Source organism: Bos javanicus, chromosome 12 (assembly GCF_032452875.1).
Source record: "Bos javanicus breed banteng chromosome 12, ARS-OSU_banteng_1.0, whole genome shotgun sequence".
Classification (NCBI taxonomy): Eukaryota; Metazoa; Chordata; class Mammalia; order Artiodactyla; family Bovidae; genus Bos; species Bos javanicus.
Window position 1 is genome coordinate 82,624,086 of NC_083879.1, and position 63,626 is coordinate 82,687,711.

General features: G+C 46.2%; 1 protein-coding gene across 1 annotated transcript; it reads right to left on the reverse strand.

Moving 5' to 3' along the window:
- Positions 1–8,040: 8,040 nt before the first annotated feature.
- On the reverse strand, positions 8,041–57,970 carry EFNB2 (ephrin B2). The gene is made up of 5 exons (XM_061435345.1): positions 57,539–57,970; positions 31,664–31,947; positions 14,780–14,872; positions 13,933–14,046; positions 8,041–11,775 (listed from the first exon to the last, which is right to left on the reverse strand). Exons 1-5 carry the CDS (start codon positions 57,658–57,660, stop codon positions 11,387–11,389), a joined length of 1,002 nt encoding a protein of 333 aa, XP_061291329.1. The 5' UTR covers positions 57,661–57,970; the 3' UTR covers positions 8,041–11,386.
- Positions 57,971–63,626: the final 5,656 nt, after the last annotated feature.

Consider the following 63,626-nt stretch of genomic DNA (forward strand, 5'->3'; position numbering starts at 1 on the left):
ATGTGCAGCGTGATCTCTAGAGACATCATTCAGAGAATGCACATATGCAAGTATACAGTGCTTTTCTGAACAGACAGACACGCTTCAGTTCACCATGGTTGCCGTGAGGAATGAAGGAAGGGACAGGAAAAGAAAGATAATTTTTGCCAGATGCAAGCTCAGTACTAATTTTACCCAAAATAAGATCGCTAAAAAGATAACTCTAACACACTAGTTAATAATATTATGAAATTCTTAGTTTTCTCAAGATTGATCATGGTATTTTAGTTCCATGAGGGGGGAATCTTTGTTCTTTTATTTTAAATATTTTCTTGGCCGTGCTGCGCAGCACATAGGATCTTAGTTCCCTGACCAGGGATCAAACCCACGCCCCTTGCACCGGAAGCTCGGGGTCTTAACCCCTGGACCTCCAGGGAGGTCCTGAGTTTCTCTCTTCTTAGATGATGAGCGGTGAAAGGAAATGTCGTGAAATCTGTAACTACTTTCAAATGCTTTAGCCGGAGAATCGTGTGCATGCGCTCACACACGTGCCCACAGAATACACACTTATGTGCAAAATGTGAATTGTTGAATCTGCATGGTAGCTCTGTGGCAGTTTACTGTTCTGGTCTTTCAGCTTTCTGTATATCTGAGATTTTTCAAAGTAAAAAGCTAAGGAAAATGAAATAATTAAAAAGCTTGGCACCTTAGGACAGAGAGCTTCAGAGATCCCCCGTCTTCCTGATGTAGGCAGCGTTCACAGGTTGCCGTATTAAAATGTCAGAAATCAGGCATTAAAATCTGAAATGAAGATGCATCACAGAAAGAGTGGAGACCACGGTCTGGTGGAAGGAGCTCTCTGGAAGGATTTCTGTTCAGGCCTAGGAGAAGCTGGGAAAACTTGGTAAGGGTAACGAGACTCTTTCAACTGCTTCATCGCTGTCATAATCATGCTACTTTCTTGGCTAGAGATGCTGTTTGAAAAGTTAGGTTGCCTTGTATCAGATCCTTTTCTGGAATCTGTTCTTCAAGTTAACCTAAAGGAGACTCTTCAAAACAGTGCAGGGGGATGAAAAGCCCAGTGACGGTAATCCGTCCTCTCCTGTGTCCTTGAGGTGATGGTGACTCACGAGAAGGTGTGTTCCTGCAGGTCATCCTCGGTGAGGCAGTGATGCTGCCACCCCAGTGGCTGGGGGCCTCTCTCCGCATCCCACATGATGCTACACACAGATTCTTGTCCGTTGCGTTCCATGCAGGCTGCAGTGTTTCCCACATTCAGCAATCACACGCAGCCAAACCTCATCCCCATGGTGCAGAGCCAAGAGGCCTGGAGGAAAGGAACCATCACAGGCTATCTTCCATCGTCCGACAAAACGAATGGTGACTTCCTCTTTGAATGTGACACGCGTGCTCCTGGAAAGAACATGCGTGGTGTCATCTTGTCTTTTCCTGACCACAGTACGGAGGAATCCAAGTCTTACGTGTGTCACTGATGACAGTGAGATTTCTGCAAGATAATTAAAGGAGTTGGTGGTTACCTTTTCTTCTCTCCACTGCAAGGAGAGAAGTTAAAAGGCAGAGCCCTGGTCTCGACAGGAGGAGCCCTGCGTCTGCTCGGCTAAAAACCTTCTGCTGCAAGAAACTCTGGAGGTCAGTCTGGCAAGCATCCCAGACACTCAGACTTCATTTTTTTTCCTGCTGTTTTTGAGCTCAGCGCTAACTACTGTTAGCAGACAGAGAGCTCTCTGCAATTCTTTCCTCAGAACTAGCTACAAGAAAACTACCAATTATAGCCAAGAAACAGTCTTTCAAATACACATACACATTGTAATGTGGGCTGGAAACCAATTGGAAACGTTTTGATTTGCCCTTTAAGGCCAGAGGCAGACGCTTGAGGCAGACTCTGAAGATATTTTGAAGAACGGTTACACTAAATTTAGCATCTGAACCAGCCCGTTGGCATATATGTAATGAAAGATTTAAAAGGAAAGAAATGTAACCCACAGTAACAAAGACATAGGCTGCTAATGGACAAATACTTCTTACAAAAGATGCTCTGGGAATAAATCATAGAGTGGTTATTAGAGTTGTTACTCCCCTCTTTACATGCGTTTGAGATGCTTCACTTTTATTTGTGAAGGTTTTGAATTGACGACTGGACTCTGAGCTCCCTAACAGGAGGAATCTTCTGATTCATGTCGTCATTTCCAAGGCTTAGGGCCCCGCCTGGCATATATTAACTGTTAAATAGATGCATGATGGGTAAGTGGGCAAGTTAAATGTGTGTGTGTTTTCAGTGGACAGAAGCTTCTAGACTTGTGTAGAGCCTACTGGGCCCCTTGTTAGTGTCTTGGACCAATCTGGTAAAAAGGATCTCTCTGAGGATGCTGAAAGTGAAAGTGAAGTCACTCAGTCCTGTCCGACTCTTTGTGACCCCATGGACTGTAGCCTATCAGCCTCCTCTGTCCATGGGATTTTCCAGGCAAGAGTGCTGGAGTGTATTTCCATTTCCTTCTCCAGGGGATCTTCCAGACCCAGGAATCGAACCCGGGTCTCCCGCATTGCAGGCAGACGCTTTACTGTCTGAGCCACCAGGGAAGCCAAAGTCACTGCTAATTCTGCTTCTTTGTCATGATTACCTGCTAATCTCTAAGCGTTCACTCCCAGGAAGCTACATAGATAATAGCTTTTGATTTGTTGTGTTTTATAAGCTACACGTCAAAATGGGATGCAAGGAATTAAGTTAAACCTTATGAGTGAGTGTCCCTAAAACCCACTTTCAGATGACTGTCCTCGGAGGAGGAAGGAACAGCTATGCACTTTGCCTGGAGCCAGGTGGCGGGGTCGGGGTTGGGGGGAATCCTACAAGGAACCAGAAGCTCCAGACGGGTGTCCCCAGTTCTGAGAGTTGTATGCATTCTCTCAGGCAAATGACACTTCATCAGAAGGATATGAAGGAACCCAAACACAGTAAATGCCACGTGTAAAACAAAGAAATTTGCGGTGATGTTTGTAGAAACCGCTTACAGACTTCTCAGCATCTTGAACAATACGCAGATTGCCAGGATGACCAAGGGACCAAATACCTTGTAGACTCGAAAGAGAACTGGTACAGGAGCTTCTCCTGTGGTGTCCTTGTTGCTTTCCCACCTGATACGTCCTGGAGCCAGACATTAATCTCGACCACCTTTTTTGTCTCCCTTTCATGTGGCCTTAATGAGGCTACTAGACAAAAATGATACACCTCAAAGGCATCTTCAGATTTCAGTCGATTTTAAGCAGTTTTCTTTGATGACCATTATCTCCTCGACTGTTCTTGAGCTTTTATAGATAGAGTCAGGGATGGCTTTAAAAACAACACACACAAAAACTCTGTGATGTCTTTATTATGCATGAATGATTCTTAGGAAATAATAGCGCTCTTAACAACCAAAAGATGTTTTTCAGTCAGGTACTTCTTTGCCACAGACTACAGAAGCAGAGGTGTAAATCAGAAAGGACGTATTAATAATAAAGACGTGTTCCAGCAACCAGCATGGAAAGAATGAACTACTGAGCAAGTTAATCTCAAGTACAAGGAAAACAAAGTGAACTTGGGCTCAGTTAACTGGTGGACGAGAACATGACCAATCGCTACCACATTGCCTGGCCCCTCATGAGATCTTTAAACAGAAGCTGGGAGCCTGCTCAGAGTGGCCTGACAATGTTTTTAAATAAAGAAAAAAAAAAAAGATTTGCAGGCATGCTTTGTTTTACTGAACTTAGCTTGACTGCCTTTTGTTTGTTGTTGCTACAAATTGAAGATTTGGGGCAACCTTCAACCAGCAAGTCTGTTGGAACCATTTTTTCCAATAGCATTTTCTCACTTGGTGACTCTGTTACATTTTGGTAATTCTTACAATATTTCAAACTTTTTCATTTCTGTTACATTTGTTATGGTGTGGTCAGTGATCTTTGATGTTACTGCTGTAATTGTTTTGGCATTTTTTAGCAATAAAACAATTTAAAAATTAAGGTCTGTACATTTGTTTAAACATAATGTTATTGCACACTTACTAGACCATGTGTGTGCGTGCTCAGTCACTTTAGTCGTGTCCGACTCTTTGCAACACCAAGGACTGTAGCCCACCAGGCTCCTCTGTCCGTGGGATTGTCAGGCAAGAATCCTGGTGTGAGTTGTCATGCCCTCCTCCAGGGGATCTTCCTGACCCAGGGATCGAACCTTCATCTTCTGCTTCTCCTGCACTGCAGGCAGATTCTTTACCGCTAAGCCATTGGTGCTAGACTACAGTATAGTGTAAGTATAGCTTTTTTATATGCACCGGAAAATCAAAAAATTCATGTGACTTGCCTTTATTGCAGTATTTACTTTGTTTCGGTCCGGAACCAAACTCGAACTATCTCTGAGATGTGCCTGTTCTTAAAAGTTATGGCTAAAAGCCCGAACACACAAGAGCAGGGCTTCCAGTTCAGTCAGTGTGTGCAGATTGTTAGAAGTTGGATCTTTCTAGTTTTACCGGCAGGAAGGGGTGGCGAGCAGCCGAGCTCAGAGCCGGAGGTGGACTCTCGATGGGGGAGGGGTGAACGGTCAAGTGCAGCCCCAGGGGGGGTGGGGTTTGACAGTGAACAGTCTTCAGAGCTCTGTCTGTGGGATGCCAGGATAAATAGGAGCTTGCATTGAGATCCTTTTGTACAGAAGACTGATGGCTTTGCTGCAAATCCTGTAAAAAGCTGAAAGCGACCTTCAGTGTGTTGGAGACACGCCCTCTCACTTTACAGGTGAGGCTGCTGGGGTGCGGAGCACAAAGTGATTTGCTAAAAGGCCATGGAGTCAGTGGCAGTAGAGACAGAGCAGGAAGCCAGGTCTTACTTTCATTCATTTGACACATGTATCGACTATCTACGATTGTCCGTGAACTGTGCGGCTCTCCTTATTCCTCATGTCACACGCTTATGTCTATAGAGATTTTTTTTTGAGGAGTTTGGTTGTTTTTTAAAATGTGTGTGTGTGTTTGTTGCTCAGTTGTGTCTGACTCTCTGCAACCTCCTGAGACTGTAGCCCCCTAGGCTCCTCTGTCCATGGGATTCTCCAGGCAAGAATACTGGAGTGGGTTGCCACTTCCTTCTCCAGGGGATCTTCCCGACCCAGGGATCGAACCCGAGTCTCCTTCATTGCAAGTTCTTTACTGTCTGAGCCACCAGCAAAGACCCCCTCTTTAAAAAAAAATATAGTATATATATATAATCATATACATATATTATATATATATATATATATATAATTAGCTTCATGTGAAGAACTGTTTCTAAGAGATTCTGTTAGTTCATTTACCACGGTATAAAAACCTTGACGTGAATACATTTTTCAGCTTTGGGAGCACACTTTCATCACTAAAAAGTGATTCATTTATCTGTATTTTGCTAGAAAAAGTATAATATTTTAACATCCCCTTGATCACTGATAAATGCTTCGTTACCTGGAAATATGAGGTAGGAAATACAGAAAAAGGAAAATATTTAGGAAATACAGAAATTGTGCCGTCAAGGGCATCTGTTGTGTAAATATCACAAACATTATGCCAAATTCACTGAAAACAGAAACAGAAGACCATCCTGGGCCTTTGGATGCAGTTGCAATTTTGCCTCCTGTTGAGTCACCTGAAGACCTCTTTTCTACCCAACCAAAAGGCAGGTAATTAGTCTTTTCTATGTACATTAGCAGTCAGTTTTATTCCTCTGAATTTTATTTATTTTTTCTTCTTCCCCTGATTCTTCTCTGGATTGGGGCCACAGACTGATACCAAGCTGCACAGCCGGACACTGATATTTTATTATTTTTTTTTTCTCATTTCCATTGTGGACCTTTATCACAGTCTTTGAATGGACAACTGCTTTACCAAAAAGGAGACTGACAACAGAGAGAGTTGTTCCAAAGGGTCGTCAGCTGGCCGGACAACACTTGGGGATACAAGGCAGGGAAGTCGCAACCGCGGGCTTACCTTTCAAACAGGACGCAGGGCTCCTGCTTTTGCAACCTCTGCAAGGAGTTTCTGTATGTGACATTCCCTCTCTCTGATCGAGAAGAATCACAACTGTTGGGCACATTTCATTTTTCTCAGTTGAGGCTGACTTAGTTTGGAAAGGATGGTTTCAAAAACAAAGTGGCAGAAATGGCACTATGCACGCGACCACTGAAACTGTGTCAGGGGTCACAACGCTAAGTTGAAAACGGTATTTTGTCATCGGTTTTTTTTTACTCAGACTAATCATTCGTGATCGGGGTTGAACCTTCAGCTGGGGCACGTGGCTGTCAGCTGTGCCCGAACCTCGGATTTGCACTGGAGGGGCAGTGAAATAACCTGATGGGGAAGAAGAACTACTACTCAAGCACCAAGTGAAGCTGCAGGCCTCCGGAGAATTTCGTTTCTGGTTTTCGGAAAGAGAGCGTTTGTTAGACAAACGCGCCTTTAGCCCAAGTCTGCTGGGCCAAGGCTGCAGATGCAGACTTTCATGACAGTCTCCTGAGGGGCTTCTGAAACAGATTCTTCATTTGCTGCAGCCGTGGTCTGGGGCAAATCACCGTGGGCTGGAACGATCTCTGGCTCCTTACTTCTGGGGTCCTTTCTCATCCTCTCAACCTAAAAGGCTTTACTCCTTAAGGGAAGGATTAACCAGAGCTCATGTAGCCAGTGAGGGCTTCCACGGTAGCTCTGGCTAAAGAAACCGCCTGCCAGTGCAGGAGATGCAGGTTCAATTCCTGGGCAAGGAAGGTTCCCTGGAGGGTCTCACTCCAGTGAGGTTCTGAAGTCCTGGCCACTCATTCCAGCACTCTTGCCTGGGAAATACCATGAACAGAGGGGCCTGGTGGGCTGCAGTCCAGGGGGTCACGCAGAGTCAGACACGACTGAGAAGCTGAACACTCATGTGCTGCATAGCACCAGTGTAAGTGGAGAACTGAGCCCTGCATGGTCACCAGTCACTTTTTGGCTTGACCACAGCTCTGCCCTCGGAAATCGAAGGATGACCACGGTGGGGGTCTGATGATCAATACTAAGGCCTCAAAGACCACAAGATTGGGGAAAACACTTTGGGCAGCAGTCACCTTCCCCGGTAGGTGCACAGCAAGGGTGGCTAAAGCTAAATTCACTGCTTGCCTCAGTCCGGCATCACAACATTCGCTTTCATCCGTGCTACGTCTTCACAAAGAACATTTGACTTTTTCTGTCCTCCCGGGATTATTTTGTGAAGGAAAGGGAAGCAAACTGCTCTGTTTGAATGGAAAACAGATCAATCCGGAACTAAGGTTGGAATAAAAGTCCTTATTCTGGGACTTTCCTGGTGGCCCAGTGGCTAAGACTCTGCTCTCCTAATGCAGGGGGCTCTGGTTCCATGGAAGCTATGGGCTTCCCTCATAGCTCAGTCGGGAAAGAATCTGCCTGCAGTGCCTCGGGTTTGATTCCTGGGTGGGGAAGATCCCCTGGAGAAGGAAATAGCAACCCTCTCCAGTATTCTTGCCTGGAGAATCCCATGGACAGAGGAGCCTTGCAGGCTACAGTCCATGGGGTCACAAGAGTCGGACACGACCCAGTGACTCTCATTTCATTTCCGGTTCGATCTCTGGTCAGGGAACTTGACTCCACACGTGTCAACTAAGAGCCCCCGCGATGCAACGCAAGGTCCTGTGAGCCATAACCAGCACCCAGTGCAGCCAAATAGATAAAAATAGTTTCTAGAAGTCTCTCTTTTCCTCACGGCTGTTTTCACACTGCGCAGGTCAAACTGCTCAGGATAAAGAGGAGTCCATGTAAAACCTGACACTAAAACTGAGTTCAGAAGTTTTACGGGGAAACCACGGGGCTCACGCAGCAGTGTGGGGCAAGGTGAACCTTTCCGCTGTGCGCACGGCCTGGTTTGAAAAATGGGCGCGTGCACGCCTATTGGGCAGAAGGGTTTGGGTAACTGCACTCACAGAGAAACATGGGAGGCAAATTAAAATAACCAACAGAAAAAAAAGCCAAAGGAAAAGAAAACAAGCAGGAAAGGAAAATACTTTGAAGGCGCTTTTTCCATAGGAAAAAAATATTTTATTTTTTTAAGAACAAATTCAGTTTGAAACAGGTTTGGAACGTGACTTCATTGGCTGGGGGCTAACTGCAATGTGGAACTAAAGCAGATCAAAAAACCTATGACAGGCTATCAAAATAAAACAAAGGAAAGAAAAAATATTTATAACTCAAGCATAATACTGTGTTACTTACAAATTGGACAACGAAATTTTAAATAAATATTCATGGTACATAATTACGGCACAAATATGCAGCAATTTGGCAACCTTTTATACCATTTTTTTTTTCCTCATTACAGTGCAAAGGGGAATGACACTGCTGTTTAACAAGCTGTAGCTAAATACATTGCAAAATTCAGATTTTATACAAAACATCTCGCTTAGACTTTATAAAAAACCAACATTGCTCTATGTACACAATCTGGGTAAGAAAAGCCATTTCTGTCTTGTTTTTCATGTGTATTTTTATTAAAAAGGTGAATAAGGCTACTGTAACACCCCAAATCCATATACAGTAAAATCTGAACTTATTTACAGCATCTTCACTTGAACATTATGGTGCAAATTCCAAAGTCAGGCGACTAGGGATGAGAATACAAGGAAGGCATTTACAGTAACTTTCCAAAGCTGAACCAACTTCAGACAAAGGGACAGTTGGTAGATTGTCATATTCTGCACCACACACAAAACAGACGCACAGACTACTGTCAACTGCCTGCAGGCAACTCTTCATCAACTCATCTGATTTTTTTTCACAGTTTAGCACATACTCAAAATGTAGCCAACTGATGACGCACACCTTCAATTGCATTAAAATCAGACTGTTTCCCATTTTTCCCCTACTCGCCCCTCTCCCCCATCCTAAAGGTCAATTTTTGATGGCTTACAAGAAAACCTTATATGAATGCACGTACAGGAGAGGCCAGGGTGATGGAAAGAATTACATATGTACTGTGGCTGGTCACCATGGCAACCTTTCACAGAAATATGATATAGATATATATAATATATACTGTCGATATATATTATACATATATGTACACATGTATACCACACACCCACTCACACAAACACACACGCACTTTGGACCAACATCATTTTCAGGTTCAGGGAGTAGAAAGAAGAAGAATTTCTGTGATAACTCATTTTTGCAGGTATTCACTGGAGGTTTGAGAACCTTAAAATGCTGTTGCTTCATTTCTTTTTTTTTTTTCTCCCAATTCAGAAAGCAAAGTGTTACCATAGTAACGGGACTATGTTAAAGATGTCTATTTTGCATAGCACATAAAAAGTAGGTTTCCTGTTTACTCGCTTCTTTTCCCAGCAGGGAAGGGGCGAGGGGAGGGGGGAGCGAGGAAGGAAGGGGTTCAGGCTGAACTTTCAGCTGAAGCCCCCTGGACGTGACCCGGTGGATTCTAGCGAACACTTCAGCCCATGAGGCAAGGAAAACACAGCACAGAAGCTAAAGGCCGGCACATCTTCTCATTGTTGAAAACACGATGCAGTGAACACTGATTTCCTGGTATTTGGGGCTTGCACTTCCTAATCTATGGTGACGTGACATGCCTTCAGAGGACTTGGTTATTTTTGTGTTTGCTCCCATTATTGTTATTTTTGGAGTAATGTCGTTTTTCCCAGAAGTAGCAGTCCAATTGAAAAAAAAAAAACAACCACGGAGCGTTTGAGACCACTTAATCACCACAAATGAGTTTCACATCTTCTGGTGTGGATTGTGTGCAATCTTAAAATATATATTAGTAAAACTCTTTCATTTTATATCCCTTGTGTTCTATATACCTATTATAAACACATCCTGCCTTCCTTCTCCTCCCTGGACATCATCATCATTTGGGTCCTCGGGACTCCTAGGAGGGTTGCCCTGTGTGCCTCACCCCGACACAGTACCCGGGACTGCAGTCTCGCTCAGTACCCACCCCTCGTCCCGAGGCCAGGGTGGCACCACCATAAACCAAAGTGTCACAAGGCGAGATGAGGAGAGGGGGTGGCAGGGGAGGGGCAATGAGGGGGTAGGGGGATCTGACCTTCCTTTCGGATATGAAGATGCCTTAATAATGTCTATGATGATGGAATTACAGCCCGTGTGACCTTTGGCTTTTTAAACTTCTAGGTCAGATTTGGCTCTCTGCTATTCTCCTAAAGGCTCTCCCTGTGTTAATAAAATGTGGTAAGTATAGCAGCTGGGTCCGCTTTAAACAACATCCAAAGCAGACCGACGACTTCCCTACAGCTTCACAGCTGTACGTCTATTGCCAGTACCAAGAAAGTCCTGCCCGAATCACCCTTCTCTCCAAGCCTGGTCCTCTACCAACAATGCCCCTTTGTTCCACCCGGCTAGAGAGGGACTATTTATTTCATTATTCCTGTGCATTGCTATTTGATAAGAGTGAATTCCTTCAAATGCACCCTAATCTACTGTGTGTGTCGTTGTGTCTCCTACTTGCCTCTTAAAAATCTTAGCAAAACCAAAGTGCTGTGCTCTCTAATTGGGGCTTTCCCTTCCCAAATCTTGTTTCAGAGGCGGCAGCACGGAACTGCCTTTGCAGACAGACAGCCTTTGCGTCTCCCCCACGCCCCCTTCTCACGAAACTCCTCGTCTTCCTGGGCTGACAGCCGAGCATCTGGCTGGAAGGCTCCTTTTTACCTGCAAACGCCATTCCTATCAACGTGTGGCCCCTTTCGCTGCGGCTGTTGTTGCAGAAGGATGGAGTAGGAGACGCCCAACGTTAATGTCCCGTGAGTAATGCGAGTGTGGTGTTGGGGGAAGAGGGGGATCTCGTGTGAAGGCCTGCAGAGCCCTGGATGACAGAGCGTGTGCAACAATGAGGACTAGAAGCCAGCGGTCTCCCGAGGCCTCACGCAGCCAGAGTCTGTGCGACAAGACAAGTCCGGGGTGCAGCTCAGGAGTGGGGTTCGGGGGCCACGCCCGAGGCAGAGGGCGGCCCCGCCAGGCCCGGCGACCCAGGGGCCTGGGATGCTCCCAGCTCTCGCTCCTGCCCACCAGCCGCTCGGTCTCCCGGCTCCTGCGGAGGCCCGCGGGCGCGCGCGCTCGTGGTACCCAGTGGTACCCGGAGGAGGAGAGGGGCGGGGCGCGCGCGCACATCTTCTACGCGAGTCTTCCGACGGGCCGGACGCATCCTCCGTCACCGCGGCCGAAACGCTACAGACTAGTAAGCTGTCCGACTCCACGGGGCTCTTCCGAGAAGGGGTGTCCCCGCTCCCCGCTGCGCGTCAGTCCGTCGCAGACACAGGGGGTCTCGGACCCTCGGCGGGCAGCAGCGGGGACAGTAAGTTTCCTCCGGGAAGCGAAGGCACCGCCGAGGCTCAGACCTTGTAGTAAATGTTCGCCGGGCTCTGCGGGGGCATCTCCTGGACTATGTACACCGGGTGCCCGTAGTCCCCGCTGACCTTCTCGTAGTGGGGGCAGAAGACACTGTCCGCGGTCCTTAGCGGGATGATGATGTCGCTGGGCTCCGAGCCGTTGTTGTTGCCGCCGCGCTTGGGCGTGGCCAGCGTGCTCAGCGACAGCGTGGCCGTGTGCTGCGGCGAGTGCTTGCGGTGCCGCCGGCGGTATTTGAGCAGCAGCACCACCAGCGTGATGATGATGACGATGAAGATGATGCATCCTGAAGCTATCCCTGCGAATAAGGCCACTTCGGAACCGAGGATATTGCTCCCAGAATGTCCGGCGCTGCTACCGTCTGTGCTGGAACCTGTGGGGAGAATGGGGGTGGGAAGAGCAGTCAGAAGAGTCAGCGCTGTTCCCAGGGGGGGTCTGGAGCGCTGCTGGGGAATGGGGGGGGCGGGGATGGTGGTGTCCAGGTGGTAAAACTCAGCGGGGGAACATTTCCCTGGCAGCTAGACTCTGGTAAAGCACACCTTGTTTATTAGCCAAATGCAAGGGTAAATCAGAAAATTGGGATTGACCAACTACTACTATATATAAACTAGAAAACCAACAAGGACCTACTGTGGGCTTCCCTGGTGGCTCAGAAGGTAAAGAATCTGCCTGCAATGCAGGAGACCCAGGTTCCATCCCTGGATCCGGAAGATCCCCTGGAGAAGGAAATGGTAACCCACTCCAGTATTCTTCCCTGAAGAATCTCTGGTGGGCTACAGTCCATGGGGTTGCAAAGCATCAGACACCACTGAGCAACTAACAATACAATAAAATCCTGTATAGCCCAGGGAACGATACTCAGTATTTTGTAGTAACTTATAAGGGAAAAGAATCTGACAAAGAGCATATATGCACACCTGGATCGCTGTGCTATACACCTGAAAGTAACACGGCATGATAATTATGTTTTGTTTAGTCACTAAGTCCTGTGAGTCTTTGCCAACCCCATGGACTGTAACCCACCAGGCTTCTCTGTCCATGGGATTTCCCAGGCAAGAATACTGGAATGAGTTGCCATTTCCTTCTCCAAGGGATTTTCCTGATCCAGGGATTGAACCTGCATCTCCTGCATTGGCAGGCAGATTTTTTTTTTTTTAAACCAGCGAGCCACTACTGCACTTCAGTTAAAAACAAAACAAAACAAAACAGCTAAATGCAAATGGCAGAAGCCAGCCCTGGGGGGAGACGGGACTCCAGGTGGGGCTTTGATGCTGCTCCCAGACTGCTTCATTTCCCTTCCATACATCATCCATCAGCCGCGAGAACGGGCTGTGACAGGCAGCCCTTGATCTTGCCCCACGTCTCAACCCAGGTCAGCCAGCCTGCAGCCACCACAGGGCGCAGGAAAGGAAGTGGCCAGGTCTTCAGGTCAGCGTCTGCCGCTCAGGCGGCACGGCTCTTGGACCGCCTTCTGGCTCCCAAGGCTTCCTGGGAATCTCCAAACCCCCTGTCATTAAGGACAAGCCCCGCCCCCCCGCAGAATGGCGGGAGCGCTCGCGAAGAGGGATGGGACCTGGGAAAACGTTCAACCCGTAACTCGTTTGTATTACTTGATTTACACTTAAAATATATCTGGAAGGCAGTAGAAACTCTCACACGGAACAGACTGCCAACCCAAATGTTAAGCACTAAAAAACTGCCTGGCATCATTATATTATCCATTTATCAGTTTGTCATAAGAATTTGACACATCTTGTCATTGAAAGTTAGAAATAACAACTTCCCTCCTTGACGCTTGGAAAGAGATGGAATATTGCTACAGATGCTAAATTCGTGCGACTACCAACCAGGCGTGCGGATCTGACGTCTGCTCAGCGACCACCACATAACAAGTTCATTCCAGTGGTAACAAACACATAGCTATTTGCTCAAAGACTGCTAAAAAAGCGAAGTTACACAACAGTCAGTTTTATCCAGTATTCTAAACTTTTGCCAGCACTCCCTTTAATATCTCATTTTACACTGAATTTGTGGAAAAAAGAAATTTGATGAAACCACCTGAAAAATGTAGCATTGTGCAATATTTTAAGATGTTACCACCTTAAATGTAGAAGAGGATCAATCAGGCTCTCTGTGGATTAGATATAATTAGATGAGGCATTAGAGCCTTAATTATATATACATTAACACCGGCTTGAAGCTAGTGTTGCAACCAGCATGATAAAGTGTCAGCCAATGAAAATAACTTTGATCTGAAAGAGCAGTGCTAATAATTGGTGCTGAGATTTGATGGATTCTGCTCTCTTGAATCTAAGACTTTGCGTGGGACTGAATTATTGTATTCTGATTGGGTAATTAATAACAACTAACCGAGAGCAAAGATTACTGACTGTGGGAAGTTCAAGTTCACATTCTGGGGCAGAAGTACCCGCCACACTCTGGTACTCCCCGCTGCGTGCAACACAGTAAGCGTGGTACACAGTAACAGTGGCACACACAGGCTAGTCACACACAAGTCACACTGCTGTACCTGAATTTGGTTTGACAAAGGGACTTGTTGTTGAACTTCTTCCATTTGTACCAGCTTCGAATTCTGGCCTCCTCGTTGGATCACTATGCCTGGTTGACCCAGCAGAACTTGCATCTATATGAAAAACAAGCAATTACTTACAGCACAGAGATCTGACGGGATCTACCTTTAGGAGCTGGATCTAAATCTCAAGAGGCACGAATAGCAATGAACATAAGATTCTTTATGCAAAGTACTGTGAGATGCAAGAATATACTTTTCCTTTGAAAGCACAACAGTTCTACTAGTTATTTCAGAGGTTTAGCTAGTGAGGCCATCTGTGGAAACTATAGGGATTCTTGCATTTGGCAGGCAGAACATTGCAGATGACATTTTAATTTAACTGAGCAAGTTGACTGACTACTACCCCAATTTCTAATTAGAAGAATAATTCTCTCTGCACAAGAGGTCATCTCTGTGTGAAAAGGCTCAGTGAACACAAGTCTTCCGTAGTCGAGAGGCAGAAAGGGGCAAAATGGCAGAAACTTTAGTTTGCATTCTGGAAATTTTCATTGTGAGCCAAAGGGGGTGTTTTGCCTTGAAGAAGGAAAAATCTATCTGCAGATACAGACATGGCCATAGACACTGAACCTGGCTGACCTCAACTTTTAGAAGTGTCTCCAATAAAAAGAAATGGGCTGCATCAACTTAAGGAAATCGGTCAGTGGCTCGAGGTGCGCAGAAAGCTTTGCTTTGGAAACTAAGCGGAAGAGTGAGTGGAGGTGCGTGTGCGCAGCCCTGGGGGCAGCCATACTAGCTGGGGGCCCAACCAGATCAGAGGCTCCGTGAATCAGCAGACGGTTTTTACCTTGTCCAACTTTCATGAGGATCTTCATGGCTCTTGTCTGGCACACCCCTCCCTCCTGGTTATCCAGGCCCTCCAAAGACCCATTTGATGTAGCTGATCAAAAATAAAATGGACAAAACAAAAAAATAAAGAAAAAATCAGGAAATCAATAAGCCAAGTTTACATGAACATGAAATGTCTGAAAACAATTCGGAAAATAAGAATTCACTCTTAGTCACAGGTTTGCTGAAAGTATGGGATGCTGAAAGGCAAAACGAAAAAAATAAAGAAACAAAGAGCGATGATGCCATCCACACCGCCGCACGTATGACCTCTGGTCTCCAATGGACTCAAGTGCTTTCTCCTCCCTTTATAATCAACGGATTTCGTCTGAGTCTGTAGATAAAAGGAACGGCATCTTCCAAAAGCTGACTATTTTGGAGTTCAGCCTCCAAAGAGCAGTACAGTAAATACGGTAATTTCAAACCGTGGTAATCATCACCCAGCACCTGCTTCCTCTACTACTGATTTCCTGCCTCAAGAACAATTACCTTGATGCTCCCTGATTGTCAAGCGTCCAAGTTCTATAAACACTCAGAGAGGAGACTCCCACGCCCCTTTTTCTTTCCCCAGCCTTTCTGGAGCTTAAGAGGTTGTAGTAGAATTCACATCTTCCAGCTCTGGAGTTTTCCTCCTCCATCATTTTGTACTCAACTCGAATGAATGGATGTGCTATTACCACCACCATTGACCTTGGCCAGACTCATCAACCAGACTCCCTGGTGCAGAACTCTGGGTGGACAGAGGTACCCACACGTGCCCACTGCTCTGCGAGTCGCCCGGGGCAGCTCAGGACATAAGGCATGGACATGGTTCAGGTCCACCAGCTCGATTCCCTTTCCACCTCGAGCAGGAGGGGGAAGGCAGGATGTCTTTTTTTCCCCCAGCAATCCATGCCCTACTCTATTTGAAGACAAAGGTCTATCTCTTTAGGACAGTGAGTTCTCTGAAGAGCATTGTAACTAAAGCCGAAAAAAGACAGGCTGCTAGCTAACTTGCTGAGGGACAGGATTTAAATTACAGGTCAAGCTCCAGACAAGAAAAGGAGGTGGACGTTTAGACACTTCTATTCCTCCACAGTTCAGGGGCAGGGAACACAAATGTTTCACATCCAATTCTGCCGTATAAATCCTTCTCTATTATTTTTCTCTCTCTCTTTTTTTTTTCCTTTTTCGGTCATGTTGTGTGGCATTCTGGATCTTAGTTCCCTGACCAGGGTTCTAACCTGTGGCCCCTACGGTAAGCCTAGACCCTAACCACTGGACCCTCACAGTAGTCTCCCTTCTCTAATTACCAAAGTCGTGCCTACTAACTCTATACTTTTAAAAGTACTGAAAAGGGGACAGACTTTCTGTTAAAAATACATCCAATGACATTCTTTTAATGGGCTGTTTGTTTCCCAAACGGCAGGGCAGCAGACAAATCTGGACAGGTGTGCATAGAAATATGTATGCTGTGGATAATTACCTGAGCTGGAAAAGAAGGCCCGGGTTGACTCGCTTTTGTGTTCTCGAGTTACTGACTTTTACTTTCACTCCTTTCCTTAATAACAATGGCTGCCTCTTGTGTGTATAAATATCTCTTTGCTTATCTGAGTGCTTCCTTAAAGTCCAGGCTTACAATCATATCTTACTCTTCTGTTCTTGCTGATACTGAGTTTCTCCTGGGAAACTGGACAAAAATTACCATCATAATTTTTTTTTAAGAGTAAAAAGTAGATAGTATCCTCTTGTAGATGTCTGAGAAAATGTTTGGCAGATAAGTTAGAATAAATACCTAAGAGGCTTGCATGCTTTGGCGATTCTAAAAAAATTTTTATTTTTTCTTTCCATTTTCTGTCTTCTTTCCCTTTTGTTTTTTCCAAACCTGGGCTTAAATTTCAAAGTATCTTTTCCTCCCAAAGGCCTAGAATAGTATGGGTAAGTGTGAGCAGGCACTCTTTCTGAGCAATATCAGAGCAGAACTGTAATTGTCACTTGCGTTTTCTCAATTTAGGATATGTTTTTATACAGAAAAAATGGTGAAAAGCTGATGTCTTTATCTGGCTGACAGTCTCAAAGGTTTAGTTACTTAACTGAAGTGGAATTCTCATCTTTTCTAATTCATACACACATAAATGCACTCCAATGCAAAGTTCAATGACTAAGTATTTCTTGCTAAAACTTTAACGTTGAGCTGACAAATGATAAAAATAAGATTTGAAGGTTGATACACAGAAGAAGAAAAAAAAAAAACAGGTAAGGGGAAGGAATATAGATTTATTTATTTTAACCTTGATGTAAAACAATCAAAGATTCAGGTCTAAAAGTAAAAAATAAAGGAATACAGAAAGGATAGACAAGTCACAGCAGAGAAAAGTCACTGGTGAATAACATTCAGAACCGCATCTGCAGACGCAGAAACTACAGCCGACTTCCACTTGTCAGTTTGGAAGCAGGAGGGGTGCATGTAATTCGAGTGACTTTTCTTTTGATTTTAATTTATAGGTCAGTGCCTTCTCTGAATACCAGTGCCTCCGTGGAGACCTCCCTTTGGTTTACTCAAAGTGATGTCTGAGGAGCCCCTAAACGTAAAGAACTCCAGAAGTATTCAAATCAAAAGGCCATCTATAATTTAGCATCCACAAACTATACACGGCAGGCAGAAACTGTGTTGTAGCAGAAGACTGCTTTGCATCTCCAACTGAGGACATTGTTATTCCTTGGGGAGGGGAAAAAAAAAACCCTCAAGCCCTGGAGAGTCCCAGAAGGAAACCTGAAGATGCAGCTTTGGCTGAGTTCTTGAGGCCAAGGCCACTGCTGGGGTGGGGGTTGGGGATGAAGGTGGAGGGCGGCCAGGAGCAGAAGACTGTGACCGCGGAAGGTTCTTCTCTCCACTCTGGGCTCTGCATCCCTTCCCTCTAAGTCCACTTGGAAGTCGCAAAGTTACTAGAAGATATTGAAAATTTCATTCCTAATGTTTGTTTTAGCATCCCAATACTTGGCTGTTTAAAAGGGTGTGAAGTGGGGGGTGGGTGGGATGAATTAGGAGATTGGGATTGATACATATACCCTGTTGCTTTTTTTTTAACGTTTCATTTTGTATCGGAGTATAGTCGATTAACAGTGTTGTGGCAGTTTCAGGTGAAGCCCGAAGGGACTCAGCCTTACAGGTGTCCATTCTCCCCAAACTCACCTCCCATCCAGGCTGCTGCGTAACCCTGAGCAGCGTTCCCTGAGCTGTACAGTAGGTCCTGACACATATACGCTATTGATACTCCATTGTACAGCACAGGGGACTCTATACTCAAAGCTCCGTGGTGACCTAGATGGGAAGGAAATCCCAACAAGAGGGGATATACGTGTATGTATAGCTGATTTACTTTGCTGTCCAGTAGAAACTAACACAACTTTGTAAAGCAACTGTACTCCAGCAAAAACTTAAAAAAATAAAAGGGGGCTAAACTTTAAAATACAGTTAAGAGGGAATTCCCTGGCAGTCCAGTGGTTAGGACTTGACATTCTCCTTGATGAGACCCTGAGTTCAATCCCTGGTCAGGGAACTAAGATCCCACAAACCATGCAGCTCGGTCAAAAAAAAAAAAAAAAAAAGAATACAGTTATATGTTCCACCACGAAAGGATTTTTGCCTTGAGTTAGGAATGATGTAAGCTGTCTGGGAAAACCCTGTTTTAAGATGTGAGTACCAATGGAAACTTCAGACGGTAAACTTCACAGCAAGTTCAGTTATAAAATAACTCGAGTAACTTCAACTTATTTTATATTTAATCTCACAGTGAAAACTAGTGTCTGTGTTCCTCAGGACCTTCTTATCAAGGAATGTAGGGCATGTGGTCCTAATTCTAGAGGTGTCCCCTGCCCTCCCTCCGTCCCCAACCTTGAGAAATGGCACAGCTGAAAGTCTTCTGACCTGATGACACCTCATTATTGGCCACGAACTCTGAAATAAAGCCTCAAGATTAATATTCTGATTTCTGCTGCAACAGCTAGTCACCAACAAGCTTTAAAAGGCTTAGTGGCTGACTTTGAAATAGAACAAGTGCTAAGACTTGGGAGTAAAATCTACTTCTACTTCAGGAGACAGTTTTGCAATTATTGTTATTGTTGATTTGAATGTATTGGGAATTTTTAACTGGGAGAAGGTAAAAATAAATTGCTAACCTCATTCTACTTAATTTTTCTTTGCATCTCTCAACCAGCATCATCTAATGCCACCACAATCATAGTATGACTGAACTAAATGGATGAAATTGCATTTAATCATTTTCAGAGAAAAAGTAACATTGTTATATCTAAGCTTTTAGTGCCCAGAGTTTTTTTCCCCCCTTGACTCAGAGAAAAACTAGATTTTATTAAATCAAAAATTATCAGAAGAGTATCTCTATCTAGTTAGAAAGGAGGGTTCATAAAGATACCTGGGCATTTTATAGCCTGCTTTTAAAAGCTTTTGCTTCTGGTATCTAATTGCACCGAGCTATTGTATTGAAATCACTCGCTTGTTCCCCCAGGGCCTGATTTTAAGTGGGTGGAGATCATGGCTCAGCGGTGGGGGGGAATACCCTGAGTTCATATTGCCTAAAAGTTCTCTTCACCTTTGAAAACTACTCGGTGAACATCTGTACCTGCCCGTGTATTTGTACGCGGACTTAACTGCAGTTTCTCCCTCGCTGCAGGTAGGCAGCGTGCTGGTGATCTGAGTAATAGAGGAGAACCAGTGGGCAAGGCAGACTGCATTTCTGGCTGTGTTTTTGGACTGTGCCCACGGAGAGGATGTCCTATCACATTCTAATGTGTCTTCACTTGGTGGTTATGGCTCTGCACCCGGGGGAGGGTGAGCTGGAGTCCTGGATCTCTGCTGTTTTTATTTCAGTCTTCCACCTTGGTAACTGGATGGAGAATTAACTGCTGGCTGCGTGCCTACGCATACTTGGGTCAGTCCCATGCACAGAGAGGTCAGCACCAAGAAATTCTACAGAGTGGGCGCCTCCCGATGAAGCACATCCATTATTTTTAGGTTAGGATGGAAAGAATGAAACATCGAGATATCCTATGCAGGGTATTTCATACATTTTATTTGTTTATTTTCATGGCCACACCTCTCAGATTGTGGGATCTTAGTTCCTTGACCAGGGATCACACCTTCGCCCCTGCAATGGAAGCACAGCGTCTTAGCCACTGGACCGCCAGGGAAGTCCCTAGACCATTTTAAAATGTAGCTTACTGGGATGGGACTGGGATGGAGTGGGGAGCGGGGAAGAGCGGATTGATGGACATCCCCAAAGCAAATCCTTTTCTCATCAGAGAGATGCACCAAAGAGACAGATAATAAGCATACAGGGTCAGGAAGTGAGAGAGTTCAGTTTTGTAGGAAGAATAAAAACTTTGTGTCCATATAAAACTGCACATGATGTAATTTGCTCTTATTTGGTTATGAAACAAAGAGCATTTTATGAAAATCCTCTGTCAACATCGTCTTCTTGGGACTATTGGCGAACGCTGTGTCATCTGATGCTGGCCTTGCTAATTTTGGTTTCTTTGGGCAGCCCTTCTACACACGGGTCTCCCGAAACTCAACTCAAGAACTGGAAGAACTTGAAACCTACTACCTGGCACAGTGAGGAACTAAAAGAAGCAAAACCAAGTGAGAAACTTGAAAAGTAAAGCGGTGTCACTAAAATACATGTGACACACGGACGGGGCGACTGTTTCCTTCCAGACAGTGGGCAAAACTTTGAGTTTCTAAAAGGAAAAAAAAAAGAACTGAGCTATGTAAGTTGAAAACCAGAAGGCTGAGAAAAGTGTAACTACTTAATATGAACATACAACCCAGGGAGCTAAGATCTACCTATTTTGCGCCCTGACATGAATTCAAATTCAAAACATATGATGTATATTCAAACTATAAAAGACACAGGGATTCAGTTTCTAGAACTCAATGTAGTTAAATGCCTTGGGTATTATCATAGTTATCCTTTAATATGCCAACTTCGAAGAAAAATTCTAAACATGGAAATGATAACAATCACTAAATGCCAAAAGGAACTTGCCCTTTGCTTTAACTAATAAAACAAAAACATCTGCATAATGTGTCAAAAGGAAGGTGAAAAAAACATCACTTCTAACTTCTTTTTTATATGCTTTCCTCTGTGGTTTTATAGTTAAAGGAATGGCGAATACACCACCATGGTTTTCCAAGGTCCTCACTATTTTTGCTTGGCGCAGTATCAAAAAAAGTTCAGCATTAATTCAAGTCATATGGCATTTCATCCCAGAATGCCTGATCTTAGAGTGAAAGTTTCATAGATATTTCTAAAAGTCTCGATTTGAAGGAAGAAAAATACAAAGGAAGATATAGGATGTGTGCATTTTTCACCCAAGGACACATTGTTTCAGTAATGATGGGAAGAGTCACTTGAACTTAACCCCACATCATTCTGGGTGTGTTTTGACCTTTTAAAACAGTAAATCAGGTATTTGGAGGTAATAACTGGCTTAGCCCCAGTGACTTCTATACAACACATTTAGTTAGTTTCTCCACTAGACAGAAGATTTGGAAAAATGATTTAAAAACCAGAGTCACAATTTAGCCCCTCCTCCCATATTAAAATACAAGTAAAGATAAAAGTAAAGATACCTACTTCGCAGGCAGCGCTAGTGGTAAGGAACCTCCTGGCAATGCAGGAGACTTGAGACGTGGGTTTGATCCCTGGCTCAGGAAGATCCCCTGGAGGAGGAAATGGCAACCCACTCCAGTATTCTTGCCTGGGAAATCCCATGGACAGAGGAGCCTGGCGGGCTATGGTCCATGGGGTCTCAAAGAGTCAGACACGACTGAAGCAACGTAGCATGCACGTATCAACAGATGTGGGTATCCAATATAAATGAATGCTCTTGCATAAAATGGTATAATTTTATTTTCTCAATTTTAAATGTTCACCATGAACAGAGATAGGATATTCTACTGACAACTCAGTAATGAGAGTTTTGAAAAATGTAACAACCTTGAAACAGTTTAGTGAACTGCTTCTGCTTGTGTGTTCACTAAAAGATTGTATGACATATTACTTTTCTAATATTACTCTTTGGGGAAAGAGGGAAGATGCAAAGATACCACTTAGAACTGAGTCTAAAGGTGCCAACATATGTTATTATATCTCCTACGTCATATGAGACTTGGATGTTGAGAGAACTCAGCCAATCGAGAGAACAGTAATAATTGAAAACAATAAATATGACCATCAGAGCATAAGAGATTTCATCACAGCTTACTCATAAGACCCCTTCACCATGAGGAAGTATATACAAAGTCCAAGGTGGGACAATCACTGAAGATGCTAAAAGCCATAGTCACCTTTGATGAGACAGCCCTGAACAGTCACTGACTACACAAAAAACCAGAGTGGAAGAAAATGGGAAAAGGAGAAGAAGTGAATGTGTGTGTGTAAGCGTGGGCACACATCGCAGGTATATGTCGATGACAGAAATACCTCCCAGGCTCAACGGCTGCTCTGACATTTCACTGAGAAAGATCAAACAGTCCTGGAAATAAATCACCAGTCCCCTCTTTTTACAAGAGGCAGGCTTAAATACATGGGGTCCTTTATGAGTGGCTTACTTTATTTTCCTCAAAATATGGCTTGCAACACCTTGATGTCTTGATTTTTCATAAATTCTGTTGTGGGAAAGCATTCCTTTCAGAGTCTAAAATTTTATTGCTCCAAGTGATAATGATTTATGCAGGTAGGATCTCTCATTAGGCAAAACAAAAATTTCAACACGATTTTTAAAAAAAAGAAAAAGCTTTGCATCAAGTGTGCTTAAGAGAGTGTCACAATGATTCAGAATTGAAAGAATGTGATCGCTAACAGTAAAAGAATAATCACCTTCTACATGCGACAGTCAACCTTAATATGGGCCAAAATCTACTTCAACAGAGGAATCACATTTTAAAAATAGGGTGCCAACTCCCTGGTGGCCTAGTGGTTAGTTAGGATTGCAGACTTTCATTGCCATGGCTGTGGTTCAAAAAAAAAAATTAGGGGGCCAGATGATCACTTCAATAGAATGACCAAACTCACATTAAAAAAAGAATGAGGTCAGAGTTCTAAAGATAAAACATAATGCCCTATTGTCTATATTAGCTTTGCTTTGGCATTCTGAATTTTTTTTTTTTAATAAAAATGAGACGTTCCAGTCCAGAGAGAGTGATAATATCTAATAAAAACATTTTGGCCACGAAGAAGCGTGTGTTTGGCGAATTATTTCCAGCACACGATTTCTAGCCCACTCCTGAGTGTTTAACGGTCTTCATCATTAAAATATCTTTGTGGAGATGTGGAAACCTCTAGATAGTGAAGGGTCAGAGTAAAAAGTTCATGGTGGGGCGGGCACAGCCCACAAGCCTCCTGCTCGTCCCTAATCACAGGCAATGATATTAATGACCCAGTAATTGGGAGACTGCGGCACTGAAGTGGAAAACTTCCATCTGAGGCAGAGTTCATCTCTGGGTGGTAGGGCTTCACCAGAGACTGAATTAATGCTTGCTGACAGTTTAGAACATAACACTGCAGATGAGAAAATGCATAAAAGCTCAGACGGACATGACGTTATTTGCTTTGACCGCCTAGAGACCAGCAGGAACCCCGATAAAGTGCCCTGTCTGAATCTGCCCTACACGTGAACCTAATTCCATTCAGGGGACACATCCTAGACTCCAAGAAGCCACATTTCCCACATGTTTTCGTCCTTAACTTCCTGGTTTAACATCAGGAACGATGAAACTGGGTTACTCCACCAAGGCAAAAAGCCATTTGCAAAGCAAGACGGTCTTTAACGACACACAGCCTGGCTCCTCTGTGAAGTGGTCAACTGTGCTCCTGCCAGAGGTTCTGCCTGCCCACCCACCCATCCATCCCTCCCTCCGTCCCTTCCTCCATCCATCCATCCACCTACCCACCCACCCATCCACCCCTCCATCCACCCATCCACCCATCCCTTGCTCCATCCATTCATCCACCCATCCATTCCTCCACCCCTCTCTCCATCCATTTCTCCACCCATCCCTCCATCCACACAAACTGTACGCTTGTACTTGGCTAAGAAAATTTGAAGTCTCTTATTGCCTCTTGTGTACACTTGAGAGAGTCTTTATTATTTTTAATTTTACTATTAGCCACTTCTCACTGACAGGCAAAGTACACTGCACCCTTGAACAACGTGAGGGTTCGAGGTCCCAACCCCCAAGCAGTAGAGTTTACGGTGGGCCCTCCATACCCGTGGTTCTTCCATATCTTTGAATTCAACCAACAGCAGATCCTAAGGTGCTGGAATAGCTACTACTGAAAAAATCTGCATGTAAGTGGATCCAACCTGTTCATCCCGTGCTGTTCAAGGGTCAACTGTACTTGATAAAACACAAAGCTCCGTCTTACTGGAGAAATGGAACTGACTGATAGTAGCTCTAAAAAGAAAAATGAAAATTCTGAAGATCTGACAAATTGCCACTACCACCACGGTTAACCAGTGGCCTTTTCTCCTTTCCTACTGCTCTACAGAATTTTCGTAGGTCAATTTCAGGGCATATGATTGAAGCTAGCCATCACTGTGATTATGCTTAGTCGCTCAGTTGTGTCTGACTCTTTAGGACTGTAACCCACCAGGCTCCTCTGTTCATGGGGATTCTCCAGGCAAAAATACTGGAGTGGGTAGCCATTCCCTTCTCCAAAGATCTTCCCAACCCAGGGATGGAACCCGGGTATCCTGCATTGCAGGCAGATTCTTTACCATCTGAGCCACCAGGGAAGCCTGAGGGTAGTTGCACATTTACACGACACAGGCCAGCACCTCTGGTCCAACACGTCTGATCCAAGCACAGAGGTCTCTGGGTATCCGTGGTGAGCACCCCTGCTTGGGCGTCTGGGTATCCATGCCTGCTACTGCTATGCATGCACTCTGTATGTACATACGCTCTCTCTGCTGTCACTGTGTATGTGACACGTGTGTCCCGGTATGTAGGACGCTCTGGCTGTAGACTGTCTTTCCTCTCCATCTGTACGCAGGTATGTGCCTGAAAACCCCGAGGAGCACTGTCACCATCTAACGATGCTGGTCCAAGGGGCTGAAAGCCCTGGTCTCAGTTTCGCCCCTGACGCTGCAGGGCCGTGTGAACTGCACTAAACCACACACACGTCCTAAGTTTCTGTTTTCTCACGGTGATCAAAATTCCTGTCACCTGTGTTTTGAGACTGCACAGTGACAGAGTGTGTGAGGCCATCACACTTTCTTGTAAGTGATCAAACACCAGAGCCTGAGATTTCAATCAGGAACAAACCCGGGACTCTTAAGAATGATATAAATAAGTTCTTGCCAAGTAATCTTTTCATGTCTGTCTAATGCCTCCTGGCTATTTCTTGAAGTACTTTATTTTGCTTTAAATTTTGATTTTCATGATAAATATTTAAAGGCTATTAAGAAAGAAATGCGTCCTCATGCTTCCACAGAGTCTCCAGGACTGTTCAATTATTTACAAGTCTAAGTAAACTTTGCAAAAGCTATAAATACAGGTGCTAGGGAAATTAAGATGTAATTTATGAAACAGTAAAGGCAGTTTTATTCTGAGCAATTCCTAAATAATTCTTTTTTTCCAAGGAATTGCCTTCACTCCTCATGTATTCTTATTTTACATGAGAGGCTTTTCGTCTCTCCCCATTGCTTTAAGGACCAGAGTCATCTTGTCCGTTCATAGGTTATTTTGGGAAAAAGGAATGGTGCTCAGAGGACAATCTCTGTCTAGCTTTAAATAAGATAAGCTGTCACTACCGCCTAGGTGACGCCATTGAACATGAACAGAGTCTCAACCTACAATAGCCTAATCCTCCTAAACCCCAAGAGATACGGGATAAATACCCCAATGGCCATGACTCCATCAGACCTGCAAGCCAGGCATTTCCCAGCACAAGCTCCAATGAAGCAGAAGTTGAGATTTTATTCCTGAAATTATAAAGAATTTAAGCTTTATTCATATTAAATTGAACAAGGAGTCTTACTGATGTACTCCGTGAGAGTGCATCCAATACGGTCATAAAAGGATTTTATGTTACGCTAAAAATAACAGAAACGATGCTCTCATGGTCAGACCATGACCATGTGAAAGGAAGTATGGTCTCAGTTCGTCTCAGTGATGAGGCAACCGTGATGACTACGTTTTCTCTAGAAGAACATGTATACCACGTTGGGATGCTGTGGAAATGATCAATAAAAACAGCATCTCCTTTGTGTAACAGGGAATAGAGAAACGGACCTGGCAAGGCTGGTGAGATGCTAAGTGGGAGATGATTATACGTGTAGAAGACTCCGCCCAGTCTGTCTCTTTTGGGTCTTACAGAGGATCTGCTAACAAGCTTGGGCAATTCCTCCGACACAAAGATCCATAAATGCATGTTTCTCAGTAAGGAAAGCCCAAGGACAAAAGAACTTTTATAACACTCCAAGAAGACAAAAAAGAGGGAAGGTCTTATAATTAAGTTATGCAGCATTACTGAAACTTGCAAAGTCTCTGGAGTTTCATTTTGTGGATGGTTTTTCAAATAAATGACACTTTTGGAGTGCATCCTCCCCGTCTGCCAGCTCACAGGAGCGCACAGGCTTGCCTTTAATCTCCTGCCTCTCACATCCCTCCGCCCCCTGCCTCTCCCCTAGAGACCCCCAGCTGTGCTTACTTGGGGGCCCGCCATGGTAAGCACTTCACATACAGCACCCCACTTAAAGGCACATCATCCCCAGCTGACAGACAGGGGCCTGAGGCAGGGACTGGTTCAGTTCCTTGTTGAGGGGCATTCGAGAACCCAGCTGTGCCTGACTCCCAAGCTCCCAACTGGGTTTTCCCAGGTGGCTCAGTGGTCAAGAACCCGCCTGCCAAGGCAGGAGATGCAGGTTCAATCCCTGGATCGGGAGGATCCCCCAGGAGAAGGAAATGGCAACCCACTCCAGTATCCTTGCCTGGAGAATCCAATAGACAGAGGAGCCTGGGGGGCTACAGTCCACAGGGTTGCAAAGAGTCGACGAGCATCCTATGATGAAGCCAATCAGTTCAGTTCAGTCGCTCAGTCGTGTCCAACTCTTTGCGACCCCGTGGACTGCCGCACACCAGTCTATGAAGCCAGGAGTTCTAAGTTAAAAATAAAAATGCATTTAATTCTTGAGTTTATATGCAAGGTAATTCTATGCCAGGTATCAGACATAAATCCTTACCCCAAAGTCGGATAAGTGACAGGCTCATACTGTCATACTCTTGAACTTGATAATGTTCCGTGAGGGGAAATACAGCTTTTGCCACCTTTATCATGTAAATAACTCATCAACTAAAGCCCATAATCAACTGCAGAGACCACACATATATTCTAAAATAAATCTATGTGTAGAAGGACATCTGAAACTTCCCATAACGATTTTGCTAGGGAAAGGGCTTATAGTACATTCAGCATATTTTATTTTTCGTTTATGTATATGTATCCTTAATCTTTTGGCCACACCACTCAGCAGGGAGGATCTTAGTTTCCCGACCAGGGATCAAACCTGCACCCCCTCCACTGGCAGCATGAAATCTAACCACTGGACCACCAGGGAAGTCTCTATTCAGTATATTTAGTGCCACTTGCTACACTTACTTCCAGAAATAAGGAAACCCAAAACCAAAATGAAAAACAAAAAGGAAAACACTCCACAAAAATACAGGAATGGAATCTGCTGTTCTGTTTTGATTCTTTAAGAATGGTGTTTCCTTATATTTGTGTGCAAACATTTTAATTTATTTTGCAATTTTGCTCAGAAGTGGAGCTTATGCCTAAAAAATAGCAAAGCTGACTGAGGAGCTTTCCAATTTTATATGCTCTGATAACATTAAAAAAAATTGTTTTGGAGAATGAAACCCATGATGGGCCTATGAAATGGTGACTCATTCAAATTCATTCAGCGTTTCTCAAGGAAGACTTTCCCGAGGGGTGGCTTTCTGAAGGACCACTGTGAACACAGCAGGGTGGAGTTACAGAACAGCGTTTAATCAATCAAACAATCGTTAGAAATGATGCCTTTTAAACTGTTCCACAATCCACATCCTGGCTATGGGTTTGCAGTAAAAGAACGTACCAGCCACTCAAGGGTAAATTGGGAGGTGCCCTGGGCGGATGGTGTTCCTCCTAACAGCTGGGCTGTAGGCATGGTTCACTTAAAAATTATCCACACAAGGGCATTCATTGTCACTGTCTATGACTCACAGGGTTTTGGTAGTGTGATGAAAACCTCTTTGCAGGTATTTTGCAAGATTTTACGCTGTGGCTGGCTGACCAACCCAAGGGACCTTCCTGAGGGTTAATACTGCAAAGGGCCTCCACACCAAAACTGCTGATTCATTCAGCTCTGAATTATTAATCCCCCCCCCCTTTTTTTTAACTTTTCAAATCCTTCAGCCATTTATTTATTCTTCTCTTTTCATGAATAACTATTGATAAAAAATAAAAACAAATACATAAATAAATAACTCTTAAGCACCAACTATGCAGCCCATACCATGCTTAGGTCTAGAAATATCCTGGTTAACAAGCCCACAAAAGCTGAATCTCTGCTGTGGAAGGCACAGATAATACAAAGTGAAAGTGTTAGTCGCTCAGTCATGTCCGACTCTTTGCAACCCCACGGACTGTAGCCCCCCAGGCTGCTCTGTGGGATTTCTCAGGCAAGAATACTGGAGTGGGGTGCCATTCCTTTTTTCAGGGGATCTTCCTGACCCAGGGATTGAATCCCAGTTTTCTGCATTGCAGGCAGATTCTTTACCATCTGAGTCACCAGGGAAGCCCCAGAGATAATGCAAGTGAGTTATTTAACGATTCCAAAGAAATCAGTGACAATGACTCCCAATTTGATATTTGGAAGCAAGCAAATCCTTCTGGGTTATCACTTCTAAAAAGAAACTGGAAACCAAGCATAAATTTGACACAAATAAGGCTGAGGACACAGTTAGGAATGCTTGCCTAGTATTCACTGGAGTGTTTTTCTGAGACTGGGCTTCCTTTGACAATGGGTCACTTCAGAACAGAGAGTTATTTTATAAACTTTTTTAAAAAATGTAAAGATATGATAAAAAAAAAAAAAACCTGTAGCTTATATAAAATGTTTGTCTTTGAGGCAATTAAGAATCAGAATATAATGAAAAACAGACCAAACGGCTGCAATATCCTCACCTTTGGAAGATTTAAGATTAGGAGATTTTATTATGCAAATTAAACCCAAGGTTAATGACTGGCCCAGGTCACTGGAAAAAGTCAGTTCTCAACATGAGGAAAACCCGTATATATCATTTTGCCCCACGCCAAAGCAAACAATCATCTAGGAGAAAAACTAATTAGGTGAACACCATTGTCATGTCCTTTCTTAGGGGAGCTCAGCGGATACTTGGTAGGTTTAAAAATACATTCCCAATTAAAAGTTAATATTGACTTCTAAAACTTAAAAAAAGTGTGATGCCTGTGTTATAAACCTGTTAATACTACAAATCAGTGTCTTTAAAGAGTTTACGGTGGCTCCTGTCCATTCGATTGGAGAAGAGCCACCCTGACAAGAGACTCTAGACTAGACGTACGCATCCAGCCATAAATGGTTTGGAACTGGAGACTTGCACCGTTAGCTGGAATAAGAACAATAAAATAATAAAAGCCGTTTCCTACAGAAGACATCAAAATTCAAAGAAATAAAGTAACTTCTCATTAAGTTTAGGCAGCAGGACTAGAACCCAGGTCTCAGGGCTCCTGGCATCAGTTCACCTAGGGAACGACCCAACACCAATTCCAATTCGGTCCCCTGGCAACTGGGACTGTTCCTCTCTGGGGGTTGTGAACGACTGTTCCAATTCGGTCCCCTGGCAACTGGGACTGTTCCTCTCTGGGGGTTGTGAACGACTGCTCCAATTCGGTCCCCTGGCAACTGGGACTGTTCCTCTCTGGGGGTTGTGAACAACTGCTCCAATTCGGTCCCCTGGCAACTGGGACTGTTCCTCTCTGGGGGTTGTGAACAACTGCTCCAATTCGGTCCCCTGGCAACTGGGACTGTTCCTCTCTGGGGGTTGTGAACAACTGCTCCAAGTGTCACTTCTGTTCTTCCTACCCACGGAAAGAAACCAGGATACAGTAATGATGCTGACTGGACTAATACTCTTAGTTATGAAGGTCCCTACTAGCTGGATGCAAAGATTTGGAGTTAAACTCATGTAATATACATTGTTGGGCTTCCTGATGGCTCAGAGGTAAAGAATCCGCCTACAGTACAGGAGACCCAGGTTCCATCCCTGAGTCAGGAAGGTCCCTGGGAAAAAGAAGCAGCAACCCACTCCAATATTCCTGCCTGGCAAATTCCATGGACAGAGGAGCCTGGAGAGCTATAGTTCATGGGGTCGCAAAAGAGTCAGACATGACTTAGAGACTAAACAACAAGAAATCTTATTTTAAAAAGTCTTTTTTTTTTTTTTTTTTAAAGACACTGATGGACTTCCAAAAGCTTAAGATTTCCATTTATTTTACCTAATGACTATTTTACATTTTCAAAGATTTCCCTCTTATTTCATACATATTACCACCCCATCTGCTTGTCCCATCCCTCAGAAACACTTTTCCTTCCATTGTATGATCACTCTGCTTTTAAATCTGTAATTCACCACTTTCCCTTTTTCTTTGTTACTTCTTCTCCCTAAGCCACTCTCTACATTATGCTGGTTTAAAAATAGGCTTTCCGTCGCTGTGGCATTTCAGGTTCACGGCAAAGGACAAGGATTAGACGGTTATGACCGTCTTTGTTTTAATTACTAATGACTGTAATAAAAAAACAGAAAACAATACATTATTGAGTACTTCATATGTAGTCAATGAATTGTTGATTTTACAGTTTCTCAAGAGCAGCCAAGAGAGTTTCAGTCTGATCCCCCAGAGACGGTCTCCCAGCAGGCAGCAGCTCAGCACCCCTGACAAAGTGGAGCCCAGCATGACGACTGAGTGGAGACTCCCAAAGAAACCGAGGAAAACGGCTGTGCTGCTTGCCTGATGTGTCAGCTGTCCTGGGCACCCAGACTGGGCGCTGACATACCCCGGGCCTGGAACAACCTAACTCCTGTACCTACTAGGCACAGCCTGCCTCACTGGATTTCACAGCCTCAGGAGTGAACAGCAGGAGCTCAGATAGACCCCAAGAGGTACACAGGATGTGTCAAATTAATTATATGGGGAGAAAAAAAAGAAATTCATTGAACAAACCTAACTTCATTCTTATTCTTCCAAAGCCGGTTTCAGCCTGCCCATGTATGACAGTGGTTGCCTGGAGCGCCCATCCTTTGACCTGCACGCTCCCTGAGGAATGGATACCATTTTATCATCTTGCTCACTGCTGAAGCCTTAGCACTGATGCACAGTTTCTGGCACAGAGTAAACATGAAATGAATGGATGGATGGATGGATGGATGGATGAAGATAAAAGTCATCGCACAAGATTCACCTATCAAAATCTCACCAATGTTTCTTAAAAATGGTTTTGTCAGTAGAGATGCTGAGTATATTCAAATATATCCACTTATTTCAATGCTACAAAAATTCTAGGAGGCTCTTTCTCTTTAGGTATTTATATTAATGCGTATTACTAGTACAGGGTCCTTCATTCAATTAAGGCTTCTTTTAAAAAAAATGAACAATTTTCAGCAAAGATTCCCACCAAATTATTTGCCACAGTAATAATTTTAAGGAAACAAAAATGGATACAAACCTATTTAGCTTATCCTAATTTCTATAAAATAAATGAATAGAATTATACTTACATATAATGTAATAATCTCTGTTCTTCTGAAATTCTAGACCCCAGAGGTTAGGGCTGAATTCTTGGAACTTGATAGTGAACTTTACATCTTGATCTGGTCTGGCACAGTTGAGAAGAGGGGTATTTTCCTTCTTAATAGTGCATCTGTCTGCTTGGTCTTTGTCCACCATATAAACTTTATAATATTCATACTGGCCAACAGTTTTAGAGTCCACCTTGGGGCAAATAATATCCAATTTGTCTCCTATCTGTGGGTATAGTACCAGTCCTTGTCCAGGTAGAAATCTACAAGCATAAAAGAAAAGGTACCATTGAGTTTATTTTAAAAAATTAACCGTGTTAATGATAATGACAATATAGTCAGACAACATCAAGAATTCCAAACTGCAATTTCATAGTTCCACACTTTTATTGATCAACAGTATCTGAGTTCACTTTGCCGACAAAAGTCCGTATAGTCAAAGCTATAGCTTTTCCAGTAGTCATGTCCGGATGTGAGAGTTGGACCATAAAGAAGACTGAGTGATGAAGAACTGATGCTTTCAAACTGTGCTGCTGGAGAAGGCTCTTGAGAGTCCTTTGGACAGCAAGGAGATCCAACCAGTCCATCCTAAAGGAAATCAACCCTGAATATCATTGGAAAGACTGATGCTGAAGCTCCAATACTTAGGCCACCTGATGCAGAGAGCAGACTCATTGGAAAAGACCCTGATGCTGGGAAAGATTGAGGGTAGGAGAAGAAGGGGACAACAGAGGATGAGATGGTTGGATGGCATCGCTGGCTCAATGGACGTGAGTTTGAGTAAACTCCGGGAGATGGTGATGGACACGGAGGCCTGGCGTGCACAGAGAGTGGGACACCACTGAGCGACAACTGCCTGAGTTCAGATCAGCAGGGGATGCATGTATTTAGGAACTAAGCTTTAAAGAAAAAAGAAAGAAACAGAAAGAAACCACACGCTTATCTTTGCGCAGTGGGATCAAGTCGCCCTGCTGATAGTCCTTTCCCACCCCCTCACTTGTAACATCTCAGGGCTCCTTTGTGTGGCTTCACAATGCCTTTTCCTTGATGGTGAGTCAGACCTTCCCACTTGTTTGTTATTTTTTAACCATTGGCAGCCTCCGTTTATTGGGCATGCCACAGAAAGACGCCTCAATTCCAGGGGATGGTGGATGCAACTAAGACTTTGTTGTTCTGCTAGCTTCCATTTGCTGTTGATGCTAATTAACAGACAAGTTTCATCAAGAATGTTTCAAATTACTTATCATAATTAGTCAGTCACTGATCAAACAATGGCTCCTTTATTACCCTGAACAAAAGGAACGTCTTACAAACCCATAAAAAGTTAACCAGAAATAATTAGTTGGAGGATTGATTCAGCTGCAAGATGAAAAGTCCCCAGCTCAGGAGGACAGCGTCTACCGTCCTGGCCCCACAAACCATTTTCCCCCTCCCTTGAGATATATTTGCTTCAATTAATTCTTAGGTGCAGATCTTTAGAACCCAAACTCCTGATACACTATCCCCATGATGCTTACCGCTAACAGCCTCCCTCCTCCCCATTCTTTCTTCCCAGCCCTGCTGCTGAAAGATCTTTCCTATCAGGGAGCTCCTCTGAGAACCTGAAACAAGGGCTTCTCAGTGAACATCCTTCTACAAGTGCTAACATTAAAAACACACTTAGGAAGCCCATCTCATTCCTTTCAAGGAAACCAAGCCTGCAGGCTCATTCAAGTATTAAAGTCTGAGAACAAAGCGTCATGTCTGATGCAACGTTTACTGAACCAGGGAAGGCCACCAGCCATGACCATGAATGGGACGTAATTCACTGAGAGAGAGAGAGAGAAACCAGGGGGAATGGGGCGTCCCCAGTTTCAAACCGATACTGAAGGAACAGATGATGATGTGTGCTAATGAGCGGTATGAGTTTTTCTGAAACGTGCACGAGGTTGATTATAGCGCATCACAGAACAAAAACTAGATAGCAGAACTAGATCGCAGATTTATGTGAAAAATCAATATTCCCGTGTCAGAAAAAAAAAAAAAAAAGGCAAGTTGCACACGATGGCTTGTCACTTTTCCCCAGGATGTGCCTTTCTACAATCCCAAAGAGAGGGTGGCCCCCTTTCTTTCTTATATTGTCTTAACTGAGATTCCTAAAGCAGGGATACATGACACTTTTTTTAAGTTAGGAAAGAAAGAACAGTGGATGAGAACCACCTGACAAAAATCTTTCCTTGAAGCAGAACTCAGAATGAATGACAAGTCTCAGACAACCATGCTGTGCACCCTTGAAGAATTCTCTAGAACTGTTGCAAATGTAGAGCACCACTGCGTAGGAGCTTCTTGGGGAACCTCTGGGCCATTTCTGCAGTTTTCTGGAAAGCTGCTTGGAAAACTGGACTCCAGAGGACAGCAGGCCTCCAGCGCTCTCTCTCCACCCTGAGGGTCAGTGGTCCCCGTCTTTTCTGTGGCTAAAACCCGGCTCTGGCTTCTGGTGGACAGACTGAAGGGCAGAATCTGAACGTCTGAGGCTTTTTTAGTCTTTTCTAAGTGATGCTGCCACGGTTGGGAAGCGGGGGCAGGGAGACTGACAGTCCATACACATGAGATACAGCGAGTGTTAATGCTGCTCACCTTCCGACACATCATTTTCCTCATGTCTTATCCCTGGACCTTCTTAGGAAATCTTCACTGCATCTGAGAACCAAGGGGGGGGGACTCCTGCCTGGGGTTTCCCACCCCTCTCCAAACACCTTCTCCCCTAAACGTGCTCCGAGAGCAGCCGGCACACCGTGGGCACCTGTGTTAGCTGGAGTGAAATCTGTAGCCTGGATGCCCAGACCTGCCTCCTTTCAGCTCTGACCTCCACGCTGAGCGACCTTCACCCTGGACCACCAGGCTCCGGACCTCAGGATCCTGAGACAGACAGACCCATGCTCTTGCCCATCCACTCAGTTCCTTTAAGACATCAGGCCCATCCCCACCCGAAAGCCATGTATCATCTCTGCACATCTCCATGCTCTCCCACATCACGCCTACGTCTCAGGTTTGGCTCACCATGCTCTTTCTTCATTCAAGATGCTACCCAGATCCTGTTTCCCTCACGAAGATGATTTTTTCCTGTATAACCAAAGACTCGCTGGTGGTTCCCTCTCCGCCCCCGTGAGCCCCTCCTCGTGACTCTCTCTTCACTCACCAAATCCAAGTTCCAGTTTCTGCTGGAGCTGATGGGGTGAAGTCAAGAATAGAGGACACACGAACTGGTTTAGCTACAAGCATCTCCATGTTTCAGACCAGATTCTCAGGAGGTACTGATTATATTGGCTAAGTCGCTTTAGTCGTGTCCGACTCTTTGTGATCCCATGTAGCCCTCCAGGCTCCTCTGTCCATGGGATTCTCTGGGCAAGAATACTGGAGTGGGTTGCCTTTTCCTTCTCCAGGGCATCTTCCTGACCCAGGGATCAAATCCTCATCTCTCACGTCTCCTGCATTGGCAGGCTGGTAATGGTCAATGACAGGGGAGCCATGTCTGGGGAGGAGTTAACCCAGGGGATGCTTTTTGAGAGGAAGGAATCTCAACTGCAATAAGCATATTGGATGCACTTACAAAAAGTAAATCCTGATGAAACCCACTATTCCTAATGCTTGCAAAAGCATCAATTCACTTTTCAGAAGGCATTGTGGCAGAAAGTCAGGCAAGGATTTGCTCCTTCACTCTGAAAACTGGTTTCAAGGGTTCCTAAAAAAAATTATTCCTTCTTTAAATCCATACAACAGGACCCGACACTTGAGCACTTTAGAGGTTGATTTTTTTTTATCTACCCTGCTTATTTAACTTATATGCAGAGTACATCATGAGAAACGCTGGGCTGGAAGAAGCACAAGCCGGAATCAAGCTTGCAGGGAGAAATATCAATCACCTCAGATATGCAGATGACACCACCCTTATGGCAGAAAGTGAAGAAGAACTAAAAAGCCTCTTGATGAAAGTAAAAGAGGAGAGTGAAAAAGTTGGCTTAAAGCTCAACATTCGGAAAACGAAGATCATGGCATCTGGTCCCATCACTTCATGGGAAATGATGGGGAAACAGTGGAAACAGGGTCAGACTTTATTTCTGGGGGCTCCAAAATCACGGCAGATGGTGCCTGCAGCCATGAAATTAAAAGACGCTTACTCCTTGGAAGGAGGATTATGACCTACCTAGATAGCATATTCAAAAGCAGAGACATTACTTTGCCAAAAAAGGTCCGTCTAGTCAAGGCTGTGGTTTTTCCTGTGGTCATGTATGGATGTGAGAGTTGGACTGTGAAGAAGGCTGAGTGCTGAAGAATTGATGCTTTTGAACTGTGGTGTTGGAGAAGACTCTTGAGAGTCCCTTGGACTGCAAGGAGATCCAACCAGTCCATTCTGAAGGAGATCAGCCCTGGGATTTCTCTGGAGGGAATGATGCTGAAGCTGAAACTCCAGTACTTTGGCCACCTCATGCGAAGAGTTGACTCATTGGAAAAGACTCTGATGCTGGGAGGGATTGGGGGCAAGAGGAGAAGGGGATGACAGAGGATGAGATGGCTGGATGGCATCACCGACTCGATGGACATGAGTCTGAGTGAACTCCAGGAGCTGGTGATGGACAGGGAGGCCTGGCGTGCTGCGATTCATGGGGTAGCAAAGAGTCGGACGTGACTGAGCGACTGAACTGACTGACTGACTATACAGGTATATAGAACAGATATACCAGCGCTCAGCACACTCATTTCTTTAATTGATGAGCGATTATGGTTTCTCAGTGGACAAATGATTTGGGCTGAATTTCCTGCACACGTTACCACTAAGTGCATTAAGCCCAGAAATTCCTTTGCCTCCCAGGAGACTTCACGGTTGTTGTTTTTTAATTGAGATATAGTTGATTTATGATATTATATTACTTCCAGGTGCAACTACCTTGTGATTCAAAACGTGCATGGTTCTCCTCCATTTACAATTATTATGAAATATTGATTACAGTCCTGTGCTGTACAATGTACCCCTGTAGCTTATTTATTTTATACACAGTGGCTTGTGGCTCTTAATTCTCTGCCCCTCCCACCTTCCTTTGCCCGCCCCCCTCAATTAATAACCACTGGTTTGTTCTCCATATCTGTAAACTTTTCTTTTTGGTTACAATCACTAGTTTGGTTTTTAGATTCCACACGTAAAGGATCACAAACTGTACCTGTCTCCAGCTCACTTACTAAGCAGGCAGGATGCCCTTCAGGTCTATCCAAGCACCTTCACTGTCTCTAAGGCAACAGGGAGCAAGCAGAGTCAAGTGAGGGTAACGACCGAGACGCCTGCATCTCCATCAGAGACGCTATGATGACAGAAAGTAGGACCCGGATGTCAGGACTTTACAATCCAGCTTCCTGAGGGCAGGCAGCTCCCAGGTGTGGCTGACAACACAGAGCATCCAAGTGCTAACATCTGGTAGATGCTTAAAGAACCAGCAGCAGCTAAGACACACACAATAAATTTAAGTCAAATCTAGTGCCATGAACTAGCTGCAGATGGCAGGCACGGAAGGGATTCTGAAGAAAGGAGGAGCTGGAGCTGGGATGGGGCTGGGGGAGGTGGGCGGGAGGGTGGTGGTGCTGAGAACCGAGCGAACCACCCCAGCAGGTTGCGTCTCTGGACACTCAGGGGCGCTGCAGGTGGAGTTCTGGATTCGTTCTCCCCAGAGTCATGGGTATCGGCAGTTTCCTGCAACCCTTCCTTGGTTACAATGCAAAGCCGTGCGCGCCACCCCCAGAAGCGAGGCTGCTTTTGAGCACTGACTCTTCCGTAAGTGAGCACTGATCACAGCACCCTCCACCACAGTCTCCATTCAGTCCCCGCACACGGACCTGACACAGACCAGATGAGGACACGTGTGCCGCACTCGAGATGTGACAGGAAAAGCCCCCGCCCTGCACACTTCTCAGCTCTGGCTGCACTGCCTTAAAGCGTAAATCAGGTTTGGGGAAATGCAGCTTTCTCTCAATTGAGCTTTTCATAGAAAAGCCACACAGTTAAAGGCAAATCAAGAGAAAGAAAGTCAGTCCACGTGCATGCCTCTGCCCAGGCGTCAGAGACCAGGGTCCGTAGCAGACTGATGGATCCACCTTCGTGTCCATCTCAAGCTGTGTCCAGGGAGCCAAGGACCAAAGGGTGAGGGGAAAAATGGACCAGACGTGCAATTTGTGTTTTCAGTGTAATGTTACAGAGCGATCTGGACAGTTGGTGAGAATTGCAGAATGTGTGTGGGAAGAAAACGGCGTGGATGTCCTGATAGTATCATTCCCGAATGGAAAACAACGTGTCCCATAGGTTAAAGCCCAGGCAGTGACCATAGAGTTCTGTTTTTGAAGCCAGGTCACTTATATTTGCATTTTATCACCTCAAGATTGCTCAGAAATGTTAACAAGTCAGACCACACAGAACATCTGTGCCCTGAACATTTGGTAATAGTAAGACACTTGTCTTATTGTTGACTTGGGAATTTTTTTTTTTTTAAAGAATTATTAGGGTGGGGACAACTGGCTAATTTTAAATTACTACACTGACTCTGCCTGTTGTTTAGTCGTTAAGTCGTGTCTGACTCTTTCATGACCCCATGGACTGCAGCCTGCCAGGCTCCTCTGTTCATGGGACTTCCCAGACAGGAATACTGGACTGAGCTGCCTTTTCCTTCTCTGGGGATCTTCCTGACCTGGGAATCTTCCCTACTAAGGGATTGAACCCTCATCTCCTGCATTGGTCGGCAGATTCATTACCACCAAGCTGCCAGGGAAGCCTAGTGACCCTACCTAGTGAATATCAAGCGCAGATTTCCTTCTGTGTGATGAGATCATGTCCATTTCTATAGCCAAAGAAGCCCAGGGGAAAATCCACATGTTTGTAACCCATGCCACAGAGCTGAGGTTGTTGTTGTTCAACCACATCCAAAAAGGAAAAAAAAAAAAAAGTGGTTAGGGGTCTTTGTCAATAATATCTACTGGCTTTTGATGGAAAACAAAGAACAAAGAGACTCACACTGTCTCATGTCCTACATAGGAGAGCAGACACAGTGGGTCAGACCCCCTTCGGGGCCAGGGGCTCAGAGTCAGGGCAAGTTACCCTGCTGCCCTCCTGGGAGGGGGAGACCCGTCTTCCCACCCATCGGGGGGCTCACGGTCAGGATGGCTGCCCAGAGTGTTGGGGCTGTGGTTCTGGGTCTCTCCCTGGAGGGCTTCCGTGGGAAGGCATAGGAGTGGGGTGAGCCGAGCAGAAACGGGGAACTCCTATGGTTTTTCAGTTTTTCCCAATGAATCACTCCCAAGCAAGACAATAAGATATGGTGACTCTGAGCCAAACCCAGGGACAGTATAATGTGGAACAAATGGAAACTCTGAGTAGGGTTTCTGATGTTTCCCTGCCTGAAATTTATTGTGATGATGATTATTTTGGTCGCGCCACACAAGTTGTGGGGTCCAAGCTCCCCAACCAGGGATGGAACCTGTCCCCGCTGCTGTGGAAGCACAATCTTAACCACTGGACCGCCCGGAAAGTCCCTGATATGAAATGCTTTCCTAGTAGGATCTGTTTTTATCTTCTGATTACCTATCAACCTGAATCCAAGTTTTTAAAAGTTATTCACCAAACTCGACTCTTAACACTTCCACGGGGAATACTCTGAATCAATCTAATAACCTAAATTAGACTTTAATGTTTAATAATCTAAATTAGATCTCTAATAATCTCAATTAGATATTTCAACTCCATATTCATCACTGTGGAAACTTTTAAAATAATGCAACCATTATGTGACACAACATTTTTTTTAAAATTTATTTTATGGGAGTAGAGCTGATTAGCATGTGTTGATTTCTGCTGTGCCCTCCTTCCCAGGTGGCTCAGCGGTAAAGAATCCACCCGCAGTGCAGGGAACACAAGTTTGATCCCTGTGTTGGGAAGATTCCCCTGGAGAAGGAAATGGCAACTGACTCCAGTAATCTTGCCTGGAGAACCCCATGACAGGCTACAATCCGTGGGGTTGGGAAGAGTCAGACAGACATCTAATCAACAATTCCTGCTGTGCAGCACAGGACTCAGTGATACATACACAGTACATTCTTTTTCATATTTTTTCCATAAGGTTTGTCATAGGATATTGAATATAGTTCCCTGGTGACACAAATTTCCTTAATGTTTTAATCCACACTAGGATCCCATGCTTGTTTAAAAAACTGGCATAATGCAGTTAAAGCTGAAACTTTCCACTTAGAGGAGTTTAGGGGTCATGACAGATCTGAGTATCACACGTTACCTTCTCCAGTCTGGACCCTTCTGTCGACTAGCATCGCACGCCCAGGTTTCACAGGTACATCAGATGGGGCAATGGTTGCCTGCCTGCCTTCCGAACCAGGCCCGACGGAACAGTGAGGTCCACAGGAGCCAGGAGCTGAGATGCCCAGGGCTGGCTGGTCACGGGCCCACAGTTATTCTCCCCACCCCCTCACGGACACCCCGTTTTCCTTGCTTCTCTTTTCGCCCTTTCCCACTCCTCCATTCATGCCTCCATCATAACATACGCCCCTCAGGACAAACGTGCAAGGACTTCTCACACTTTTCTCTGAGGTTGCCAAAAATATGTAGGTTGAACCTAGAAGGACAGCCAAATCACTGTGGCCCCTTGATGCTCAAAGAGTCTGAAAATACTTGAAATAAGGAGCCCTTGCTCTCCTGAATGCAACAGCACGTCCAGGTAGATGACTGGAGAACACAGGGAACTGCCATAGTAATAAGGGCAAATTGATACACTGCTGCCAAATGCAAAAACGTCCCGCTGACCCAGAGCAGGAGAGATGGGAATGAAAGGATGCAGACAAGAACGACCAGCTTCTGGGTCCAAACAAATAACCGGGCCAGGCAAACGCCCTCCAGACAGGCATGACCACCGAGCTTCTTGTTTTAAAGTGTGTCAGCTCCGACTTGGAGTCCTCTCTGGGTACTGTGGTACACACACAATTTCAGCATCTCTCTGAGTATCTAATATTTCCACATACTTGTGGCAGGTATCGTCCGGCTGAGAACAGGAGCACATCACTCATATAACAAGACCCATGCAAACCCTGCCGATGTACAAACTGGGGGAAAGGGACCAACAGGTGACACTCTTCTGCCTCTGAACAAAATGCCGAGCGAATGCAGTTTCCGTGTCTGAGTGAACAGACCTGACTTTGGCACGCGTGTCTGTCAGTCACTCGGTCGTGTCTGACTCTTCACGACCCCATGGACTGTAGCCCACCAGGCTCCTCTGTGCATGGGATTCTCCAGGCCAAGAATACCGGAGTAGGTTGCCATGCTCTCCTCCAGGGGATTTTCCAGGAGACTGCAGGGATCCAACCCAGGTCTCCTGCAGTGCGGGTAGATTCTTCACCGCCTGAGCCACCTGGAAGCCCATGTGTATGGCTGATTTTATTTTTCTTTTCGTTTCAGAATTACATCATTAGATGCCCATGTGCACACTGCCATATTCCAAACGGAGAGCCAACAAGGACCTACTGTAAAGCACAGGGAACTCTGCTCAATGTCATGGGCCAGCCTGGGTGGGAGGGCAGTCTGGGGGAGAATGGATACATGTAGTTAATATATGTATGGCTCAGTCCCTTCACTGTTCACCTAACACCATCACAACGGTGTTGTTAATTGGGGTATACCCCAACACAAAATAAAAAGATTCGAAAAACATTACGTCATTAGAGTTTATGATTATTTAAGTAAATGGCTAAGTTCAGTTGAAAATACACACACATATGCATACACAGAGCGTGTTGCTCTGCTCATTTCGCTGACCAGACAGAAAACACAGACGCCGATGGTCAAACGCAGGGCCTTTATCTGAGGCTGCTCTGAGCTACTGGATGGTGGACTTGGGGTGACTGTCAGCTTTCTGCGTTTTTTTCAGAATTCTCTGCGATAAACATCAAATGCCTTTGTAATCTGATTAGAACATTATGCGTCAAGGTCCAGTTTGAAAAACAAACTACTACATTCTGGAGCAGTCTTTCATGATTCCAGTCTAAAATAAGATTTTCAAGGCCTGTAGACTTTTACACTTTTGGGGGATGCATTTCCTGAGAACGCAACTAACTAAAATTATTGTTCTCTGAACTGCAGTCTATTTAACGAAGCAGTTCTTGAATCTACAAAAGCTGTATGTGGTCACATACAAGTAGTTTATTCAAAAAGATGAAAACTATGGGATACAGTTTCTGCTTAATCATTCAACTGCACAGATCTGGGAGTTGGCTAACATTTCAGGCACGCTTGAGTCCCAGCTTTAGGAACAAGTTTTTATTACCCTAACAGTTGGCACACCCCAAATCATACCACAGAATAGGCTCATTCACAAGCCAGAGTACACTTAAGTACACTCTGAGTTTACCATGTTTTGGAAAACATGCATTTTCCCCAGAAAATGCTTTTATTTTTAATTAAATGTCAGAGGCTGCAGGAAGAAGAGCAGTTGGTGTGTAAACCGCTGTCTCTGAAATTCTGAATGAGGACAAGCCCGCTACTGCTCTGCTCGCCATGGCACACCTTCCTAACTCCCTCCTGAAAACGACGGACTCGGTGCTAGAGATGAGCCCAGATCCTTAACCCTGTGACCTCCCCACACATTTGGGGCTTTGCAGGGGTGGAGCTAAAACAGCATTAACACAGCACCCCGAGATTCCTTCCAGAGATGCTCAGTGCACTTGGGAACAAAAAACCCCCCTCCCCCCAAAATGACTTAAGCTCAGGAGTTTGTGAATTTGATGGCACATTTCATAAACAGGCAGGACTTTCAGGCTTGCCTTACTTCCGTTTAATGCTAGATTGCTGCTACGGCTTAATACGATCAACTCCAAACGCCCCTAACAGAAGAGCTTGTCTTAAATGAATAAAAGCAGGGCCCAAGAAAGACTTAGGCAATACCGACCGTAAGAAAGACTCGGGGAAACCGTTGTGCTGTTTTGTGGACAGCACTTCACTGCCCCCTCTTGTACTCTAATATCAGAACAAGTGTCTGCACACTTACTCTGAAACCAGAGAGATAGTGGGGTGTCTCTATAGGGTGTCAGGCCGATACAGAATTAGGTTACCAGACCCCACCTCGGAGGAACAAGTAATTACCTTAAAACTTCAAGTAAACGCACCACTCACTGTCTTCTCAGTGGCTTGAAAGCTCTAAGAAATAAGGTAGTCACTGGAGGCTTTAGTTGGCATTTGCAGCTTTTGATTCCAATGTGCACGGTGCTGGGACAATTGTCTGTTTTCACAGGTGTCCCTTCTTTCACACTTTTCTAGAAACAAATATCATCTGCAACATGAAACTGATTCATTCAAGGAAAAGAAAAGGTATATAAAAGCTGGCTCTACAATTTGGACCATCACAGCAGTCTTAATCCAAGAGCTGGTGGGGGGTGGGGCGGGGGTGGGGGTGGAGAGTACGTCTCAAACTTCACACCAGGACAGGCAGCATCTTTTCAAGGAAAGGAAAGATGAGAAGCACTGAAATTCACACGGGCGGTGAGCACAGGTGCCTGATCCAGTTCTGCAACTCTCCAAGGGGAGGCGGACTCCTCATCTACGCAGGCACTCGAAAGAACAGTAGACTGCAGTGACTGAAGCAAAGTTTTATTAAAGTCCTGATCTGCAAGGACGCAACTCCGGGCCCCCATTCTTGGCCCAACGACCTCAACCTGCATTTGGCAGTATGTGTGTGCAGGGCGGTGTATCCTTTCATTTCAACTTAATCCATTTCCCTCTGTCATTCTACAATTACCGTACAAGTCAAAATAATATCAAATTTCACAGCCTCCAAGGCTGCACAATGGGGCGAAAACTGACTCCTTTTGATGTTACTCTTGTTTGTTATCTGTGATATAAGGCTCAGAACACTGGTGGCTTAAAGTGAATTTCAGTCTCCAGTGCTCAAAGACATGATGCTCAAGCTTTAAATTTTATTTTCGGAAAATAACACAAGTAGGTATTTAATTTTTTGATCCCTACCACAATTTTCTCCATAACAAAACCCTCCAATTCACAGAAGGCTCGCCTTTAACCAGCCGAGGTTGGACTAGATACATCTTTAGTGGTTAAGTTAGAATTTAAGAGTGGGAAGGGCAGAGGTCATGGGTTCCTTTTCTCAGGTTCACAGAGGCTAGTTAATCTCCAGCATGGAATTAAAAACAAAAATCAACCACTGGGCTCAAAACACACACCAAAAATTCAAGGTCTGTCTTTATGGAAGTGACCCAAACATCTCCTTCAAAACTTTCCAAAAAAAAAATCATGCCATGAATTTTGTAGCTAAAGGGTTGGGGGTTGGGGGGTGAGGCAGGGAGGGCTGGAAACGCTGGGATGTGCCTGGGAAAGCGGCTGGTGGAGGGGAGGGTGAATCACCCAGGCCAACCTCTGTCGGGCTGGCCCGACCACGCGGCCCCATTATCGAAACAGGAATTTCGTAACCCTCGCAGGCGGGAGCCGGTGCAAGCAGGCTTCTTCCCAAGTGTAATTTGTTTGCGCCTGTACGGTCTTGCTCCAAAGCATGCTCTTAGCAAGAGTCTATAAAGGAAGGTGGGACTCTCTCTATTCACAGCTGAGGGCCCAGAAAGAAAACCCAGAAAACCAGCTTTCCTGCAGAAAGCCATTCGAAGGGCATTTCCAGCCAGGTCTCTGCTGTTTCAGATCGAAGTACGGACCCCCTGTGCTCAGCTACCTGAGTGGGAACACCACAGGGAGGAAAAGCAGAAGGACACTGTCCAGAAACGGGCTGGCATCTTAAGGAGATGGACCTGGGATCTCCGCGCAGCACCACCATCGAGGGCCCTTGAGCATCCCTTTCGTTTCCATAAACACACCTTTTAACTTCTAACAATTGTGCCTAATGAGAGAGACCATCCAGCCACGTTTTATGCGTGAACGAAACCTCTCCCCTTTGGTGGGGAAAACAGACTTGAAAGAAAGGACATGCCATGGGGGTGGGACGCCGGCTCTCCAGGCTGGAGTGTGACCCTAGGACTGTTCACCACTGGCCCCTGGGGCTCCCAGCCCAGTTTGCCCCCGTCAAGTGAGGGCTCAGTGAGTGTCTGTGTAATAGTAGAAAGAGCATTTTCAGAAGTAAGGTTTAAGAAAGAGGCAAGATTCCCGGTCTCTCTTGCCATGAGCAGAGAATCCCCTTGCCAGGCAAGCATCAGCTACCAACACAATTTAGAAGGCTGCCCGCCAGCCCTTCACAGCCACCTACGCGGTTGCCTTCTGGAGGCTTCCTCCTTCCTCACTCCAGAGAGGGTCAGGGACAGGTCTGCTGTGGGCAGGTGATGCTGACCATTCTCCTGCACCTCCCCGGGCTGGGCCACAACCCAGGGAGCAGGAGCAGAAGACAGGAAGAGAAAGTAAGCAGTTCCTGAAGTCAGGTCTGCGCCATGATCATCAGAAAGGAGGAAAACCAGACTGGGTGATGGATTCCCTTGCAGATCACCCCCAAGATGTGTACACTAGGGAGAAAAATGTGGATGGCATGCCGCCGTAACTTTGTGGACCACATATTTCCTGCTCGGTCGCCACCAGCAGCCTGGGATGAGCTGGACCGAAAAACAAACACGATGGGAGTTCACCACCCTGAGTCACCCAGGCTGCTACTGAACTCCAGGAGGGGAACTGGACCATGATGAGATAAGAGGAGGCCCTGACTCGTGCAGGAATGAGGGCTGGAGGTGTGAGAGTCCCTTATCAAGCCCCCAACTCACGCCAGGGCTGCAGGTGAGCAGACCCTGAGCCCTGAGGGGATGCAACGGGGTTGGGGAGGATCTGCTTGGGAGTCAAGAGCATCCCAGGCCCACTGATCCTCCCCGCCTCGCTTCCTGAAACAAACTGCTCCAAACTCACCAAACATCAAAAGCCAGATGGGCTACACTGAATGAATCCACAGGCAGGAAGCCAGAAGCCCAGTTTGCTGTAGAAATAGGCCTGGACTTGATTTGAGTCTTCTCAGCTCTGACAAGATGGAAGCTGGCTCAGATCCCAAAATCCAAAATAAAATGGCATTTAATTGTGACTAGACTCTAAAAAAGATGTCATCCTATCTCCTTAGCTTGACACATGTACAGCATCGAACCCCAAGGAACTGTCCACGAAAACCTGACCTTGTCTTCTCCCAGCAAAGAGACGATCAAATGCTCCCATTTTAAAAGGAAAATGTTAATAGTCAGAGGAGTAATACTCAATAAATGCATTATTAATATGATGGACTTTTGTAACTGTCTAGCTTCCATTGGGTAAAACCTTGTTATCAAAGATTTAAAGGATCCATTTAGAATCACATGTCCATCACAGGAAAGACTATAAATCAAGATGGACAGGCGAAGAGTGATACCCCAAACCTCCTTTCAACCCACCTTGTGGGTACTGCTTTGAGCACACGTAGGCTTCACTGGGTTATGTGATTTCTAACCACTCCATGCAACAGCCTGAAAAAGAGAGCTGGAGACTTTAGAGGAAGGATCCTGGAGTCAGAACACTCAGGTTCAAATACAGACTGTAGCACCTATGAGCTGCAGGAGTTGAGGCAAGATGAGGAGCCAGTCTCCGCCTTGGTTTCCCCATCGCTGTCACGGGGGTCATGACAGTTCCTCCCTCAAGTGGTCATTATGAAGTCTCAATGAGTCAGTATTTGTGGGCAGTTAGAATAGTCACAGCCCCCAGCGTGTGCTGCAGGCAACTGTCGTTCAATGAAACAGACTGTGCCCACCAGGTGAGGAGGCTGCTAAATAAGCAACAGCATGGCACTGAATGCCGAAAGGCCGCCCGGCTGCTTCGAGTGTTCATTCAATAACCCAATGGCTTCCCGTGCCCTGCCCATAAAGGGGGCTCGCCCAGGATCCAGCCCTTCCCCAGCCCTGGTGGAGAAGCTGAGTGAATTCAGGGTTATGAATGTTACAACACAGCACCAGGGCAGGAAGCAGAGGAGAGAGCATCCAATTTGGTAACAGAAGGGAGCTAAAAAGGTGCTTCCCGTGGCAGCGAAGCATGCGAGATGAGTGGAACACAGGCGGCTAAACAGGGACTTTAAAAGGTGCAGGCACCACGTCCTAATCCTTACTAACATTTTATTTACTTGGCATCTGTACGTAGAAGGCAAACTGAACCAGACAGCCAGGCGTACAGTAGATGCTCAGTTAACTTTCAACAGGAGGAGCTGACCTGTATCGGTTCGTTGTGCCACGTCCGGAGCTAGAATCTTAATCCTGAGCACAGTTCTAGCAGGCTTCTTCTTCAGTCCTGTTAGATCACTGTCCCCCACTTTAGAAATGGGACAAGTGAGAAACACAGGGGGTTTTGCTCCCAAAGCTACATAGCGAAAAAATGACTAACCTGGGAGTGGGCTCCTACAGCCAGATTCCAAGGCCCGTCCTCTTAAGCAAACTAAAATAGCCCTGGCCTGGCTCACTTTGCTAAATTGAATCACCTGACCTTTCCATTATCAGCACAGACCTTCTGAAAACCAGTAGCTTCTGCTAGTTCTCCTGAGAGTAAGGGGGCTAGAATCGCTGGGTTAGCTGTCCCGCAGGGTCTATTTGTTCACTTGTGGGCATCTGTCTTCAAGCTCCACTGAGACATAGGAAATGAGGCAGATTATTAAAGACATACGGTGTAGACAGTGGCCACCCTTAGCTGAAACGTGTTTCTTTGATTTGCTAACTGTGGTTCTGTTTCGGAGATCTCCAGGGATTTTGCTTAGCAATACTGTTGTCTCTCCTGACTCAGTTTCCCCTCCCGTAGGAGGAACACCAATCCCTTTCTTCCTCTGTGCCCATGGCCACCCCGGCCATGCAGCACTGCATAGGCCTTATTTGCCTTCCCCATGGGATACCCTTACTCCCTTAGGTTTAAGTCTCTTGAGGGTAGAGACTTCTCTTTTCTGTATTCTCAGAGCCCAGCATTAACAGATCTCACTGTTCACAAATGCTCATCCAACAAATCGATGAATTATCTACCATCAGTGATCAACCAGGCAAAAACAGAGGTCAAGAGCTGGGAGACAAGGGCCTCCGATTTCTTCAGCGATCCAGGGCTTTCTTCAGTGATCCTTATCAGCCTTTCAGAGGATGGTGATCTTATCTTGAGCCATTTTCCAAAAAAAAGTTGGAAAGAGGGCAGCCGTTCCTAAGGTGTGGCATCAGCTGAGAGCTTGTTAGAAATGTGAATTTCAAGTCCCACGCAGCCCTCAGGAATCCGGAACTCTGGGGGAGGGCGGCCAGCCTGTTTTAACAAGTTCTCCAGGTGATTCTGATGGTTCTAGAGCCACTGGGCTGGAGGGAGCACCCCAGGATCAGGTGATTTGTTAACAGGGGCAGCCAGAAACAGACCTCTGGGTTGTGACTGCTCTTTCAACTAATACTTATTGGATGTCAATGCTCGCTGGTAGAGATGGATGACATGAAAGAATTCTGCTCCCTGCCTTTTAGGGATAGGCTGGGTGGTGGGGGATTAAGACTTGCATATGAATCATGACAGTGCCATGTATCATGTTATTTCTATGCCCTGGGTATTTAACTAAAGTGCTGTGGGATTATAGGGCCAAGATTTAAAGAAACTGTGTTTGATCTACTCCATCAAGAGAGACCAGTCATTTCAGGGGAAACGGTGACCTTTAAGGACAGTCCATTTCTCATGAAGATCCATTTTCCCATAGACAAAGTGGGGTGCAGGGCTTAGGAGAGCCTGTTTTTATTGAAAACGTACCCCAAGAACCTACTGTGCAGCACAGGGAATTCTACTTGATGCTCTGTGGTGACCTAAGTGGAAAGGAAATCCAAAAAAGAGGGCTTATATGTATATAACTTATACATATAGTATGTATACAACTTATACACACAGTTGATTCACTTTGCTGTTCCCAACATTGTGAAGCCAACTATGAAGGTAGAGTGAAAGTGTCAGTTAGTCATGTCCGACCCTTTGTGACCCCATGGACTGTAGCCCACCAGGCTCCCCTGTCCATGAGATTCTCCAGGCAAGAATACTGGAGTGGGTTGCCATTTCTTTCTCCAGGGGATCTTCCCAACCCAGGGAACAATACTCCAATAAAAATTAATTAAAAAAAAATAACACAATATGCAATCATAGAGAAGGTCAATCTTATTTTTAATTATTTCCCCCATACAATTAGACATTTATTTTCTGCTGATTGGAGTTTGCAAGATTAAAATACTTATTGTTTAAAGGTCACGTATTTAACATAAGAGAAGGGCACTACACATTAGATGATACTCCTAACACTGACTATGCATATATTTGTACTGAATATAAAAGAATAGAGATGAAAATACCCTGTTTATTGCAAAAAAAAAAAAAAAAGTACCCCAAATACAGTTCTGGTAAGCTAATAGTGGCTCATCGGTAAAGAATTTGCCTGCCAATGCAGGAGACACGGGTTCAATCCCTGTGTTGGGAAGATCCCCTGGAGCAAGATAATGGCAACCCACTCCAGTGTTCTTGCCTGGGAAATCCCATGGACAGAGGAGCCTGGTAGGCTTCAGTTCATGGGGTCAAAAAAGAGTTGGTCATGACTGAGTGACGAAACAACAGCAACAGATCTAAGTGAAAACTGACCTCTTCTAACTTCTGCAGTAGAGGCACTCTGAGCTGCCTTGACTAGAAGCAGCCTGGCCCCACTCACTCATCAGACAGTTCCTACTTGGGACAAAAGTTTCGAGCCAGTGAGCCAGTTTAACAGGTAGAAAAAGCAAGGATTGAGACCCAGAAGTGCTTCCTCAGGTGAGAGCACCACGCTGGCCCTCAGGTTCATCAGCTGGTACAGGAGATGCTGCAGAGATGCTAAAAGGGCCATTTCAAACATTAGCTCTGCAGCTCAGAGCTACTGAGGTGCGCAGGGTTGGGTGGGTAGCACCCATCACCACTCTGGTGGAATGCAGGAGTACTCAGTATGTGAAAAGCAAAGAGTTCTGTCTCAGAAGCAAGCGAGACTTAACTAGCATCCGTGAATACCCATGGGCTCCCCAGGTGGTGCCCGTAGTAAGGAACCTACCTACCAATGCAGGAGACACGGGTTCGATTCCTGGGTCAGGAAGATCCCCCAGAGGAGGCCATGGCAACCCACTCTAGGATTCCTGCCTGGAGAATCCCATGGACAGAGGAACCTGGCGGGCTACAGTCCAGGGGGTCGCAAAGAGTCAGACACGAATGAAGCGATTTAGCATGCATGCACATTAATACTTGTAGAAGGATCCAAGGACTGTAATTAAAACTGGGTGCCACCAAATGTAAACTGAGAAGAAAAATCTGGATGGTTTTCGAGTTTCATACAGAAAATACCAAGAAGATGAAGTTTTCAGAGCATGTTTCATTCACAGTCTTCTGAATGCCTGCCCAGTACCAAGCAGTTAGAACATTCACCTACCCGTGCTCTCGAGAATGGAAAGAGCGAACTATTAACACTTCACTACTGCCAATTTTGTCTTCATATTTTGTTGGGGGAATTACGAAGGGCAGAAACAACCTGTTTGCCTTTCATGGCGCTTTCTCCTACTACGGTGTTTTCTTTGAAACCAGCACAGCTGCACTCACCAGCCACAAAACGCCCTGGACTAGAATTACATATTTGATATTTATACATGAAAAGGGGAATAAAGACCCTCTGCCACTTCTCCACGGGAGCCACAGAAATTGGCGCACCTGGCATCCAGCGCGCGTGCAGAACAGTTCATAAGGGATCACCTTCTCTTTCCACGGGGCCACCGGATCCAAACATCCTGATCCCTAACGCTCCTGCAAGGGGTTCTCAGAGGTAGGACGCGAAGCTGTGGGTTAGAGGCTGGCTCGTAAACAAGTGGCAGGACTTGCCTGCATCGTTTCTTTAATCGCTTTAACCCTGCTCCTCGTAGAGAGCTGGGGGCCAGGGCAATTCAGCGGCTTCTTCTGTCACTTGCCTGCCATAAATATGCACCAGCCTGCGACTGAAAGGCTGAAGGAGGCCGCAAGCTTGCTGGACATTTATCATGCTCTGTTCCCGCTAACAAGCAAATACTTTCGCTGAATGGACCATTAGGGCTCATTGTCAGATGCAGAATGCAAGGTGCTGGGATGTGACCAGCTTGTAAATGAGGGGGTGCCCCTTCTCTTAGATGAACCTGGGCAAACGCACTGGGTCTTTTGACATGATTTCTGAATTGCACTGGAGAGGAAGGCAGAGTAGCAGGCCCTGAGGAGGGCAGGTCTCTGGGCCCTCTCTCACGTGTGTGGAAGTGGTGAAAGCTGCACCGCAGCGGCCAGAGAAGCAGGCAACACGTGTCAGAAAGCCGTCGCCCCGCACCGGCGAGTTGGCTCTCTGAGAATTAGGAACAAAACCCACGAGGTGGGTCTAAAGCAGAATAATTTCGATTTAGTGAGGATCTTCAGACACGGGACGCGTTCATCTAGAAAGTCACCACGCTGTTTTTCTGAGGATGGCCACCAAATGCCCTCTACCCACTCCAGCAAGTCAATCACCCTGGGGGGTTTGTAGCTTTCGGTATTCTCAGCGTCTTAAAGAGTTCAGACTTTCCTAAAAAAATGCTGAGACTTTTCTAAGACGCCAAATAGGAGGCAGAAAAAGCAAAAATCTCCTTTCTGGCCTGACCTAACTTGCCGATGCCACTCTGCCTGGAACCCAATCACGGCTTCAAAGGCCGACTTTGGTTAATGACTAAAATGCAAAATGTGCACCTCCAAGACAAAAGCCCGGCCTATGGACAGAGCTGTTCAGAGCACAGGGCAGCAAGAGCCTCTTCTGTTTTTAAGTTTCAAGCTGGCAGCAATCACACTTTTACAGCCTTACCGTTTCCCCAGTGGGGGCCTGTCCCATTCAACTCAACTCAGGGTTAGGAGTGAAAGTCTCCACCGGTAGGGGCATTTCGGATTACTACCTATCCGAGTGAAGATGCAATTCCCCCTGTGATTTTGCTTAATTATACTTTTTTTTTTCCCCCTGGGGGTGGGAAACAAAACTCAGAGAGGAGCTCCCTGGCAGAGGCGGGGGATGGGGGGTGATATATAAATGTTTAGCTCAGCTTTTCCCTGGGCTGGGGCTGAAAGATGGCTGAAATCAAAAGGTCTGTGTTTTCTTTTCAGGTCCCTGCGGCCCTTCCTAGCCCCTCTGGGCTCTGTTCATCCCCAGCAGGTCCCTGCCTGGAGCCCAAAGAGATGAAGGCAGGTACCGCCAAGGGCGGCTAATCCTACATTACTGCGGCCCCTGTTAGGCCAGGAGTTAAAAAGGAAAAGCTTGCGGGCCTGAACTCACTGCAGTGAGCCGAGGTTTTAATCAGCCGCAACCTCAACCTCTGGAAAAGGCAGTCAATGGGAACCTACCTTGGCCATATTATCCGCCACCAATGAGCAAGAACTGAGCCATCTTTTCTTCCCGGCTTCAACCATCCCAGGCCACAAGGGGGGCTTTCATACCTTCTAATCCGAGTTTCCAAGTCTGTATGGCTCCCACATAATAGCCAACAGCCTGAAGCAAGGGCCTTCCTTTCTACACTCTTTTCAGAGACGTGTCATTCCCCACATCCAGCTAATCTATATGTTGCCATGGCTTCACCCTTTATCTGCCTTTGCATCTTATGAACTGCATGGATTTACCACATTATTTTTATCTGAAAGACAGAAAATGGTGGTTTTATTGCCATACAATCAGATTACCGCTGCTAGCTTCTCTATGCCTTTTTACCATACTTCAATCAAAAGGGATCCGTGTCTTTTTACTCTGCCCTTGATTTACATTACATCTGTAAAGACCCAGTCTGGGTTGTAATCCCCTTATTAACTATGACCAGGGTTGATTTGCCTAAAAATAAAAGCAAATTGTGTCAGACCCTTTCACTTTGTTTTTGATTCGGAACTACAAAATGGATTACTAAAGAAATCTTCAGAGTTCACACGGCTCGTATAGTACTGAATTTAAAATGAGAATTAAACAAGTCAAACAGGAGAGCCACGTCCACGGTCTACATTTTCCATCATGGGAGAAGGGCTGAATTGCCTATGTCTTTGTGTTCTTTGGCTTTAGAGAGACAATGAAGCCACAGGAGTTTTTCCAAGCTGTTCGGAACTCTGTCCCTTCCCTACCCTACCCTTCCCTCTTGCCTTTTCTTCTCCTCCTCTCTCCCAGCGCCATTCTAATTCCTCCCCTTAAAAAAAAAAAAGGAGTGGGGGGAGCTCTTTCCTGAAAGATCTAATTCCTGACTAGCAGCTTCTAGTCTGTATATGTTAATGAAAATATTTTAAGCAATTGAACACTCCCCATTTAAGGCTCTACTTTACTGCACCAAGACCGAGCTCCTAAGTAAATCTATGCAGATATATGAAAAGTGACCTGAAAAACAGGTTTTTATGGCAGCAGCCAGAGGCTAGGCAGCCCCCAGTACCGTCTGGATGATTATTTTCCTTAGAAGAGCCCTCCTTTTCGTCTTATTTGCAGCGGGAGAGTTCAAGAATAAAGTTTTCATGGAATGCTCAAGAAATAGCCTGCTTGTTCTTTTTCCTTTCTTTTCTGATGAGGGTCTCAAGTCTGTATTTCCTTCCCCCTGCCACTCCCATCCCTGTGACGCGTCACTGCAGTCACGCTGGGATCTCAAATCACTTCCCATTAGGTGCTCTCGCTGGAGACGTAGGAGGCTGGTGGGGGGGGGGGGGTCACTCTCAGCCACCCCCGGTACTACCTGAATTATTTCAGTGCGGGGCCAGGTAGCAAAGTCCCTCTGCAGGTAATCATCATGCTGACCCACCAACCAGAGGATTCCTCTCGGTGTATTTCCAGATAAAAGGTTTTACGATAAGGATTCTGAATATACCGCTGACTCTTCAGCTGACTCCGTCTGGAGGAATCAAGCCCATCAGCAAGCAGTTCTCAGCTGGTACGGGGCTTGATGGCTCATTTACCTGTCCCCCTGCTTCAGCCCGGCACGTTTCGGGACGTGGGAGTCATTTGCATGTCTTTGCCTCCTAGGACAAGTGTCAAGAGCTACCCTTTTTGAAAGATTTTGAACGAAGTGCTTAAGGAATCATCTTAACCTCCAGCTCCCATTTCTGAAGCTCGAGGCTGTAATTGCTGAGGTTAAAAAGTGCAGTCCCTGGACACACGATTCCCAAATCAATTCTCTCCTGGTCTGAAAAGAAGGCTCCCAAGCCTGCGGTGAGATCCCGAGGCCGCCCCGGCTTTGTGCTCGCCCTGGCTCGGTCGTCCTGTGCAACAGCGACAGTCCATTACCTACAGTTTATCATCCTGACAAAATGTGAGGGCTGTGGATGTGAAAGCACGAACAATTCCACCCCTGGTGCTTTGTGCTTTTTTTCCCCCCTCTCTATATTAAAACCGACAAGATTAACCCAAATGCAAACTGGGGAGCATAGTTCAAGGGGCTATTGAATCCTTGCTGAATGTGCATTTGTTTACCTACAAAAATAAGAATTTCAGACACAATGGAAGGCCGGCCGGCTTATATATGGTATTGAATGGACTGTTTAAACAGCACTATCCATTGTAGTTTATTTTATCAATCTCTGACAGGTCTGTATTTATTCAGAGCCTGACTGTGGCGGAGCCTAAGTATTATAGGTTATCTGGACATTATCCAGCCATTCTTTTGTATCAAGTCAATCAATATCAGGAATTCACCATTATGTAGGGGAAAAATGACCTGAGAAAAGCAAAACGCTTGGTTAACTAGTATATGGGGCATATACTAGGGAACAGCACTCCTAGACAGAAGAAATGAACGCTCCAAATTCAACAAAGCTAGTGTAATTCATTCCAGAATTCCATACCAATACAGACTTGCTCACTCTAAAGTGAAGTGAATAATAAATATATATACGTGTGTGTATTTTAAAGCGTAAACCTTTTTTATTTTTGGCAAAAACATCATGCTTGGAAAAAATTATTCTACTGAAACGTTAATTAGCAATGAAAGCCAGGCTCTGCTTTTCTCTCCAGAGTTAAAAAAAAAAAAATAGCTACACAACCGAAATGGCCACAGTTGACACAACTCTTCCTTGAACCTGTGGATGCAGGGGCTAACTTTTTAGTCAGTAAAACTTCTTCAAAACTGTCCGGGGGAGGGGGGGGGGGTGGGTGCGGCGGGAGAAGCGGACAGTGTGATTGAAGTAGTTATGGAGACGGTGAATTTACAAAGGATTTTCTGGACTGTGTCTCCAAACAGCTGCTGTGTGCTCCCTCTGTCCACCACCTGCTAAAAAAGCTGACCTCCGAGTGAAACAAACCTAATTACTGATGGCCGCTTCATTACAAGTGAATTGTTCTACACTTGGACAAACCGATGGGCGACTTCAATGCAGTTGATTACTCTCCTGCCACGTTTCCTGACTCCCCCCCTGGAAATAAATATGCACCCTCCCCTAACAAACAGAGCAACTCCTTGGCACCCCCTTTTTTTTTTAATTCATTCTCAAACTTAGAAAAGGCTCTTTTATAGCATTCCCCCAGGAAGAAATCTTTCTGATCTCTCAAGCTAGCATTCAGCTGCATAACTGAGTTAAGTAGACTTTCGCCAGGGAACAAACGATCCTCTCCTCTAGGCCAGCCATTATCGTGAGGATTATAGAAGAAATTCTCCTCTTGGGGGCCAGAGACAGCTCACCAACAGCAACACTGTCGGTGCAGGGAGGCAGGCTTCTCCACAACCAGGCCTCCAGGAGGGCTCTAAATCCGAGCCCAGCTCAGAAGAGCAGCCTGATCCTCATATCAGGCTAGTGAGTATCAGTCACCAGTTCCCCCAGCATCTTAGAGGAAGAAGATATTCAGGAGGAAACCGTAGGCTGAAATAATTACTGCACTACCTTTATTGTTTCCAAGTAGCTATTTGCAAATCCCACAAACCAGTAGTTAATAATGCAAAAAGGTGACTTCTACTGAGCTAAAACCTGAAGGGGTTAATGGGAATTTCTTTAAAGACAGGCATGTAAAAATTAAATTTATTGGGAGGAGGAGGAGAGTGGAAACCCAAACCCAAAAACCAGCCCCCCAAAGCCAGTCGGTGAGTGAAAGTGCAAGGCAGGCCCAGGGAGGAGGCGAGGGCCAGCTTGGCGACAGCGCAGGGAACAGTGACCCCTGTAGGCAGGAAGCGAGCGCCGGCCGCCCTGGGCCGGCTCCACGGGGCCCGCTGCCCTGGCCCGGCTCCCGTCTCCCCGGGTCCCGGGTGCCCGGGCCCAGGCTCCCAGCCCCGCGTTCTCCCGCACCACCCGGCGCCTCACGCTGCGGGAGCGGAGGCCAGCTCTCACTGCCAGCACTTTCTCAGCAAATACAGTATCTTACACCAAGGTGAGGAAAGAGAAACACAAGTCCATAAAGATCAGGCTACAGGGAAAGAGACCGCACTGAGTAACTTTTATTATACACGGGAGCAGTCTACGGATAAAGCCATCCAGCCTCGTGCAAGAATCTCGGTTTCATCCGCTTTATAGCCGTGAGGATTTTTCGCTCTTTACCAGGGAATTCTTGGTTAGCATGTTGGTGAATCTGAAATTCACCACTTTTAAAAGCGTGGATATAATTCTCTGATTGAGACGTGATCTTCCAATCAACCCCACCCCCACCCCCATCGCTTTATTCCTAAATCCACGGCCAACTCAGCTCAACTTCGTATTAGGTCATTGATTTCGCTTCTGATCTCAAATGCTGACTCTGGGAACGACCAGTGTCTTCAGACTTTCCCCCCAAGTTTCCCAAGGTCAAAAAATCCCATGGTTCTGTAAAATAATTTTGGCTAGGATTTGAAACGTCTCCCGAGAGTGAGGTAATAATGCAATACCGAGTGCACAGCTGACTAATTACCAGTCACGGCCATATACGTATATATATTATATATGTATATTTCGAGATGGATCGCCTTTTCTAAATGCTAAACGTAATCGGGCTGCTCACACTGAAACTTAATCTCCGCCAGGCCTGGCTTCTTCGGGCTGCACCTTTCAATAAAGCAAATCGGACCCAAGGCTCCCATTCCCGGCCAGGCTCCCCAAGCGCGAAGGCTTCAGGAGCTGTGTGGCGACTGGGCAGGGCCTTAATGAAGCTTTTGCGCAAAGCATCCTTAAAATCAAGTTAGCTTTCGGGACCACAGAGTCCGGCCCGTGGGTTTAGAAACGAAGGGAGAGGCCGACCTGCAGACGGTTCCCCGGGAGCAGCCAAAGGCCGGTTTCCCGGGCGGGGAGGGAAGGGCTCGCCGCCCGAGTTCTGGGCGAGCGAGCTCCCCGCGCACCCTCGGGCAGGCGGCGCGGCGCCCAGGCGCTCGAGCTCCGGGCGGCCCAGGGACCCCCGGCTCCCTTCTCCCGGGAGCGCTCCGCTGCCCCCCGGCCTGCTTGCCCCGCCCGCCCAGCCGGCCCGGCCCGCGCCCCGCCGCTCCTCTGGAGCCCGGCATCCTCGCGTCTCCGGAGCCCACCAGCTTCGGCGCGCCAGCCGGCCCTGTTTGTGGCCCCGTTCTCCGCCCTGGAGAAGTCAGGGTCAGAGATCGCCACCGGACACCTCTCCGGACGTGACACCCAAGTCAACAAGGGGCTTTTTTTGCGCCCGGGAGCCTGTTCACAGGGCGAAGAGGACGAGGAGGGCGCCCCTCAGGGCCGGCGCTCCGGCTGCAAGGCCGAGCGAAGTCACCACAAAGCGAAAGGCGGCGGGGGTGGGGGACGAGGGGGCGCGAGGGATCGAGCATCCAGAAACAGACTCCGAGGCTCGGCGGCCCGACCCATCCTCCCTTCGGGGCTGCGCGGAGCAGCGGACCCCGGGGCGGCGAACGAGGGGCATCGTGGACGCTACTTACTTGGAGTTCGAGGAATTCCAATAGATGGGTTCTAAAACTATCGATCTGGAAATCGCAGTTCTGCATAAAACCATCAAAACTCCCCAGCAGTACTTCCACAAGGAGTTCCTCCTCGCGGCCATGGCCAAGCCGCTCCCAGCTCCGCGCGCTCCTGGCGCCGGAGGAACGAAGTGCGGGCCGGGAACCCCAGTCCTCCGGGCAGACACGGGGGAGACCGCAGGCAGCTCCGGGGCGCGCCGATCAGCAGCTCCAGCGGTCGCCGAGGCACGGGGGCGCTCTCCGCGGGGGCCCTCAGAGCGCGGGGCGGGAACGCACGCGCGGGGCGCGGCGGCGCGGCGGGCTCGGGGCTCCGGGGCGCCGCGCCGGACGCAGCTCGGACAGCCGGCTCCCGTGCGGCTCCAGGGTGCCGGGCGCCGGGAAGCGGGGAGGGCGCGCGGCCGGGACACAAAGGCGGAGAGACGACGCGGCGGCGGGCGCGGCGCCCCGAGCGGGGCCGCCTCGCACTATAGATCCAGGGGGCCAGGCAGCGGCCCGAGCGCGCGGGCGCCGCTTCGGCGCCGTTCCATGTCCCGGAGCGCGCGCGGGGCGCGAGCGGCGAGGGGCGCCTCCGGGCGCACGGGGAGCCTCCACAGTCCTCGCGGATCCCAGCCCGCGGGGCAGGCAGGAGCGGGGGGCTCGGTCCTCACCGCGAGCGCCAAAACGCGCGCGCGGGACTGCGGGGTGAGGGGGGCCCTTTGTGCGCGGGGAGGGCGCCGGGACCAGCTCCGCGCGCGGCTCCTCGCTTCGGCCGGCGCCGCCGTCCCCGCCGAGCAGAGTCCGCTCGGCCGGCGCGCTGTCAGAGCGCTATAAACGCGGAGCCCCGCCCCGTGGCGCGCCGCCCATTGGCCCGCCGCGCGGCTCTCGCCAGCCAGTTGGGCGGCCGGCTTGCCCGTCAGCCTCCACCCCGCCCCCCACCCGACAGTGGGCGGTGCCAGCTGACAGGTGAGCCCCGCCCCCGCCCCCGGGCGGGCGGTACGAGCTCAGCAGCGCGGGGGAGCCGGGGCCAAGGGGGACTGGCCCGCGCGCGAGCCCCTGGCGCCCCCGGAGCGACGGCGTGGAGACGCTAGGCCCCAGCGGGCGAGCAGGAGCGCGGGCAGCGTGGGCCACCTGTCCCCGCGCCCGGCAGCGCCCAGCAGCCGCGATCTCAAAGCCCAGCAAGCACCCTGAAGTTCGGCAGAGACACCACGGCGAGGGCGCCCCTTTTCCCTGCGGAGGGGAAGGCGGTGGGTTTCCCGAGGGTCTTCCTCCTTAAGAGGCGGAGAACTTCCCCCCCCAAAATCTGCGTAGAGGGGCTCGCGGCCCCTCGCGCAGCCCCTAGCCATCCCCTCTCCAGGGCTTGTCAGTGACGCTTCGCACACCTGATTTCTGCGCCAAACGCTGGCCGAGGCGCCCGATCCCAGTGCACGGGGGCCGGGAGAGGCAGAGCGCGTCTGCCGGGTATCCGGCGGGGTGGCCGAGCCCCGAGGCCCTGGCCCCACGAAGGCAGCGCTTCTCCCCGCGCGCGCCGCCGGACAGTCTCCTTGATCGGGACACGCTCACACCTCCCCAAGGTGACCGCGAATCTCGGGGGTGACGGGGACAGAGAAGCGGAGGGGAGGCGGGCATTCTTTTCTCCGAGTCCCTGTGGAGCGCGGGCCCCCGGAGCGCCGCGCCGCGCCGCCGCTTCCGCGAACCCACAGCGCCCACTAGCGGCCGGTCTGCGCGCTCCGCGGCCACAGCGGAACCCTCCGGCGGCCGTTACTCCGCGCGCGCGTCCCGCCGCGCAGAGGGGCCGCGGGCGAGATCGGCGGAGTGAGGAACCGCGGCGGGAACGCGGCGCTGTGCACGATTGCAACGATTCGGTTTGAAAAATTTATGTTGTATACCTACCTACAGCATGCTTTAAAAAATTCCTTTCTACACCAGGTTTCCCTTAATGTTTTAAACGCAAAGAACCAGTCACTACTATTGCTACGAATTCTTAATTTTTAAGACGGATTATCCACTAAATTTAAAACAGAATTATTTATATGGTAAAAAAAAAAAAAATCTCGTTTAGATAGTTTGAGTTTCCCTTTCCCTCTTCTTTGTAATAACTTTGGAAGGGTTTTATAGTGCATTCAGTATTCGGTTTTTGGACATTAAGAATGTACATTTCAACTGGGAATGTTAAAACTTCTGTGAAGGCTACTTTTTGAGGCTGAAAATACCAAGGCAGGCGAGGTACCCAATACATTCATATTATTCCAAACAACTCTTTACAATAAGAAAACTATATTCTCTGCATTTGCTAGTTTTCAATGAAAGACTCCAACTTGCTAAAGTATTTTAAAGTCTCAAAGACAGCAAACCGATTGGAAGTCACCTGACTCCCAGAGGACTGAAAAACTGGGAGCGAACAGGAAGTATATTTCACGTTTTTTTTAATAAGCTTACATTTAAGGGATTCATTTGAAACTTAATATAAAGCTAGCTTATAACCCTTTAAAAGTACTAAACCCGAGTGTCTCAGTAGCTGTTTCACATTTAGCAGACTTATGTTGTAAAATTTAAGTTGTGACCTCTTAGTGCCTACATCCTCTCTCCAAGTAAACCAGAGGAAATAAAGGAAATTTGCATTGTCTGAAAATAACCCTGGCTTCCATTTTTAGTCAATCAGATATTCTCACATCCAGAGCATTTTACCTTGGGGAAAATGTAAATATACATGTTTAAATGGCTTCCTTTTAAATAAAAAAAAATAGTGTGTTCTTGACCAAAAAATAAAATTACACCACGATTCCTATTATGTAACTTTAGTGTGAATCTTACTTTCAGTAAAAGTAACTGTAGCAACTATGTGAAAACCACCAGCAGTAGCACCACCACCGCTCTTTAATGACAATAACTAAAAGCATCACCCCAAGTCACTTGTATCTATTGTACGTATATCTCCAAGGAGAAACCACCAGTCCCATCTGCCTGTATGGGTCAGTTTAATAGCTCTTTGTATTTGGACTTCATTGTATTTGGACTTTGTATTTTACAACTGGGAGAAACGTGGTTATTTTTGAAAACCTGTAATTCTACTGGCACGTATTTAACCCTACATCTAAAAATGAGATTTCAGCAAAAATTACTTCAACTACCTCCAGTGTTAAGGAAGAAATTTTTAAAACTCTAATCAAACTTTGAGGGATTTCAGACATAATCAAATATAAAAGTTGATGGATATAAATTTGAATAAACATAGAATGAAGTGGTCAATATAAAAGTTCGATAGTGGTAGTTTTAAAAATAAGAGGGCAATGAATTTTGTCCAAGTAAACGTGCCTTACTAGTCATGTTCCTACCCCTCTGGGGTTCATACTCAAGCTTTAGTCTTTGGAACTTACTTTTCTTACATACTCCTTGTACAGTATTCCAAGACTTACTTTGAAAGACACCTTTAACTTTCAAAAAACTAAAGAAATGTCTAAGTTTAACATTACAGAAAAATTGCTGACGTTTGATTCTTGTGGATTCAATGTTGTCAAAGCTGTGAATTTTCTAACATGGCTGGAAGCCTCTACTGCACTACATACAGTTCATGTCCTACAAGGTACTTAAGTTGTAAGAGCTCTTCCCCCGAGTGACACTTTGCTTGGTCTTCCAGGTTAAGACCTTTCAAAACAGAACTCTTTCTTAGATCACCTTTGCCACACATTCCTGCCCCATCAGCTTATAAAATTCGTATTATTACACATTGCAGCATGCTAAGTTAGTGTCTATTAGTTTGGTAGGAAAAAAGTATTAGTCATTACATAGGGTTCTTGGTCAAGAGAGTAATTTTTCCCCTTTGGGAAGTTTCATGACAACTCATACCTTATAGACCCTAATATATTCTTTAAGGAACCAAATACCATTCCTTTCTACTACAGATGGCTTCCAAGGTGACTTTCCAGTGGTAAAGAACCCACCTGCCAAAGCAGGATATACAAGAGAAATGAGCGTGATTGCTGGGTCAGGAAGATCCCCTGGAGAAGTAAATGGCAGCCCACGGCAGTACTCTTGCCTGGGAAATCCCATGGACAGAGGAGCCTGGCAGGCTGCAGTCCATGGGGTCACCAAGAGTTGGACACAACTGGGCAAACACATAGTAATCTAATAAATCTCCAGCTCAAATGATCACTGCTCTTATATTAATGCAGAAGCACTGTATGTGCAAAGAATGTAGGTATGGCTCCAACTAGCTGGGGAACCTGGCACAAGACTTCACGTTAGATCCAACCAGTCAACCCTGGAGGAAATCAATCCTCAATATTCACTGGAAGGACTGATGCTGAAGCTTCAATACTTTGGCCACCTGATCCAAAGAGCTGGTAGACTCTGATGCTGAGACACTAAAGGCAAAAGAAGGGGGCGATAGAGGATGAGATGGTTAGATGGCATCACCGACTCAATGAACATGAATTTGAGCAAACTCCGGGAGACAGTGAAGGACGTTAAGTGCCTCGTAGGTTATGGTTCGTGGGGTTGGAAAGAGTTGGACACGCCTTAGTGACTGAACATGCTGAGATTCCCACTTTGTGCACTGTTAAGATACAGACATCCTGTGTAATAAATTCTGCTCTCAACATGTAAGGGGTATTACTAACCAGCAGTCTCCATCAAACCATTTTTGCTCCTTTATCCCATTTTGCAGTAAGAAATTTCATAGTACCTAGAACCAACTGGAATTATATATTCCTTTAATTCATGTTGTCATTAATTTAATCCATTGTGAAAGCCTGGAAAATGAGGAAGGCAACAATCATTACCCAAATGTATACAAAGAACCCATTTTATTCTAACCCTAATAAACCAGGCTTAGCGATGAGCAGTTACAGCAATCTTACAAGGTTACTGACGCTACTGAACACACACACACATAAACCTTCGCTTGAGTGGTAGTGAAAACTACCTGAACACTGATTTTACTTTTACTCTGAAACTGCTCCTTTACACCCAGAGCCATCTGGGTGTACTGGCTTCAGACGTGGCAAGATTAAAAAAAAAGTGAACCTGTCCCAGCATCCTCTGGTCAACCACCAGAGGCTCAGGAAAGGGACAATCTTGTGAAACAACGTCCCACCAAGTCCAATCACACACACACCAACCTTTAAGTCCTGCTGGGTTGTCTGTATCCCTTTCTTCCCATTGCTTCCTAGCTGCAAGTCATTCATTCTAGTAATTATAGATACACAGTAAATGGATCAGGCAATATGACTTGACCATCTGAAGACCAATTATGGCTATCTGCTACAAAACATACAGTGCGAAACATTCAGTATAAAACAAATTACTGCTCCACTGGCAACTCTGTGACACTGGACCACAGACTGTTTAAAAAAGAGAAAACAGCACTTAAAACACAAGGGTCAACAGGAAAATGTATCAATGACAAAGGTGATGGTGAAGAATGAACACCTCCACAAGTGGCAATTCAACCAATCCGAGTGGGCCTACTGCTTGGCCTTCACACGCCTCCCAGAGCCTGTACCTTCACTGCTTCTGGTCCTTTTGCTAGTCAGTCATACTTTGGTACCTGAGGGTTCACAAGCCTCCTGGATGGAGTCTCAAAAATTGATACCCTGTTTTAGAATTTCTCATAGCCAACAGACAAAACAGACGGATGGCTCTGGGTGTAAAGGAGCAGAAAACTGAGGCAATCGATGACAGAAGCTCTGGTTTTATTAACATCTTTGGAGAAACTTTAGTTGAGAACTCTGATATAAAACAAAGCCTTGGAAACCATACATACACCTCAACTGGCCAGGATTCTATGCTTATTTTACCTCAGAAAATTTAAATAGTACGAATTTTCTTTTGCAAAATTTTTTTTTTGGTACACTAAATTATTTGCAAATTCTTAAAGTACTGGTGGTTACACAGAAAAGCTATGGACAATACTAGTAAAACTGACTCAGAAATTAACTGAGGACAGGGAGAGCCTAATTTGCTGTCTTCACAAGAGAAACTGAAGTAGTGTATATTTAACTACAAACCCCTTCCCCTCTTTGCAAGCATTAAAGAGTCCTCACACATAGCTAATTTAAAGGTTTAGTTTATA

What these genes read in the sequence shown, in the direction of transcription:
- EFNB2 (XM_061435345.1), bottom strand. Translation starts at nt 57,660, where the DNA reads ATGGCCGCGAGGAGGAACTCCTTGTGGAAGTACTGCTGGGGAGTTTTG. An exon ending in TGGAATTCCTCGAACTCCAA is followed by an intron (nt 31,948 to 57,538) that starts GTAAGTAGCGTC and finishes TTATGCTTGTAG; the next exon opens with ATTTCTACCTGGACAAGGAC. An exon ending in CTTTGTCAAACCAAATTCAG is followed by an intron (nt 11,776 to 13,932) that starts GTACAGCAGTGT and finishes TTCTCCCCACAG; the next exon opens with GTTCCAGCACAGACGGTAGC.